The 72089-nt window shown below is 45.9% G+C and overlaps 2 protein-coding genes across 3 annotated transcripts; one reads left to right on the top strand and one right to left on the bottom strand.

Moving 5' to 3' along the window:
• Window positions 1-403: 403 nt before the first annotated feature.
• LOC311248315 (transcription factor Sox-14-like) lies at window positions 404-1174 on the bottom strand (the record flags this gene model as incomplete). Its single annotated transcript, XM_084339219.1, has 1 exon — window positions 404-1174. The coding sequence occupies one exon, from the start codon at window positions 1172-1174 to the stop codon at window positions 404-406; it is 771 nt and encodes a 256-aa protein (XP_084195345.1).
• Window positions 1175-36264: 35090 nt separating this feature from the next.
• Window positions 36265-62857, top strand: LOC311248317 (septin-2B). 2 transcript variants are annotated; one of them, XM_084339221.1, is made up of 13 exons: window positions 36265-36363; window positions 37683-37723; window positions 41870-41984; window positions 45242-45328; window positions 45584-45707; window positions 49684-49818; window positions 52092-52209; window positions 52921-53022; window positions 54669-54814; window positions 56939-57022; window positions 60068-60128; window positions 60348-60443; window positions 60573-62857. In XM_084339221.1, the coding sequence occupies exons 2-12, from the start codon at window positions 37700-37702 to the stop codon at window positions 60432-60434; spliced, it is 1083 nt and encodes a 360-aa protein (XP_084195347.1). In that variant the 5' UTR covers window positions 36265-36363; window positions 37683-37699; the 3' UTR covers window positions 60435-60443; window positions 60573-62857. The 2 variants fall into 2 exon arrangements, with proteins under 2 accessions (XP_084195347.1, XP_084195346.1); XM_084339220.1 differs by having other exon boundaries at window positions 41867-41984.
• The last annotated feature ends 9232 nt before the right edge of the window (window positions 62858-72089 follow it).

The raw sequence follows: 72089 nt of genomic DNA, 5'->3' as shown, positions 1-72089 counted from the left end.
TTACTCCTTACATTTAAAATGCAGACCTATACAAAGTACAAATCTCACAGGTCCAACCATTTAATTAGTATATTTGTTTCTCTGGCCGAACTAACGTTATATTAATCCTGCGGCTGCGCTTTATTTAAAAACAACCAATCAAATCCCTATCAATGGGAAATTAACCAATGCTGATTGGTCCTTGTACAAGACTAGAAAGCGGGGATCTTTGATTATCAGAAGAATAGTCAGAAAAAAGTTTTTACTTTTACTTTTTAGTACTTAAGAGTACATTTAAAAGTAGAAGCGTTTTAACTTTTACTCAAGTGTGTTTTTAGCCAGATACTCTGACTTTTACTTGAGTAAGATTTTGAGACGGTACCCATACTTTCACTGTATAATTCATGGGTACTTTTTACACCGGTCACACACTTGAATGCGCCGAAGTCGTGTACGAGTCCAGACCCGACTTGGAGGAGGACATCCCACCTGGGAACAGAATATAGGCCACCTGAGGCTGTAGTAACCCGGACCACGCCGCGCTACAGTTACACGGCACCACGTATCCCGGGCTGGTGGTGGTGGGGGACGGGTGCGCACCGTGCTGTCCGGCGGGGCCCAAACCCCCAAACGCACCGGTCTGGTATGATTGGTATCCAAGCGAGTGCGTGTAGGGTAGGGCGCCGGAGGACGCCAGCTGCTGCTGGACCGCTCCGGGGCTGAAGTGTCCGCTCGGCGGGTCCAGGAGGCCACAGTACGCGGGCGAGGTGGCGGGGGACGAGGAGGAGGTGGGCGGCAGGAGGACTCTCGCCGCTTGGTCCGCGTGGTGGTGGCCCAGAAAATAATCCGCGGAGAATACTTTCATCATGTGCTCCCCCCCCGTCGTGTCTCCGAAGAAAGAAGGCAGCGGGAAGACGCAGCGCTCCTTCTTCAGGAGGATAGTCCTGGTGCTCCTCCGCGGTCGGTACTTGTAGTCCGGGTGTTCCGCCAGGTGTTGCGCGCGCAGCCTCTTGGCCTCGTCGATGAACGGCCGTTTCTCCGCGTCGGGGAGCCGCTTCCACTGCGCGCCGAGCCGCTTGCTGATCTCAGAGTTGTGCATCTTCGGGTTCTCCGTGGCCATCTGTCGCCGCTGGCCCCTGGACCACACCATGAACGCGTTCATGGGTCTCTTGACGTGATCTAAGTGTTTCGCCATTTACAAACATAAAACAAAAGAGAACCGACCAACTCAGATTAGTATTTGCGCCCCCAAAAGTCGCCTCCTCTCGTGCGTAAAATGGCACCGGCGGTGGATGAGATTCACGTATATTGAGTCAATCAGGGGAAAATCGAATCCCTGTTTCTGATCGAAAAAAATTAGATCACATATAATCCAGAAGTCGGTGGCGCCTTTTTGAAGAGGAGAATAAAACGCATGAATGAGAGTTGGAAGTTTCCACCACGAGAGAACTGTCATCCTCGCAACCCAATATGAGAGAACTGTCACACCCCGCTCAGCCAATAGGAGAGAGACGCTGTAATCCCCTTTAAGAAACTGTCTGTGCAACAATTCCTCTCCTACACACATTCCACATCTCCTATAATCTTTGAGGCCAATAATGTTTCCGACGCATGCAGTGTACAAACAAGCTCTTATACGCATGATTTAATTACATGGTTTAATTTCATGAAGATGTCATCAATTTAACATTTTGAGATAAAAAGAAAAAAAAGAAAGCACTTTGGGAGGTAGCTGTCCATGGTGCTGACCTGCTTAACCCTTTCACTGCCGCACTACCAAACGGTTAACCCTTTCACTGCGACGATACACAGAAGGTTAACCCGTTCACTGCCACACACACACACACACACACACAGCAGGTTAACCCTTTCACTGCCACACTACAGAAGGTTAACCCTTTACTATCACACAGGGTTAACCTTCTGTAGTGTGGCAGTGAAAGGGTTAATGAGTCTGACACACGTCACTCAGTGAATCTCTTCCACGTTCCTGTATCATGGGAGAGAAGTTGAGAAGAACGGTGTGGTTTTAACTCTTTCACTACCACACTTAACTACCAAAGGGTTAACCCTTTCACAACCACACTACAGAAGGTAGTGAAAGGGTTAACAAGGACCGTTGAGCCTATACAGTATACACTGTAAGAAAAAAAGCTGCAAGAAAACGGTAAATGTCTGGCATCAATGGTTTCCAAATACTCACTGTCGAATTACAGTAAAATCAAATACATTTACAGATTACAACATTTATTTAATTGTTAATATTTTGATAAAAGGTAATTTACTGTATTTTTATGGCATTTACACTTAAAGTAGAAAAAGGAAAGTAATCTGTAAAATAATACAGTGAATTTCCCGTGAAAAAACATTAACATTTTACATTTTGCCTATTAAATCAACGTGGAAAGTTCTTCTTTTCTGCATACAGTATCTCTAAAGTCCTGTGCACGTCCCTGTGTGACATCCAGGTGACATCACAACTTCATGGGTTCCTTCTCTGATTTCTAGTGGTAGGATAACGTGATGCACGAGAGTAATGTTCTTAAAGTAATAAGGGTTAGTAATGTTCTTGAAGTAATAAGGGTTAATAATGTTCTTAAAGTAATAACGGTTAATAATGTTCTTAAAGTAATAACGGTTAATAATGTTCTTAAAGTAATAAGGGTTAATAATGTTCTTAAAGTAATAAGGGTTAGTAATGTTCTTAAAGTAATAAGGGTTAATAATGTTCTTAAAGTAATAAGGGTTAATAATGTTCTTAAAGTAATAAGGGTTAGTAATGTTCTTAAAGTAATAAGGGTTAGTAATGTTCTTAAAGTAACAAGGGTTAATAATGTTCTTAAAGTAATAACGGTTAATAATGTTCTTAAAGTAATAAGGGTTAATAATGTTCTTAAAGTAATAAGGGTTAGTAATGTTCTTAAAGTAATACGGGACACAGAGAGAGAGAGAGACACACACAGAGAGAGACAGAGAGAGACATAGAGACACACAGAGAGAGAAACAGAGACAGAGCAAGAGAGAGAGAGACAGACACATAGAGACAGACAGAGTGAGAGAAAGAGAGAGTAAGGAGTAAACATTAGCGTGATAATAAAGTGCCAGCAGGACAGAATCAGCTGGTAATCCCATTCTCCCTCAGGCTCCTCTACTCTGAACTCAGGAATCTATCTTTTCTTCTTATGTCAAAAGTGTCCTCCGTGCACTCAGCTGGATTAAGAACCACAGCAGAGACACAACTGACAGGTACAGAGAGAGAGAAATTAACCATGATGAGAGAGAGAGAGAGAGAGAGAGAGAGAGAGAGAGAGAGAGAGAGAGAGAGAGAGAGAGAGAGATAGAGAGAGAGAGAGAGAGATAGAGAGAGAGAGAGAGAGAGAGAGAGAGAGAGAGAGAGAGAGAGAGAGAGAGAGAGAGAGGTGAGGGTTGGAGCTGGCATGTGGCAACAGACAAAAAAACACAGTTTTAGTAAAAACTAAAAACATATTTAAACAATCAAATATACTTCTTCACATATTCATTCATCAAGTGTTACACTCTTACCATTAGGGGGGAGACGACGACGACTAAATTGTCCTCTTCAAAAACGCCATAAAAATATTATATGTTGAAAATACTTTTTTTTCATAAATCTTTTATTCAACTTCAGTCCTGGTTTTTATTTTTATATAAAAATTTTCTTTGTAATGTCAGATACACAATTAAATACTCCCACTTTTCTGAAAAGAGTTGTTGTTAAATCTGACATTACAAAAACAAAAAATCCATCCAAATCAGTGTTGTTGCTAATCATTGACACATGCTAGCCTGTAATAATCCCCCCATAAAAATCGACTTTGCATTTGATATATTGAAAATATTAAACTTTTTGTGTGTTTTTTTTAACAATCATTTGTGATGCCATCACACACACTGGCATTTAAAGGGTAAACATTCTAGAATCCCTGCACCAGAAGTCTTTGTAACAAAAAAATTCCTGGTGGGGGACCCCCAGACCCCCCGCTTAAAAAGGGGCCTGACTGGGGCTATATTTCGCACTATATGTCCTGGCCTGAATAATTTCCCCAGTCCGGCCCTGTCCGTCCGTCTGTTTATATGTATGTATGTAAAGTTCAGAAACAGGCTCATACTTTAACATTTTTGTCATTTCAGCTACCGTTCCAGAAAGCCCCCCAGTCCTCCAGTCCTCTAGTCCTCTAGTCCTCCAGTCCTCCAGTCCCCCAGTCCTCCAGTCCTCTAGTCCCCCAGTCCTCCAGTCCTCCAGTCCTCTAGTCCTCCAGTCCTCCAGTCCTCCAGTCCCCCAGTCCTCTAGTCCCTCAGTCCTCCAGTCCTCTAGTCCTCCAGTCCTCTAGTCCTCTAGTCCTCTAGTCCCTCAGTCTTCTAGTCCTCCAGTCCTCTAGTCCTCCAGTCCCCCAGTCCTCCAGTCCTCCAGTCCCCCAGTCCTCCAGTCCTCCAGTCCCCCAGTCCCCTAGTCCCCCAGTCCTCTAGTCCTCTAGTCCTCCAGTCCCCTAGTCCTCCAGTCCTTCAGTCCCCCAGTCCTCCAGTCCTCTAGTCCTCTAGTCCCCCAGTCCTCCAGTCCTCCAGTCCTCTAGTCCCTCAGTCCTCTAGTCCCTCAGTCCTCCAGTCCTCCAGTCCTCTAGTCCCTCAGTCCTCTAGTCCTCCAGTCCTCTAGTCCCTCAGTCCTCTAGTCCCTCAGTCCTCTAGTCCCTCAGTCCTCCAGTCCCTCAGTCCTCCAGTCCTCCAGTCCTCTAGTCCCTCAGTCCTCCAGTCCTCCAGTCCTCCAGTCCTCTAGTCCTCCAGTCCTCCAGTCCTCCAGTCCTCCAGTCCTCCAGTCCTCTAGTCCTCCAGTCCTCTAGTCCCCCAGTCCTCTAGTCCCCCAGTCCTCCAGTCCTCCAGTCCTCCAGTCCTCTAGTCCTCCAGTCCTCCAGTCCTCCAGTCCTCCAGTCCTCTAGTCTTCCAGTCCTCTAGTCCCCCAGTCCTCTAGTCCTCCAGTCCTCCAGTCCCCCAGTCCTCTAGTCCCTCAGTCCTCCAGTCCTCTAGTCCTCCAGTCCTCCAGTCCTCTAGTCCCTCAGTCTTCTAGTCCTTCAGTCCTCTAGTCCTCCAGTCCCCCAGTCCTCCAGTCCTCCAGTCCTCTAGTCCTCTAGTCCCCCAGTCCTCTAGTCCCTCAGTCCTCTAGTCCCTCAGTCCTCTAGTCCCTCAGTCCTCCAGTCCCTCAGTCCTCCAGTCCCCCAGTCCTCCAGTCCTCTAGTCCTCTAGTCCCTCAGTCCTCTAGTCCCTCAGTCCTCCAGTCCTCCAGTCCTCTAGTCCCTCAGTCCTCTAGTCCCTCAGTCCTCCAGTCCTCCAGTCCTCTAGTCATCCAGTCCTCTAGTCCCTCAGTCCCCCAGTCCTCCAGTCCTCCAGTCCTCCAGTCCTCCAGTCCTCCAGTCCTCTAGTCCCTCAGTCCTCTAGTCCCTCGGTCCTCTAGTCCCTCAGTCCTCCAGTCCTCCAGTCCTCTAGTCATTCAGTCCTCTAGTCCTCTAGTCCTCCAGTCCTCCAGTCCTCTAGTCCTCTAGTCCTCCCCCAGTCCTCCAGTCCTCCAGTCCCCCAGTCCTCTAGTCCTCTAGTCCTCCAGTCCTCCAGTCCTCCAGTCCTCTAGTCCTCCAGTCCCCCAGTCCTCTAGTCCTCTAGTCCTCCAGTCCTCCAGTCCTCTAGTCCTCCAGTCCCCCAGTCCTCTAGTCCTCTAGTCCTCCAGTCCTCCAGTCCTCTAGTCCTCCAGTCCTCTAGTCCTCCAGTCCTCTAGTCCTCCAGTCCTCCAGTCCTCCAGTCCTCTAGTCCTCCAGTCCCCCAGTCCTCCAGTCCTCTAGTCCTCTAGTCCCCCAGTCCTCCAGTCCTCCAGTCCTCTAGTCCTCCAGTCCCCCAGTCCTCTAGTCCTCTAGTCCCCCAGTCCTCCAGTCCTCCAGTCCTCTAGTCCTCTAGTCCCCCAGTCCTCTAGTCCTCCAGTCCTCTAGTCCCTCAGTCCTCCAGTCCTCTAGTCCTCCAGTCCTCTAGTCCTCCAGTCCTCCAGTCCTCCAGTCCTCTAGTCCTCCAGTCCTCTAGTCCTCCAGTCCTCCAGTCCTCTAGTCCCCCAGTCCTCTAGTCCTCCAGTCCTCCAGTCCTCTAGTCCTCCAGTCCTCTAGTCCTCCAGTCCTCTAGTCCCCCAGTCCTCTAGTCCTCCAGTCCTCTAGTCCTCCAGTCCTCCAGTCCTCTAGTCCTCCAGTCCTCTAGTCCTCTAGTCCTCCAGTCCTCCAGTCCTCCAGTCCTCTAGTCCTCCAGTCCTCTAGTCCTCTAGTCCTCCAGTCCTCTAGTCCTCCAGTCCTCTAGTCCTCCAGTCCTCCAGTCCTCTAGTCCTCCAGTCCTCTAGTCCTCCAGTCCTCCAGTCCTCTAGTCCTCCAGTCCTCTAGTCCTCTAGTCCTCCAGTCCTCCAGTCCTCCAGTCCTCCAGTCCTCTAGTCCTCCAGTCCTCTAGTCCTCCAGTCCTCCAGTCCTCCAGTCCTCTAGTCCTCCAGTCCTCCAGTCCTCCAGTCCCCCAGTCCTCCAGTCCTCCAGTCCTCTAGTCCTCCAGTCCTCCAGTCCTCCAGTCCCCCAGTCCTCTAGTCCCTCAGTCCTCCAGTCCTCTAGTACTCCAGTCCTCTAGTCCTCTAGTCCTCCAGTCCTCTAGTCCCTCAGTCTTCTAGTCCTCCAGTCCTCCAGTCCTCCAGTCCCCCAGTCCTCCAGTCCTCCAGTCCCCCAGTCCTCCAGTCCTTCAGTCCCCCAGTCCTCCAGTCCCCCAGTCCTTCAGTCCCCCAGTCCTCTAGTCCTCCAGTCCTCTAGTCCTTCAGTCCCCCAGTCCTCTAGTCCTCTAGTCCCCCAGTCATCTAGTCCCTCAGTCCTCTAGTCCCTCAGTCCTCTAGTCCATCAGTCCTCCAGTCCTCCAGTCCTCTAGTCGCTCAGTCCTCTAGTCCCTCAGTCCTCCAGTCCTCCAGTCCCCCAGTCCTCCAGTCCTCTAGTCCTCTAGTCCCCCAGTCCTCTAGTCCCTCAGTCCCCCAGTCCTCCAGTCCTCCAGTCCTCTAGTCCCTCAGTCCTCCAGTCCCTCAGTCCTCCAGTCCTCTAGTCCCTCAGTCCTCTAGTCCCTCAGTCCTCCAGTCCTCCAGTCATCTAGTCATCCAGTCCTCTAGTCCCTCAGTCCCCCAGTCCTCCAGTCCTCCAGTCCCCCAGTCCTCCAGTCCTCTATACCTCCAGTCCTCTAGTCCTCTAGTCCTCCAGTCCCCCAGTCCTCTAGTCCTCTAGTCCTCTAGTCCTCTAGTCCTCCAGTCCCCCAGTCCTCTAGTCCTCCAGTCCTCCAGTCCCCCAGTCCTCTAGTCCTCCAGTCCCCCAGTCCTCTAGTCCTCTAGTCCTCCAGTCCTCCAGTCCCCCAGTCCTCTAGACCTCCAGTCCTCCAGTCCCCCAGTCCCCCAGTCCTCCAGTCCTCTAGTCCTCCAGTCCCCCAGTCCTCCAGTCCCCCAGTCCTCCAGTCCTCCAGTCCTCTAGTCCTCTAGTCCTCCAGTCCTCTAGTCCTCCAGTCCTCCAGTCCTCCAGTCCTCTAGTCCTCCAGTCCTCTAGTCCTCCAGTCCTCTAGTCCCTCAGTCCCCCAGTCCTCCAGTCCTCTAGTCCTCCAGTCCCCCAGTCCTCCAGTCCCCCAGTCCTCCAGTCCTCCAGTCCTCTAGTCCTCCAGTCCTCTAGTCCTCCAGTCCTCCAGTCCTCCAGTCCTCTAGTCCTCCAGTCCTCTAGTCCTCCAGTCCTCTAGTCCTCCAGTCCCCCAGTCCTCTAGTCCTCCAGTCCTCTAGTCCTCCAGTCCTCCAGTCCTCTAGTCCTCTAGTCCTCCAGTCCTCCAGTCCTCCAGTCCTCTAGTCCCCCAGTCCTCTAGTCCTCTAGTCCCCCAGTCCTCCAGTCCTCCAGTCCTCCAGTCCTCTAGTCCTCTAGTCCTCCAGTCCTCTAGTCCTCCAGTCCTCCAGTCCTCCAGTCCTCCAGTCCTCTAGTCCGCCAGTCCTCTAGTCCTCTAGTCCTCCAGTCCTCCAGTCCTCTAGTCCTCCAGTCCTCTAGTCCTCCAGTCCTCCAGTCCCCCAGTCCTCCAGTCCTCTAGTCCCTCAGTCCTCTAGTCCCCCAGTCCTCCAGTCCTCTAGTCCTCTAGTCCTCCAGTCCTCTAGTCCCTCAGTCCTCTAGTCCCCCAGTCCTCTAGTCCCCCAGTCCTCTATTCCTCCAGTCCTCCAGTCCTCCAGTCCCCCAGTCCTCCAGTCCTCCAGTCCCCCAGTCCTCTAGTCCTCTAGTCCTCTAGTCCTCCAGTCCTCTAGTCCTCCAGTCCTCCAGTCCTCTAGTCCTCCAGTCCTCCAGTCCTCTAGTCCTCTAGTCCTCCAGTCCTCCAGTCCCCCAGTCCTCTAGTCCTCCAGTCCTCCAGTCCTCTAGTCCTCTAGTCCTCCAGTCCTCTAGTCCTCCAGTCCTCCAGTCCTCTAGACCTCCAGTCCTCCAGTCCCCCAGTCCTCTAGTCCCTCAGTCCTCCAGTCCCCCAGTCCTCCAGTCCTCTAGTCCTCCAGTCCCCCAGTCCTCCAGTCCCCCAGTCCTCCAGTCCTCCAGTCCTCTAGTCCTCTAGTCCTCCAGTCCTCTAGTCCTCCAGTCCTCCAGTCCTCCAGTCCTCTAGTCCTCCAGTCCTCTAGTCCTCCAGTCCTCTAGTCCTCCAGTCCCCCAGTCCTCTAGTCCTCCAGTCCTCTAGTCCTCCAGTCCTCCAGTCCTCTAGTCCTCTAGTCCTCCAGTCCTCCAGTCCTCCAGTCCTCTAGTCCCCCAGTCCTCTAGTCCTCTAGTCCCCCAGTCCTCCAGTCCTCCAGTCCTCCAGTCCTCCAGTCCTCCAGTCCTCTAGTCCTCTAGTCCTCCAGTCCTCTAGTCCTCCAGTCCTCCAGTCCTCCAGTCCTCCAGTCCTCCAGTCCTCTAGTCCGCCAGTCCTCTAGTCCTCTAGTCCTCTAGTCCTCCAGTCCTCCAGTCCTCTAGTCCTTCAGTCCTCTAGTCCCCCAGTCCTCCAGTCCTCTAGTCCTCCAGTCCTCTAGTCCTCTAGTCCTCCAGTCCCCCAGTCCTCCAGTCCCCTAGTCCTCCAGTCCCTCAGTCCTCTAGTCCTCCAGTCCTCTAGTCCTCTAGTCCCCCAGTCCTCCAGTCCTCTAGTCCTCTAGTCCCCCAGTCCTCCAGTCCTCTAGTCCTCCAGTCCTCTAGTCCCTCAGTCCTCCAGTCCTCCAGTCCCTCAGTCCCCCAGTCCTCTAGTCCTCTAGTCCCCCAGTCCTCTAGTCCATCAGTCCTCCAGTCCTCCAGTCCTCTAGTCGCTCAGTCCTCTAGTCCCTCAGTCCTCCAGTCCTCCAGTCCCCCAGTCCTCCAGTCCTCTAGTCCTCTAGTCCCCCAGTCCTCTAGTCCCTCAGTCCCCCAGTCCTCCAGTCCTCCAGTCCTCCAGTCCTCTAGTCCCTCAGTCCTCTAGTCCCTCAGTCCTCCAGTCCCTCAGTCCTCCAGTCCTCTAGTCCCTCAGTCCTCTAGTCCCTCAGTCCTCCAGTCCTCCAGTCATCTAGTCATCCAGTCCTCTAGTCCCTCAGTCCCCCAGTCCTCCAGTCCTCTAGTCCCTCAGTCCTCCAGTCCACCAGTCCCCGGGTCCCCCAGTCCTCCAGTCCTCCAGTCCCCCAGTCCCTCAGTCCCCCAGTCCTCCAGTCCACCAGTCCCCGGGTCCCCCAGTCCTCCAGTCCTCCAGTCCCCCAGTCCTCCAGTCCTCTAGTCCTCCAGTCCTCTAGTCCACCAGTCCCCGGGTCCTCCAGTCCTCCAGTCCTCTAGTCCCCCAGTCCTCCAGTCCTCCAGTCCCCCAGTCCTCCAGTCCTCCAGTCCTCTAGTCCCCCAGTCCTCCAGTCCCCCAGTCCTCCAGTCCCCGGGTCCCCCAGTCCTCCAGTCCTCCAGTCCTCTAGTCCCCCAGTCCCCCAGTCCTCCAGTCCCCCAGTCCCCAACACCCCAATCCGCTGCTGGACTGACTCCTTGCTCTCAGTCAGACAGGAGTTTGTGACACTTCTGAGCCGTCCGTTAGGAAACAGTTCAGTATGGTGTAGATTCCAGAGGCTCCGAGGCTCCGGAGGGATTCCATTAAATCTTCTGCTTATTCTCATGATACTTAGGGTAAAGTAAAGAGGGTTTAATAGCTTTCCCCCTGACACACTGATGATGGAATATACCACAGTTCTGTAGCTGATAGAGCTCCCGAGGAGGGGGGGGGGGGGGGGGGGGGAGAGAGAGAGAGAGAGAGGGACTCTCAACCCATGCTCCCATCTGCCTATACACTCCTGTAAGGGCCCCACCCAGTGAGACCAAATTAATACGCTAACTGTGACACAAGGCTCAAGCTGGAGGCCATATTACTGGTAACACCACCAGTAATAATAACCCCAACCCTAACCCAGTCAGCAGTCAGACACACATTTGCAACCAGGCATCTGTCAGCGACTCAGCGGCAGGCGAGAGATTAATTTACAATGTCCTGCAGTAAATGAAGTGGTGCTTGAGAAGTGAAAGGTGCCGTGTAAGCAGGCAGATGCTTACTTTAAATGGAACGCGGGTTAAGAGGTGATGATGATGGGGGGGGGGGGCAGCTTCAGATCTTGTTATTCTGCTCTTTAGAAGAGGCCTGGCGCACCGATTGTCAGAGTTAAATGGAGTTTTTTGAGCTAAAGGAATCGTATTGGAGAGAAACACCAATCGTTCTCTGCCGGGCAGGTCTGTGTAGTCCTTCCACTTCCAAGCAGGATGCTTTTGCTTAGAGCTGCCGCACTAAGAAAGTACAACAGGGCTCTATGGAGAAACCACGACACTCTCCTGACTAAAAGTATAATGGAGCTCTATGGAGAAACCACGACACTTCCCTGACTAAAAGTATAATGGAACTCTATGGAGAAACCACGACACTTCCCTGACTAAAAGTATGATGGAACTCTATGGAAAAACCACGACACTCTCCTGACTAAAAGTATAATGGAGCTCTATGGAGAAACCATGACATGGGGGGAATTGGGAGAGATGAGAGAGGGGAGGGGAGAGAGCAGAGAGGAGAGGAGAGTGGATAAAAAAATCAAATCAAATGTATTTGTAAGGCCCGACAACACACGTTAATGTCCCCATGGGCCGGACACGTCTTCTTTAAACAAGTCAAGAAGAAACATCACAATAAATCAAGAACAAAACAAAACACCATGAAATCCAAAATAAAATGAAAAATAAATAAATGAATAAAAACCTAGCAATAGGAAAAAAGCACCACAGGCAATGTGGGGGGGGGGGGGGGGAACCTTAGAAGGGCCGTTCAAGGGGAGATCTCCCTTCTTAGATGTCGGTGATAGTATTGTTGCTATAAAACAGGCGAAACAGTTGGTAAGCATACACATATACGTGTAATGAAACACAAATAAATACATGCAATAGCAACTAGGGTATATATAAGAACATTTTGAAAGATTGAAAATAGAGCTGATGACGGATCCATTTGAGGTATGGGGGCGGCGTAGAGAGGAACGCATCCTCCCGGCCATCATCACGGGACGTCCACGGGAGAGGGTTGAGGGGAGAGGAGAGAGGAGAGAGGAGAGAGGAGACGGCTGAGGGGAGAAAAAAGAAAGGAGAGGGGAGAGATGAGAGAAGAGAGGGTAGAGGGAAGAGGGTTGAGGGGAGAGGGGAGAGGGGAGGGCTGAGGGGAGAGAAGTTAAAGGAGAGGGGAGAGAGGAGAGGGCTGAGGGGAGAGAAGAGAGCGTAGAGGGAATAGGCAAGAGGGAAGAGTAGAGAGGGTTGAGGAGAGAGAGGAGGGGGGAGAGGGGAAAGGGGAGAAGAGAGAAGAGAGAGGAGAGGGGAGAGGGGAGAGAGGAGAAAGGAGATGGCTGAGGGGAGAGTGTAGAGGGAAGAGAGTTGAGGGGAGAGAAGAGAGAAGAGAAAGGAGAGGAGAGAGGAGAGAGGAAACGGCTGAGGGGAGAGAGTAGAGGGAAGAGGGTTGAGGGGAGAGAAGAGAAAGGAGAGGGGAGAGAAGAGAAGGAGAGGAGAGGGGAGAGAAGAGAAAGGAGAGGGGAGAGAAGAGAAAGGAGAGGGGGGAGAAGAGAGGATAGAGGGAAGAGGGTTGAGGGGAGAGGGGAGAGAAGAGAAATGAGACGGGAGAGGGTTGAGGGGAGAGAGGAGAGGGCTGAGGGGAGAGAGGAGGGGGCTGAAGGGAGAGAGGAGGGGGCTGAAGGGAGAGAAGAGAGGGTAGAGGGGAGAGGGGAGAGAAGAGAAAGGAGAGGGGAGAAAGGAGAGTTGAGGGGAGAAAGGAGAGGGTTGAGGGGAGGAAGGAGAGGGTTGAGGGGAGAGGTTTGAGGAGAGAGAGAGGAGAGGGGAAAGGGGAGAGAGAAGAGAGGAGAGAAGAGAGAAAAGAGAGGAGAAAGGAGAGGGGAGAGGAGAAAGGAGAGGGGAGAGGAGAGGCACTTCAAACACATGTGACCCACATGGTTCATAACGACCCTTCTAAAACACGACAGAGCCCAGTGCTGCTAAGAGGCTTAGTCCAATAATGAAAACAGTGTCTGTGGCCATGATCTGCAGGCTGTGACAGAGAAGGAGGAGAGAACAGTATTTACTCAAAGACTGCTTGGACACATTAAGTGGCGCTGCTTTGGCTGTCCCTGGCCTGACCAAAACACAGGATTAGCCCCTGCACTGGGAGGGCTGAGCTGGTGGGTTTCTTTCAGAATATAATCCCTCACAGATTACTCATTACATGTTTAACATTTTAATCAGTAATATAATCTGCTGGAATAGTGTCTAGATGCCAACGCAGGGGAAGAACCTTTTAAAATGTGTTTTTAATTTGTAGGTTTCAGGTTTCAGTCAGGGTTATAAGGGATGTTTATGAATAAATGACGGCTTTGCAGCTTGGTCAACCAGTGACAACCCTGTGATGGGATCAAACCCATTGAGGTCATCTTTTTTGTGATCAAATCTTTTTATTTAATTTTTTCAAACATGAAACAAAGAAGGGCGGCTAAGTGGCGCAGTGGGCAAGGCGCTCGCCACTGACGCAGGAGATGCTGGGTTCGAGCCCAGCTCTCGGCGTTGCTTCCGGCTTGGCTGGTCGTTCATACTAATACAATTGGCAGTATTAGAGGGTGGGAAAGCCGGTGGGTGGGGATTGGACGTTGTGGACAGCGACTCCTACAGGTCGGTTGGTGCACCTGTACAGCAGAATCAGGAAGTATCGGGGGCAGCGTGAGCCTCCCACGCGTTACTACTCGCCACTGAGAGATCGCGCTGTGCAGGTGAAAAGATGCAACAGCTGCCTCCTCGAGTACCGGAGGGGACACGTGATGCAAGGCTTCGTCCACATTGCAGCCGACCAGTGGGAGGCATGGTCTAGCAACGTTCGAGACGGGGGAGGGAAGAATTGGATAATACGAAATTGGGATGGGAGAAAAAATAGAAAATGGGGAGAAAAGGTAGATAAAAAAAAACATGAAACAAAGACATATCACAATACAATAATAATATTAATAATACATAAAAAAAGACATCCCAATACAACAATTTAACACAACATGACAAGACAATAATTGAGACAGACTGCACAGTGACCAACCCGAGCCCCCCCCATCAGCCACGATCCACAACCCTCGAAGACCCCGAGTCCAGTGCCCCAGCGAGTCAAAGCATCAGCCTCTTTAACACCACGACCCACCGAGGCCCCGAACCAGGGCCCCCCCCCACCCCGCAACCATCCGAACCAAATCCAAAGGGGCCCAGAACATATGAACCAACCATACAAAAAACACCACACAAAAAAAACGAAAAACAATATACATGGACACTCGCTCGCTCGCTCTCTCTCTTTAGTGGAACATCCCATGGAACGCCGTGAGCCCTCAGAGCTGCTCTTATTTGTAAATAAAAGAAAAAGGAGGTTCCGGGGAGATCATATCCGTTGGATAAATCTTGGAAGAAACGGAGACCAGAGTTATCGAAGATATCCCCCAACGTGTGGATGCCTTTCTTTTCCCATCTAGGGTACCTAAATAGGTTGTTGTTCAATAAGGAGTAAATTGTTATTAAGGGGAATGCATGTGCCATTGAGGTAATCTGAATACTTTGAATTACTTTTGGATTACTTTGACTCCAAAACAAGTAGAATTGTGTCAATTTAAAAACAGACAATAAAGTAAATAGTATTACCATCAACTACAACCACTGTTACCCTCTTTAATCAAGCAATCCGACTGGCTACTTCAGCCATGTGTTTTTGCGTCATACAACAACTATCCAGTTATTTTTATAGTAACAGATTACATTCACCACATACTTGTAATCAGATTTGTGTGATCCATTACTCCCTCCACCCTGCCCAGAGCGCAGACAGGGATGAGAAGGAGGCGAAGACAAGCATGACAACAGAGTTCTGAGATAAAGCCCTTTACCAGCGGAAAGACAGACAGGCATGAAAGTGAGAGCATTTCTAAATCCTCCGGCTGCCCCTCCCGAACCAGAGGAAGGAGATTATGTGGTGAATGTTCTGCAAGCAGGTGGATAAGGAGGCAGATTATCTTTATTTGAAGACAAATTTTTTTTAAGCTTTGGGGGAATTATGGCTTCCTGTGCATGATGTGTTTCTGAGGCAGGTGATGATGGCTGGTAATTATTCCATAGACAGCAGACCTACAGGAGGACTCAAGAGACCCACCAACGGACCTTCAGTACTGCTCCTGTCCTGTTCAGTTCAGTTCAGAGTTCAGAGTTTTTATTTGCCACATGGAATCAATACAATCAGAGTTTCTTCATTACACGATCATAAATATCATTCCATGGACAAAAGGAGCAGGAAGAAGAATAAATTGTATAGTTACCTGCCCCTTATTCCTAAACTAAACAAGTATTTACTTAGTGGTCGGTGTACAACCTAATTTACACAAAATAATAATTTATACCATTATACAAGAAACACACAATCCACAGTTAAACAAGAATTTTTTTAATAATAATAATAAAGAATAAAGACTAAAAGAAAAAGAAGAAAAAAGAAAAGATCTCACTATTCAGATCACATTTGATTTTCATACTGACTAAATATTTTTTTTTATAAATTTCTTTTAATTGATAAACATCCCTTAAGCTCGCTATAGAGAGAATTCCACAACTTTACACCAATAACTGAAGGACACATCTGTTTAAGTGTGGTACGTGCAAACTGATGTTTAAAATTGTATTTTCTCCTACTAAACTCACTTTCTAAATGAAAAAGATTGTAGTTTTTCTGGCAGTGTATTATTTATTGCCCTAAACATAATTAACATTGTTTGAAACTTAACCATGTCTTCAAGTTTAATTATTCTAGATTTAATAAATATGATTCTTACAGCCCTCTTCTGTAGTATATATAATGGTTTTATATTGGTCCTATAAGTATTCCCCCATACTTCAACACAATAACTGATATAAGGTGAGATGAGTGAACAGTAGAGTGTTCTCATTGCCTCATACTCTAACACATCCTTTACTTTATTCATAACAAAAATACATATTTTTTTAACGTGTGCTATGTGAGATTTCCATGTTAATTTATCATCCATAATCACAACAAGAAAATGGTGTAGACCAGAGTAAGCTGGTCTACACAGCTTACTCTGGTCTACACAGCTTACTCTAACAGACTGACCCTCAGTACTGTTCTGTGGTTTGATTGATTGAAAAATGTATTAACAGATTGCAGAATGGGTACAATACAGTACGGCTCAATACACACAATTGTTAAGGGGATGCAGACCAGAGAAAGACTTTCGTCTTGTTTACATCAGGGTCCCCCATTTTCAATTCATGGTCTACACAGCTTACTCTAACAGACTGACCCTCAGTACTGTTCTGTGGTACACAGACAATATACTATACATATATGTGTCTATGTCTAGACAATATACTACTATGTGTAGCACCAAATGTATTGGGCCCCTTACCTGCGGGCTGCTCCAATGCCCAATTAGTTAGAGTTAGATCCAAGGCTAGCTGAGTGACAGTATTTTAACTACAAGGCGATTCTGGTTTCCTGTATAGTACCTTATCTCCATCTGAACCATGGAGACCACTTTCACCCACGTTTCCGGGGTGACCATCAGGACCCTGCAAAAATGCCCCCCACACACACACACACACGCATGCACGCACACATGCACGCACGCAAGACAAACGTCTTTCTCTGGTCTGCATCCCCTTAACAATTGTGTGTATTGAGCCATACTGTATTGTACCCATTCTGCAATCTGTTAAATAAAGTTTTCATTTATGCATTCATTCATCATTCATTCATTCTGTAGGAGCCAAAGCTATATATTTAGGTTATTGTATTATATGAATGTTTATATGTTTATTTGTATAACCTTACATTGAAACGGCATTAGGAATATTAATTGGACTGTCTTATTTGTCATAATAGAACATTCTAGAACATTTGTGATGTCACAGTATGATGTCATAATCAAACATTCTAGAACATTTGTGATGATGTCATAACCAAACATTCTAGAACCTTTGTGATGGCACTGTATGATGTCATAATAACCAAACATTCTAGAACGTTTGTGTATTATAGTCAACAATTCTCTCAGAGTGTGAAGATGTGTGGTGGAAAGAAGAAGAAGAAGGGAGAGGAAGAACGGCAAATGGAGATACGAATTTCCAGAACGACAGATATTCGCGATCAGTGGAAGGGTAAGGGGTCGGGTGAGAGTAGGGGGGAGGAGAGTGGGGGAGAAGGGAAGAAAGTGGGGGACGATAGCTCAAGTGGAAGAAACGATGGTGACATGAAGGCGAGTGACAACAAGTGGTGGGAATTGATGAGCCTTGACGAGCTGAAGACGCGTGACGACGGGTGGGAATTGTTGAGCCTTGACGAGTATAACTCGGTCTTGGCGAGAATGTCGCGAGCTAAAAAGGAGCTGCAAGCAAGGAGCGACAGCGATAGGGGTGAGAATAGCCAGGGCAAAGAGTCGGGTGGTGACAGAATGGAGTATAGTGGGGAGGAGAGGGAGAGTGAGAAAGAAGAGATTGAGAGGGAGGTGTGGGAAACGGCGGGGAAGAAGAGGAAGAAACAGACGGAGAGGAACGACAGCGATGGGGGTGAGAGTAGCCAGGGCAAGGGTAAGGGGTCGGGTGGTGCCGTGGAGAGTAGGGGGGAGGAGAGTGGGGAAGAAGAGGGGAAGAGGAAGAAAGCGAGGGACGATAGCTCAAGTGGGCCGGGAGGCGAGGGTGCTGGAAATGATGTGGCAAAAGAGGAAGTGATTCATATAGTGGTCAGGCTTGAGGGGGAGAGAGGAGAGGGGAAAGTAGGTAGGCTCGAGTGGCCCAAACTCATTGTCGAGCAATTAGGGGAGGTAAAGTACGCGAGAGTTTTGTGGGATGGGAATCTGGCCGTAGGGTGTGGTAGTGAGGGGCAGGTGGAGAGGGCTAGGAAGATGGGGAGCATTGGTGGGGTGGGTATAAGTAGGGTGGCGAGAGTAGGGGAGGGGGGATGTAAGGGGGTGATAGCTGGGGTACCGGTCGAGGTTACAGTAGAGCAGCTGGTGGAAAAGCTAAAGGAGAACGGGCGTAATGGCATAGTTAAGAGTGCAGAAAGGATGAAGAAGGGAGCAGAGAGGGCAGTGACGGAGACGGTAGTGATTACGTTTGAGGGTGGGGTTGTTCCTAGGGAGGTGTTTGTAGGGCGTAGGATGTATAGGGTTAGGGCATTTGTCCAGAATCCTCTTAGGTGCTATAGGTGCCAGGAGTTTGGCCATATAGCTACCACGTGTAGGAAGGGGCTGAGGTGCGCTAGGTGTGGCGGGGAACATGAATATGGGAAGTGTGGAGAGGGAGTGAAGCCGAAGTGCTGTAGTTGTGGTGGGGAGCATAGTGTAGCGTTTAGGGGGTGTGAGGTGATGAAGAAGGAGGTCGCGGTTCGGAGAGTGAGAAAGGAGGGTAAGTTGTTGTATGCTGAGGCGGTTAGCAGGGTAGGACAGGGCAGTCAAGAAAGGGTGCAGGGGGTGGAAGGAGGGCATGTGGCAGAGAGGGTAGAGCAGGTGGAAAGAGAGAGGGGAAGGGAGGATAAATTAGGTATTGTGGCCTTCGTGGCAGGGGTAGTTACTGGTATGGCAGAGGCTAAGGGTAAAACAGCGATGGTGAAGATGATTGTTAGGATAGCGGTTCAACATCTGGGATTGGAAGGTCTGGGCTGGGAGGAGGTGTATAGCGAATTGGCTGAGGGGGCTGAGAGGGACAAAGCAGCCCAGAATAAGATCGCAGGGGGCAAGGAGGGTCCCGCGGAGGGGGGCTCAGACAGGAAGTAGCAGCATTAGCTGCACTCCAATGGACAATGTAGTTGATGACGGGGTCCAGTAGAAGGAGAAAAAGACGGTGAAGAAGGAGAAGAAGGAGAAGAAGAAGAGCCCATAAAAAGAATTGCGGAGGGCAGTAATACGCCACGATGCGTCTACACTGCCGGAAATTCAAATAAGAAGAAGAAGAAGAGCAGCAGTGTGCATCTTGAAACAGGACTGAACAGGACTGAACAGATAGATTAAACAACATAGACTGAAGCCTGCATTTCTCAACCAAGGTGCCAAGCCTACCGTTTTGCTGTGGAAAGAGCCGGCAAGTTGATTTACAGCTTTCCAGTGTGGAGGAATTTTCATGTGTCGAGTCGGCTGTGATTTTAGAGACTGGGAAAATACAGTTTTCTTACCTTGTAGTAGTGACGTGAATATTTAGAAAAATAGCTTTAGGACCACTTCTGTAAAGAAAGACTTCGCTGTGGAAGAGAGTTGAATACATTCATTAATTCATCCAGATATTGTGGTTGTACCACGGACAACCACTAGAGATCAGTATAACAGTGTGTTAAACATGGCTACATGCAGTCAGATGCACATAGACAGACCAACATGGCAGAACATGTAATTTATTTAAGCAGACAAATGCTTTACGCAGCCATTAGAGTTAAATACACGTAGGCGACTATTTGACAGGTATAACCTGACTAACCTCATCAAACATTCACAAAAGATTTGGGCTCGTCCGGGATTTGAACCCGGGACCTCTCGCACCCAAAGCGAGAATCATACCCCTAGACCAACGAGCCGCATGGACACATTTAAAATCTTTACACTAATAAACCTTATATCACAAGGTAGTTTACCATCAATAATGGAATTCTGCCAACATTGTCATATGTTCTAGCGAATATTGCATATCACTGCAGATATGACAGCCGTCTAGTAAATCAGGGCTAAAATCAACAGCACCAAGCAGATTGGTTAAAAATCAACAGCACTAAGCAGATTGGTTCACGAGTTTGCATCACGACAAACTGAACCCAGGTTTGATTGATTGAAAACTTTATTAACAGATTGCAGAATGGGTACAGTACAGTACAGCTCAATTGTTAAGGGGATGCAGACCAGAGAAAGACTTTCGTCTTATTTACATCAGGGTCCCCCATTTTCAATTCATCATAACATATCTCGCTGATAACAAACTATCATTACACATGGGCAAAACAGAGTCCATTCTCTTCGGTTCAAATAACAAACTCAGCAAGACCGACGGCTTCTCAGTTACAGTGGGTGACAATATTGTCACAAGGTAAGACGAAATTACCTACCTGGGTTCCATCCTAGAGGCAAATCTTTCCTGTGACAAAATGGCATCCAATGTAATAAAAAAAGTCAACCAACAAACTAGATTCTTGTACCGGATCTCCTCTCTGGTAAACAAGAATACCCTGAAGACTCTGGCAGGAGCACTCATTCAAGGGTACTATGACTATGCGTGCACCTCATGGTACCAAAGCACCTCAAAGGCGCTTAAAACAAAATTACAAACATCACAAAACAAACTGGTCAGACTACTACTTGACCTGGGTTCCATCCTAGAGGCTAATCTTTCCTGTGACAAAATGGCATCCAATGTAATAAAAAAAAGTCAATCAACGAACTCGATTCTTGTACCGGATCTCCTCCCTGGTAAACAAGAATACCCTGAAGACTCTGGCAGGAGCACTCATTCAAGGGTACTACGACTATGCTTGCACCTCATGGTACCAAAGCACCTCAAAGGCACTAAAAAACAAATTACAAACATCTCAAAACAAACTAGTCAGACTACTGCTTGACCTGACTCCTAGAACCCACCTCACCCCTGCACACTTTGCCAACCTAGGATGGCTTAGAGTAGACGACAGAGTACAGCAACTTGCAATGGGCCTGGTCTACAAGATACACTACACGACCAAGGTACCCATGTACATGTCAAAATACTTCCCAAAGGTCAGTGAATACCACGATCACAACACCAGAGGGAGCTCCACAAATCATGTAAAACCCAGATTCGGCTCAAACAAGGGACTAAACACGTTTCGCAATTATGCCACAACAATGTGGAACGCCCTACCCAAAGCTGTAAAGGAATGTGAATCACTACCCACCTTCAAAAACACTCTCAAAGATCACCTACGGGAGACTGCAATTCAAAACTGGCCCCTACAAATGTCCTAACCCAGTTGTACAATAAAGACCAAGCATGGCTTTGTCAGTATTCCAATGTACCCAACCCCCCCCCCCCCCCCCACCTCCAATGTACAGCCCCACCCAACCCCACCCCACCTACCCAACCTCCTCCAATGTACAGTTCCTATGTCAAATGTAGGTCAGTATTCCAATGTACAGTGTGTGTCCCCCCCCCTCCAATGTACAGCCCCACCCCACCTACCCAACCTCCCCCAATGCACAGTTTCTATGTCAAATGTATATACACTCTTTTTCTGGATTTTTTTAGTATCACAAACAGTACTGTATTTGAAAATCTGGTATGTCATAAATGTATAGATGTAGCCGTACTGTCTATCTGTATGTCGTGTGTGTCATATGATGAATTGAAAATGGAGGACCCTGATGGAAACAAGACGAAAGTCTTTCTCAGGTCTGCATCCTCTTAACAATTGTATGTATTGAGCTGTACTGTACTGTACCCATTCTGCAATCTGTTAATAAACTTTTCAATCAATTCAATTCAATCAATCAATCAAACCTGAACCCCAGAACCCACCTCACCCCTGCCCACTTTGACAACCTAGGATGGCTTAGAGTAGACGACAGAGTACAGCAACTTGCAATGGGCCTGGTCTACAAGATACACTATACGACCGGGGTGCCCATGTACATGTCAAAATACTTCCCAAAGGTCAGTGAATACCACAACCACTACACCAGAGGAAGCTCAACAAATCATGTTAAACCCAGATTCGGCTCAAACAAGGGACTAAACACGTTTCGCAATTATGCCACAACAATGTGGAATGCCCTACCAAAAGCTGTAAAGGAATGTGAATCCCTGCCCACATTCAAAACCGCTCTTAAAGAGCACCTACGGGAGGCTGCAATTCGAAACTGGCCACCGTAAATGCCCAAAACCCCCACCACCTCCTAATAGACAGTCTCCTCCCCACCGCATGTATATATTCCCTCCCCGCCGTATGTATATTTCTCTCCCACCCACCCACCCCCTCCTAATGTACAGTCCCCTCCCCATCATATGTATATACTCTGTCAGGATCTAGGGGTAACAGTACTGTATATTTGAATACCGTTTATGTCACAAATGTATCAGTACTAAATACCTATATGTCCGTATGCCATAAATGTCATGTATGTTGTGTATGTCATAAATGTCTATATGAATTGAAAATGGGGGACCCTGATGGAAACAAGACAAACGTCTTTCTCAGGTCTGCATCCCCTTAACAATTGTATGTATTGAGCTGTACTGTATTGTACCCATTCTGAAATCTGTTAAATAAAGTTTTCATTCATTCATTCATTCATTCATTCATTCATTCATTCATTCATTCATTCATTCATTCATTCATATCACAGTTTTCTCCTAATTATAAAATATATATGTGCAAATTGTATGTGTTTCTTTTAAAAACAGATGGTTTACATAAAATCTTTTATTTATTTATAATTTAAAGCAAACAAATAACCCTGTTCAGGAAAGGGACATCATACCTTTCTGAAAAAGTAATTTTCATCTTAATATTGCAATGAAAACATATTTAACAGTAATGTATTATGTCCATGACAGGGTGGACATATCTCATGGTTTATTCTCTGAATATATGCCCATAATTATCTGAAAATATGTGTGGGAGCTCAGCTTATATATATTTCTACAACTTGAGTATCTACTATTTATGATAAGACATAAAGGTAATGGGAAATTAAGATTAAAATGTCTGAGTATTGTGAGGGTTGAAAGGCATGGTGATATTGACCCATATGACATACACGACATACAGATAGACAGTACTGCTACATCTATACATTTATAACATATCAGATTTGCAAATACAGTACTGTTTGTGATACCAAAAGAGTCCAGAAAAGAGAGTATTGTAGTGACTGTACATAATTCACACGGAACTCGTTGGGAATGGTAGTTCCCCCCGGACGATTTATAGGGTGGCACTTCCGGCCACCGGCATTCTTATTTTACTGTCGATACGACTACGTCGATTTGTTGTTACGCTGATGAATAAAGAAATTGAGTTTAGCTTCGAGACACCGCCTCCGACTCCTTCTTCTCAGCGCTACACTGGTGACCCTGACATTAGTCTCGAGGAAGTTTCCGAGACGGAGAATACGGCGAACATGGCAAACAACGCTGGTTTTCTCAGACTGCCTGAGTTTTGGGAGCAGTCGGCGGCCGCGTGGTTCGCCCAGGCGGAGGCGCAATTCGCCCTACGGGGAATCGTGGAGGACGCCGCTCGATACTTCCACGTCGTCTCGAGTCTGAACAACACTACGGCGGCGAGGACGGTAGGCTTCATTACCGCTCCGCCGGCCCGGGATAGATATGAGGCGTTTAAGACGCACCTGCTCAGGATTTTTGAGTTGTCGCCGTCTGAGCGGGCCCGACGTTTGTTGGATATACGTGGCTTGGGGGACAGTAAGCCGTCGGCGCATATGGAAATGATGCTGAATCTACTGGGCGCCGAGCAGCCGAACTTTTTATTTAAAGAGCTGTTCCTCAGACACATGCCGCCACGGGTACAGGCGGCGCTGGCCAATACAAACATTGTAGATCCCCGTGCTCTGGCGGAGGAGGCAGATCGGTTCTACCTGGCCACGCAGCACTTAGCCCCAGAGGTGCTGGCCCCGACACGGGCGCACATGCCCAGAGGGGGAGGGGCGAAGATGGAGAGGGGCGCCGCGGCCGACGGCAATAATGACACAGGCCTGTGTTATTTCCATGCACGCTTCGGCGCGAAGGCAACGAAGTGCCGCCCGCCTTGTACTTTTGTCAGGGCGGGAAACGCCAACACCTGCGCCCAGTAGCGGCCGTGAGCGCAGGTACGTCGAACAGGCTACTCTTCATTAAGGACACACTCTCTGGTCGAGAATTCCTCTGCGACACCGGGGCACAGAGGAGCGTCCTACCGGCGACGGTGGTAGACACCGCCGGCGGGGGGGGGGGTCCGCGACTGACGACCGCCAACGGTAACCCGATCCGCACCTACGGCACGAGGACCGTGGAGTTGTGTTTCGGGGGACAGCGGTTCACGTGGGAGTTTGTCACGGCCGACGTCTCGTTCCCACTACTCGGGGCGGATTTCCTCTGCGCACATGGGCTCCTCGTGGACGTGAGGCACGGCCGCCTGGTAGACGCCCAGACGTACGCTTCCTTGACTTGTGTGCGCAATGAAGTGGTATACAGCGGGCTGGCCAGCTCGCTCGCAGAAGGTGACGTGTACCAACGCCTACTGCGGGAGTTTCCCGGCTTGACACAGCCTACGTTCTCGGCCGCGACCACCAAACACGGGGTCGAGCATCACATAGAGACTCAAGGAGCTCCCGTGTACGCTAGGGCCCGCCGGCTCAACCCTGACAGACTAGCAGTCGCTAGGTCAGAGTTCGCCAACATGGAGAAGTTGGGGATTGTCCGACGCTCGGACAGCCCCTGGGCCTCGCCGCTGCACATCGTGCCCAAACCGGACGGGGGATGGAGACCGTGCGGGGACTACAGACGCCTCAACGACGCTACCACGCCAGACCGCTACCCGGTCCCCCACATCCAGGACTTCTCGGGGCACCTGGCGGGTAAGCTGTTCTTTTCGAAGGTAGACCTGGTACGCGGTTACCACCAAGTGCCGGTACACCCCTTGGACGTCCCGAAGACGGCGGTGGTAACACCCTTCGGTCTATTTGAGTTCCTACGGATGCCGTTCGGACTGAAGAACGCGGCACAGTCTTTCCAGAGGCTAATGGACTCGACGCTCAGAGACATGCCGTTTATTTTTGTCTACCTGGACGACATCCTCGTCGCCAGCTCCTCGCCCGAGGAGCACCTTGAGCACCTACGATGCCTCTTTACGAGGCTGGGCCAAAACGGCCTAATCATCAACCCGGCTAAGTGTCAGTTCGGGTTGACCTCCATACGGTTCCTCGGACACCTCATCGACAGGAGGGGGGCCGCCCCCCTCCCGTCGAAAGTGGAGGCCGTTTCCGCTTTCCCACGACCCCCGACGGCCCGGGCGCTCAGGGAATTTCTCGGGATGGTGACGTTTTATCACCGGTTCATCCCCCGGGCGGCCCACACCATGCGGCCGCTTTACGAGGCGCTGAAGGGCAAGTCCCCCAACCAGCCGGTCGACTGGACGGCCGAGAGGACGACAGCCTTCGCGGCCACCAAGGCGGCCCTGGCGGGTGCAGCCATGTTGGCTCACCCGTCACCGGGGGCCCCGGTCGCCATTACCACCGACGCGTCAGACTACGCGGTGGGCGCAGTGCATGAGCAATACGTTGACGGCGCCTGGCAACCGCTGGCGTTTTTCAGCCGTCAACTGACCCCCAGGGAGCGCAAGTACAGCGCATTTGACAGAGAGCTCCTAGGTCTCTGGTTGGCGGTGCGCCATTTTCGTTTCATGCTGGAGGGCCGGGAGTTTACGGCCTTCGTCGACCACAAACCCCTCACGTTCTCCATGTCCAAGGTGGCTGAACCGTGGTCCGCGCGACAACAGCGCCAACTCTCGTACATTTCCGAGTACACGACAGACATACGGCATATCGCCGGGAAAGCCAACGTGGTCGCAGACTGCCTATCCAGGGTCGTCATCGGAGCTGTGCAACTGGGCCTCGACTACGTCGCCATGGGCTCGGAACAGGCCTCCGACCACGACATCCAGGCCCTCAGGACAGCGGATACCAGTCTGCGCCTCAGAGACGTCGCGATTGGCGGCTCGGGCGCGTCCCTGCTCTGTGACCTCTCCACCGGGCAACCCCGGCCGCTGGTCCCTATAGGCTGGCGCAGGCGGGCTTTCGAGGCTGTGCATGACCTGTCTCACCCCGGTAGGAAGCCTTCGAGCAGGTTGGTGTCACAGAAGTTTGTGTGGCGGGGGCTCAAGAAAGACGTGAGGGCCTGGGTCGACGCGTGTGTGTCCTGCCAACGGGCTAAAGTGCACCGACATACCAAGGCCCCGCTTGTGACATTCGTGGTTCCCGAGAGGAGGTTCGATCACGTCAATGTTGACCTCGTGGGCCCGCTTCCTTCCTCTCACGGGTTTACCTACCTGTTCACTATGGTGGACAGGACCACCCGATGGCCGGAAGCCGTTCCCCTCGCCTCGACGTCTTCTTCCGACGTGGCCCGCGCCTTTATCAGCACGTGGATCGCACGTTTCGGGACCCCGTCTGACCTCTCCTCCGACCGGGGCTCGCAGTTCACCTCAGAGCTCTGGAACGCGGTCGCCAGCGGCCTGGGGGTTAAGCTGCACCGTACAACCGCGTACCACCCGCAGGCCAACGGGCTATGCGAACGTTTCCACCGGTCCATGAAGGCGGCGCTGCGCGCAGGCCTGACGGACGGCAACTGGGTGGATAAGCTGCCGTGGGTCATGCTCGGACTTAGGAGCGCCCCCAAGGAGGACCTGCAGGCCTCGTCCGCGGAACTGTTGTACGGCCAGACATTGCGCGTCCCGGGGGATTTCATTCCGGACGCGACAACCCCTTGGTCCGCGGCCAGCCAGCGTTCCACCCTGCGAGAAGCGGCTCAGACCTTCGCCCCGATTCCCACGTCGCAGCATGGTACCCCCGTTTCCCGGGTGCCGCGCAGCCTGCACACGGCGGAGTATGTTTTTGTTCGCCACGATGCGCACCGGGGGCCCCTACGCCCCCCTTACGATGGCCCGTTTAGGGTCCTGCGACACGGTAACAAGGACCTCATGGTCGACATGGGCGGTAGGACGGAGACCGTGTCGATAGACAGGATCAAGCCCGCTCACATAGACGTTTCACAGCCTTTGGAGTTGGCCCTTCCCCCCCGCAGGGGTCGTCCGCCGTTGCCCCGGGTGCCACCGCCCACAGAGCCACCGGCGGCCTCACCGATGCCAGCGCCCCCGGGTGTCGGTGAGGGTACGGGCGCTTGCGACGCTTTCCCCTCTCCGCCCCCGGTTTTCCACGCTCGCCGAGGCCGTTTCGTGCCCCCGGGTGTCGTGGACGGCGCGGGCGCTTATGCCACTCCGCCCTCCCCGCCCCCGGCTTTCCGCACACGCAGGGGCCGGGCAATTGTTCCCCCACGCCGGGGGGATTTTGACTATGGGTGAATTCTGGGGGGGCTTGTGTAGTGACTGTACATAATTCACACGGAACTCGTTGGGAATGGTAGTTCCCCCCGGACGATTTATAGGGTGGCACTTCCGGCCACCGGCATTCTTATTTTACTGTCGATACGACTACGTCGATTTGTTGTTACGCTGATGAATAAAGAAATTGAGTTTAGCTTCGAGACACCGCCTCCGACTCCTTCTTCTCAGCGCTACAGTATATACATTTGACGTAGAAACTGTACATTGGAGGGTAGGAGGGGTGGGGGGGGGGGGGGGGGGGACTGTACATTGGAGGTGGTTGGGCGGGTGGGGTGGGACACTGTACAACTGTACAAGCAAAACTGTACATTGGAATATTGACAAAACCATACTTGGTCATTTACTGTACATTGGGTTGGGTTAGGACATTTACAGGGGCCAGTTTCGAATTGCAGTCTCCCGTAGGTGTTCTTTGAGAGTGTTTTTGAAAGTGGGTAGTGATTCACATTCCTTTACAGCTTTGGGTAGGGCGTTCCACATTGATGTGGCATAATTGCGAAACGTGTTTAGTCCCTTGTTTGAGCCGAATCTGGGTTTAACATGATTTGTGGAGCTCCCTCTGGTGTTGTGGTCGTGGTATTCACTGACCTTTGGGAAGTATTTTGACATGTACATGGGTACCTTGGTCGTGTAGTGTATCTTGTAGACCAGGCCCATTGCAAGTTGCTGTACTCTGTCGTCTACTCTAAGCCATCCTAGTTTGTCAAAGTGGACAGGGGTGAGGTGGGTTCTAGGAGTAAGGTCAAGCAGTAGTCTGACCAGTTTGTTTTGAGATGTTTGTAATTTTGTTTTTAGCACCTTTGAGGTGCTCTGGTACCATGAGGTGCAAGCATAGTCGTAGTACCCTTGAATGAGTGCTCCTGCCAGAGTCTTCAGGGTATTCTTGTTTACCAGTGAGGAGATCCGGTACAAGAATCGAGTTTGTGAATGAATGAATGAATGAATGAAAACTTTATTTAACAGATTGCAGAATGGGTACAATACAGTACGGCTCAATACATACAATTGTTAAGGGGATGCAGACCTGAGAAAGACGTTTGTCTTGTTTCCATCAGGGTCCCCCATTTTCAATTCATATAGACATTTATGACATACACAACATACATGACATTTATGGCATAGGGACATATAGGTATTTAGTACTGCGGACGTTGGTTGTTGGTTGACTTTTTTTTATCACATTGGATGCCATTTTGTCACAGGAAAGATTTGCCTCTAGGATGGAGCCCAGGTAGGTAATTTCTTCTTTCCTTGTGACAATATTGTCACCCACTGTAACTGAGAAGCCGTCGGTCTTGCTGAGTTTGTTATTTGAACCGAAGAGAATGGACTCTGTTTTGCCCATGTGTAATGATAGTTTGTTATCAGCGAGCCATATGCAGATGTTGCCTAGTTCCGAGCTGAGGGTTTCAACCTGTAACTAGTTCTTGTCAGAGACCAGCAGGGCTGAGTCGTCCGCAAACAGGAACAAGTTGCAGTCACAAGCTGACGACATGTCATTTGCATAAATTAGGAACAGTAGCGGTCCTAGTATGCTTCCTTGTGGAACACCACAGCTCACTGTGAGGGGGGGGGGGATAGGGTACCGTTTACCTCCACCATCTGTTCTCTCCCCTCCAGGTATGATTGCATCCAGCTCACTGATAGACTATCAAAACCAATTGCTTTTAGCTTGTCAAACAGAATGGTGTGATTGACAGTGTCGAAGGCCTTTTGTAGGTCCAGCATGACCATGCCGCAGTATTTGCCCGCGTCCACCTCTTGTTTGATGTAGTTACCTGTCAAAGTAACTAATAGAACAAACTGGAAAAGGGTCTCTTGGGGTTGATCCTTGGGCTGATGTTGTTGTTGTTGTTTGTGTAACACTTCCCCCGGTCCTGGTCCTGTGGGACCAGGACCCAGACATTCACAACGCCCCATCAATAACCCTCAGAACATAACATTGCCAACCGGTGGGCTGATGCAGATCTGGCATCAGCTCACACACCAACTTATTATTATTTACTGTCAGTTATGTTTATTATGTTTATTGTCTGTTGTCTCCACTTTGTTAGTCTTGTGTTCCCCTGTCTGTGGTTTGTAAATATGTTTTAGTCTGGTTGTTTATTTGTTATTGTTTTCCCAGTGTACTCTGTGTTCTATTGTTTCTGTCTACCACACCTCTGCCTTGTTTGTAATTACCCTCTGTGTCTATCAGTGTCTTGTCAATTAGTCTGTGTATATTAGTGTTGTCTGTCCTGCCCTCCTGTGCGCGATCATTGTTGAATGTTACCTTTGTTTGTCAGTCGTGTATGTGTCTTTGTGAAGTAAACTGTTGTCATTGTCACGTTCGACTCCTGTCTCAGCTATATTCACTCTGCCACCTGGGTTCAACATGAAGAAGAAGCATAACCGTTGTGGTAAATATTGAGTTGAATTTCATAAATAACCTTGTATACTGGTTAGCAGAAGTGGTTGCAGTGCTAAATAGATAAAGGTCACACCTAATGTGACCAGATTAGTACTGTATGGTAATAAGGCCCAAAGGGTCAAAGCGTATTCACACCCCCCCTCCAGAGGACATCATGTCACACCCCCCCTCGTGAGACAAGACCCAACACCGCGACCACACGGACGGGGGCCACCAGCAGAACCCCTCTGTGCTCAGCGGGGGACCACACGGACGTGGGCCACCGACGGGCCCCTTCTGTCTCTGTCCCATCACGTCGCCACAACCCAAAGGGGGGGGGGGGGCTGCCAGCCCCCACAGAAGACGCCCACAGGAGACGCCTGATTGGATCAACTGTAATAGTGAACTGAATTCTATTATTGGCTAGAAATTATAGTATATAGGAGGGCCCTAAATGGTAATTCGGGAGCCCTCAGACCAGACACAACCCCAGGGGTCTGTGGGGGCTCCACCGCTCCTTCCACGAGAGAGACTGTGCTGCTATTTATGTGAGTAAATCATGGACCCTTGGTTGGTTAAAATAGAATGTAATACTTATCTTAGAAACCAGGCTTACTCATATAAAAAAGGGGCCTACAGTAAACTATGTATGTTCAAATTATGTTAACGAGTGACTGTTTTATGTACATTATTGAGGTTTGAGATGCAAACCTGATTGTGATATTTCTGTACACAAATAGCCCTGTTAATGTTCTCTGATAAATCTTTTGTATGTGAAAGGCAACCTTCTATTCACTCTTGGCCCTGGCTCAAATAAATCAGTTGAGTTGAACTACAGTTCTGGTTTGTCTGGCGTACACGTTTATTCCTCATCTGCTTAAGTCAGATGAGGAGATCAACAATTCTATCAAGTATGATCCCTTCCTCCTCCTTCCAGATAATCAATCTCATTGTATTGTACTACAATAACCTCAAATTATTGTAGAAGTTCTGTGGGAATTTACCACACCGTAACATGTTTGGAGGTTCCCGGGGGAAGAGGGTGTGCGGGGGGGTCTCTGGTGGTCGGGGGGAGGGGTGTGACCAGGTCGAGGGGCGACGGTCTCCGTCCTCTCAGCGTCTCACACAGCGTCCAGGTCCTGCCGAGGGAGCTCCCGGCTGCACACCAGCGCCTTGCCTGTTCAACACCGAGTACAACAACTGTTCATTCAGTTTCATTCAGAGACTCCACTAGTGAAGAACGATGTGACAACGTTGTAAATACTCTTGTGATTTACACTCTAACTAGCAGTTGTTTGAGGACCTTAGTGGTATCTTGGATACCTTCTGTTCATTGAAAGGAGATGTCAAGTTAGTATCATAATTAAAGAAAGATACGTATGTACAAGTGTGTGTGTATGTACGTATGTATGCATACATGCATGTATGGTTATGTGTAACTATGTATATGATATACTACACCTAAATGTAGAGTGACTTCATTGACACAATAAAGTATAAAAAAAAAAGTTCAGTAGACTCAAAACAGTTCAGCGGTGGTACGGTAGACTCAAAACAGTTCAGCGGTGGTACGGTGGACTCAAAACAGTTCAGCGGTGGTATGGTAGACTCAAAACAGTTCAGCGGTGGTACGGTGGACTCAAAACAGTTCAGCGGTGGTACGGTGGACTCAAAACAGTTCAGCGGTGGTACGGTGGACTCAAAACAGTTCAGCGGTGGTACGGTGGACTCAAAACAGTTCAGCAGTGGTACGGTGGACTCAAAACAGTTCAGCGGTGGTACGGTAGACTCAAAACAGTCCACATGGATCCTAACGGCAGCAAGTCCCCTTGTTGCTTCTAGTTCCAGGGGATGCAGTTGCTGCTTGCCTCTGGTGAATGCTGGGATTTTCAACTGTGCACAATACAGGTTCACCGTATCTTTGACATTGAAGCCTCTATCTGCAAGAATGACATCTCCTGGTGATAATTTCTCAAGATAACCACAGTTTTCTGTGATGTGCTTGTCGCTTGTGCGTCCACCCCAGCCATTTGACACAAAGGATATAACACCTTGGGGTGTTATTGAAATCAAGAATTTTACAGTGTTGTGATGCTTGTACTGAGAGTATGTCTGTGCACGAGCTTTTAAATTCTTTGGCTTCTCTATGAATATTTCAAAACAGTCAATGATAGAAGTGCAGTTGTTAAAGTTATCCCTGAAACACATGGGCAGACTGACCTGAATTTGTTCTTTTGATGGCCAAAATATAAGTGGTGACAGTCTAACATACAGTACTATTAAATATTCGGACAACACTTGTCTTAGACATACGAAATAAATAGACAAGAAAATATAGAGGTAAATTAAGCCTCATTCTCATCAGTGTTAACCGAAAGCTATGAAAGGGAGTCAGTCTTGGACTAGCTTTCAGAAATCCTGACAGGAAAGTAAAGACAACCATTAATTTAGCATAGCTTGGAAGGCCTGTGAGTTCCAGTACCATGGCATCATTTCCTTTAAAGGCCTCTTCGTTCAAAGACAGCTCATCAACGTTGTCTTTTAGACGATGAACCTCTGCCCTAAGTCGTGCACACTCATTTGTCAATGCCTTGACGGCAGGCTGCATTCGAGCATGGTCCCACGATGCCTGGGCTATGAATGGCTTGGGAGTAATTGTGCTCATCCTTCATGCATTCTGCCCGTACTTGCATGGTGTTGTCATGCTCAGTGTCATCGCTGGTGCTGGAGGGGGCCACAGTCTCATGGTCATCACTGCTAGGGGCCATTGTCTCAGTCCTTTTTCCGTTTCATCTGCTGGGTATGCTCAAACCGATGGTTTTCTGCCTTTGTCCAACTGAAGTGTGTGCAAACAGGCTGGGTACATAATCAGGGCTCATGGGGTTCTCACTTTTTCTGCCTAAGCAGACAGAGAGACAAGAATGGTAGACTATTAAATGTGTGCATAGTGCATACCATCAAAATATTGACCAAAATAACCACAACCACCCCTAGGCGTGATCTAATGAGTATAACACACTCCTGTGCGTGATGTAATGCTTAAATAACCACTTTTGAAAGCAAATGGCTAACTTCTGAGCAGTGGCGGAGGAGGTATCATATTTATCACCGGTGATAGTTATGGTACTCACCATTGTATCCTATATAATAAGATCGGGTGGGCCTCTCTGGCAGAGAGACGTAAGTTGCATTGGAATCTTTTTCTTTATAAAGCCATAATTAGAGATTGTCCAAATTATATTAGTTGTTTATTGGAATGGACCACTGGACCCTGTCGTACACAATCCAGTTTTTGGCTTACACTTTGAGTGCCAGAGTTTGTACTGAACTTGGTAGATCTGCTTTTGGATTTTCTGCCCCTATACCTCATGGAATACCCTGCAGCAGGAAACTAGACACTCTAGTGTCTATGGGTCAGTTTAGAACCTTAATGACAAATCAGGTCACCACAATATGTAATTGTTTTTAAATTATTACCTGTTTTAATTTTTTGCTTTTTAATTTTTTTTAAATGTATTTATAAATGTGCTCTTAATTATTCTGATTGTCTGATAATAATAATATAATAATAGCTTTATTTTATATAGCGCCTTTCAAGAGACCAAAGATCGCTTAATGTCTTTATATTTATGAACGCACTGTGACACCTGTGAATGTAACATCTCGACGGCACTGTCAATGAGTTTAACTACTCAGTGTATTTATCGAGTATAAAGATTGAATGAATTAATCATATTACTCTTCCACTGTGACCTGTTTACAAGATGCAGTAATTAAACACCAATTTATTACATTATTGAAATATTTCTCACTTTCTCCCTCAATATATATAACATAATATATATCTGCACCTTTGTTTACACTGTTTATTTTTCTCATATTTTATATACAGAGTTAATTATATTGCCTATATTTATGTCTTTCTACTAGTGGCTCAGGAGGTACAGTAAAGGTGACAGTGGCTCAGGAGGTATAGAGCGGTCGTCTGGTAATCATTTTGTTTCCCGCTCTTCCTAGCAGCATGTCGAAATGTCCTTGAGCAAGACACTTAACCCCTAACTGCTCCTGATGAGCCGGTTGTCACCTTGCATGGTCGCCTCCGCTGTCGGTGTGTGAATGTGTGAGTGAATGGGTGAATGTGAGGCATAAGTTGTAAAGTGATTTGGATAAAAGTGCTATATAAATGCAGTCCATTTACCCTGCCCATACCTGTACCTCCCCCATGCTCCTATGATGCCTGAATTTCCCCAAGGGATCAATAAAGGAATATATTATCTTGAACATCAGCTCCATCACCATAAAAGCACAACAGAGGACGTGCTTCCTACGACAGCTGAGGAAGGTCAAACTGTCCTACGGCAGCTGGGGAAGGTCAAACCAGTGATGATGATGCGATAGATACCGTGATCACCTCCTCTCTCACCATCTGGTAGCTGTGGCCACTGCCAAGGCAGACTGCAGTGAGTCACATGCTCTGCTGAGGAGGTGATTGGCTGAAACCTGCCGTCACTCCAGGACCCTAACTCCTCCCACCCTGGATATATATAGTACATATTACATTAAAGAGGAACTGCACCCAGTTTCCTCTGGTCTAAGACAGTGAATTCGTACATGTTATTCCTCTGGTCTAACTCGTCTAAGACAGTTAATTCGTACATGTTATCTCTCTGGTCTAAGACAGTTAATTCGTACAGTTATTCCTCTGGTCTAAGACAGTTAATTCGTACAGTTATTTCTCTGGTCTAAGACAGTTAATTCGTACAGTTATTCCTCTGGTCTAAGACAGTGAATTAATACATGTTATTTCTCTGGTCTAAGACAGTTAATTCGTACAGTTATTCCTCTGGTCTAAGACAGTGAATTCATACATGTTATTCCTCTGGTCTAAGACAGTGAATTCATACATGTTATTCCTCTGGTCTAAGACAGTTAATTCGTACAGTTATTCCTCTGGTCTAAGACAGTTAATTCGTACAGTTATTCCTCTGGTCTAAGACAGTTAATTCGTATTCCTCTGGTCTAAGACAGTGAATTTGTTTGTATACATGTTATTCCTCTGATCTAAGACAGTGAATTCGTAGACATTACAAAGATATTAGTGAAAATTAGCAACTCTCTCCCAAATTGTTAAAACTCAAACTTGTATAATGTCTGAAGCTGCTCCATAGACAATGCATCTGGAAGGATTTTATAGATGACACAGAGAATCAAGGGGAATGTTCTGTTTCAGAACTGAGATCATTACTATAGAATGCAGTTCATTTGGATATAAAAACTAAAGCAAACATTCTGTCCACAAAACCAGTCTCCCAGTCATTGTCTACGGAGCAGCTCCAGACTTTATACTCGATGACATCACAAGTTTGATTCTTACTTCTCTGTTTTTTGGCTTTGAGAGAGTAACCAAGTAAGGTTTCGTCGATAATCCAATTTACAGTTACCCCCCCACCCCGCCTACCCAACCCCCACCCCACCCACCTCCAATGTACAGTCCCCCCCCCCCGCTCCACCCCACCTACCCAACCTCCTCCAATGTACAGTCCCCCCCCCCCCCCCCGCTCCACCCCACCTACCCAACCTCCTCCAATGTACAGTTTCTTCGTCAAATGTATATACTATCTTTGTATCACAAACAATACTGTATTTGTAAAATATGTCATAAATGTATAGATGTAGCAGTACTGTCTATCTGTATGTCATGTGTGTCATATTATGTTATGATGAATTGAGAATGGGGGACCCTGATGTAAACAAGACGAAAGTCTTTCTCTGGTCTGCATCCCCTTAACAATTGTGTGTATTGAGCTGTACTGTATTGTACACATTCTGCAATCTGTTAATACAATTTTCAATCAATCAATCAATCAATCAATGTTCACAGATATTGATTGCACTGTGTTAAACCATGGAAATAACATATTCAATTTGTTTTATTTGAGTGAAGTTCCACATTAACGGTCTCCACAACAGACTGCTAACCTTTGCACATTTCCTCATCAATATCTTGCACATTCCTGCACAGCGTTTTAACTTTTGAAAATTTTGCACATGTTTTCATTTTTGCTCAAATATTTACATTTTAATTAGATTTTTGACTGTAGTACTTACTTTCTATTTCAACTTTATTACTTTTCTGTCTGCACCAATGTACAAACTCCTCGTATTGTGCAAATGTACGTTCTAAACATTCTGTTAAAGGTCTGTATTCCATGTCTTACATAACCATAATGTATGTATACTGTTCACAAACTCTAAGCCTTAATACTTTGGTATACTTTGGTCAGTTTAGATCTTTGATCACCAACCATTCCACCATACTGTATATTTGTAGATCTGGTATGTCATAAATGTCATAAATGTCTAGATGCAACAGTATACTGTCTACCCTGTATGTCATGTATGTCATTATGATATCATAATATCATAATAGACAGTCTCCTCACCACCGCATGTATATATTCCCTCCCCGCCGTATGTATATTTCCCTCCCACCCACCCACCCCCTCCTAATGTACAGTCCCCTCCCCATCATATGTATATACTCTGTCAGGATCTAGGGGTAACAGTACTGTATATTTGAATACCGTTATGTCACAAATGTATCAGTACTAAATACCTATATGTCCCTATGCCATAAATGTCATGTATGTTGTGTATGTCATAAATGTCTATATGAATTGAAAATGGGGGACCCTGATGGAAACAAGACAAACGTCTTTCTCAGGTCTGCATCCCCTTAACAATTGTATGTATTGAGCCGTACTGTATTGTACCCATTCTGCAATCTGTTAAATAAAGTTTTCATTCATTCATTCATTCATTAATTGAAAATGGGGGACCCTGATGTATACAAGACGAACGTCTTTCTCTGGTCTGCATCCCCTTAACAATTGTGTGTATTGAGCCGTACTGTATTGTACCCATTCTGCAATCTGTTAAAAAAAAGTCCAATCAATCAATAATCTGTAAACTGTCTTAATTGATTGTACACATGTTTTATGATTTAACCTATTGTATATTGTATTGTTTATTGTATTTTTGGGGGGTATTTATCATGTATGAATTATGTTTGTAATGTATCATTGAAAATGAGGGCATATGATGATGATAATGAATGATTGACACAACAACAATCACATCATTTAATTTCATTCATGTTTCCATTAGGGCTCTCGCGCGGTGCATTGTGGTCCGTGCTGGTAAGGAAGGAGCTGCAGCGGAATCTGAAGAATTTGAGGCTCATCCCCATCAAGACCCTCCGACTCCTCCGTGTTTCACACACTATCTGTGGGGTAATAATAACTCTTTTACACACCATTCATTTATTTATTTCTCCAGTCGTCAGTCTCATTCAGGTGTTGTCTTATTGTAGTGTTATTAAAAAGCCCCACAGAGGGAGAGGCTAGTAGCATCCTGTGTGTTAACAACAGCCAGTTAGCTAGTTAGCTGTTAGCTAGAGTCAGTTTATCAAGTGACTCTGATTTGAGCTAACGTTGTAGCTTAGCGAGCTTTAGCTTTATTGTACAATATATCTGCTAAACACAGGCCGTACAAATATAACGGTTTAACGACCAAAAAGCCTCACGTAATTTCACCAACAAACAGCTATAACTAACGTAGCTAGCTTTTGACTTCTTCAGCCTGAACGTTAGTTTAATTCCTCTCAAACTACTTTTCGTTGTACTGTACTTGTGCTGTATGATGATGACGATACATTTGAATCTAATCTACAGCAGACTAGTTGTCTTTAAAAACGAAGCTTCTGTATGAATGAAGTGAGATGTTTAACGTCATTAGCTGAAGAAACTTTAGCAAAAGTTGCTACAACGTCTAGTAAGTGTCTGAAAGTGACGTCAGACAGCGACCTGACTGGTCAGTAATGTTTTATGTGAAGCTATGAATTCACTATGAATTGAAAATGGGGGACCCTGATGTAAACAAGACGAAAGTCTTTCTCTGGTCTGCATCCCCTTAACAATTGTGTGTATTGAGCCGTACTGTATTGTACCCATTCTGCAATCTGTTAAATAAAGTTTTCATTCATTCATTAGCCTCTCTTGTGTCTCAGTGATGTGGCCCCAACGTTTCTGCTTTGAGGTTTCATTCATTGTCAAGTCCGTAAAGACTAGGCAATGGTAACGTTGTTCTTGGTTGCCTCTATGATGGTATTAACCATATTCTAAATCTGAGATGGGACACATGTAGCCTATTATGAACCAGGCCTTATCTATAAGAGAAAGCTATGTGTTGTGGGACCTCCATTTTTAGTCACTGCCCACCCATCAAAGCAGGCAGGAAGAGAGGGCTGTCGAGTTTTCTGTGGTGACTCACACACAGCAGACTTCCTGTCTCTCACACTGAGACAGGCCTCCCATCCTACTACGATACAAAACTGAAGTTACTACTCAGAATGTGTTTAATCACCAACAGAGTGTCAGTCCATAGAATACACAAGACTGTGACACACTACGCAGTACGCACCATTACAAATCTTAGATTGTGTTTTTACAGATATCTACATTACAAGTCGACGGGAGATTTCTGTACAAAAGAGATGTCTGTTGGAGAGTGTGATTGACACTTTGGTGTAACTGAATCTTCCTCCTGGCAGGTTGACGGACCAGAAAGATGTCTCAGGCTGACAAATTGAAGGTAAGTTCGCTACCTGCCAGTATATCGGTGCACGATCTCTACCTAGTAGTAGTAGGATTAATGGGGGTTGTACTTAGCATATTTTAGACACAGCGCTTGTCTTTTCATGCAGCGCCACTCAGAAACCAGTCAAGCACAAACCTCCAGCTGCTCTCTCTCTCCCCCATGACTCATGAGTTGTGTCCCGGCCTGGAGGCAGAATGAGAGCACATCGCTGTCTCACGCCTCTTGTGTCCCACCCCCTGGAGGCAGAATGATGGCACATTGCTGTCTCAGGCCTCTTCTTGTGTCCCCATCTGGAGGCAGAATGAGAGCACATTGCTGTCTCAGGCCTATTCAGTAGTAGTAGTAGTAGTAGTAGAAGTAGTTTATTTGTCACGTATAAAGTACAGGTACATTACAGTGAGATGCTTGGTTCATACACATGCAGCTCATTATAGTAATAATAATGAGCTCATTCCCCTCCACTGAAAGGAGGGGGGGGTGGGGAGCTATTGATGCCGCAAGTTAAATCAAACGGCAGCGCTAAATACTGGCTTGCTATGGACATTTCCAGATTTCAAAACAATTTGTACACAATATGTATTGTGCATGGGTGATTTATGCTAGTCCAACATCTGCTATGACAGGTGAGACTATAATGGATGAGATGGTGCTACAGACCCTGGAGTTTGGGTGAGAGTAGGGATGACCCTGGAGTTTGGGTGAGAGTAGGGATGACCCTGGAGTTTGGGTGAGAGTAGGGATGACTCTGGAGTTTGGGTGAGAGTAGGGATGACTCTGGAGTTTGGGTGAGAGTAGGGATGACCCTGGAGTTTGGGTGAGAGTAGGGATGACTCTGGAGTTTGGGTGAGAGTAGGGATGACTCTGGAGTTTGGGTGAGAGTATGGATGAGATGGTGCTCCAAGCTGTTTCTTTAGGAAAATAGCAGACTTTGATTTCAGATGTGCTTCCTGTCTTCTCCAGAGTCGGATAATGTCCTTACTGTCTTCTCCAGAGTCGGATAATGTCCTTACTGTCTTCTCCAGAGTCGGATAATGTCCTTACTGTCTTCTCCAGAGTCGGATAATGTCCTTAATGTCTTCTCCAGAGTCGGATAATGTGCTTGCTGTCTTCTCCAGAGTCGGATAATGTCCTTACTGTCTTCTCCAGAGTCGGATAATGTGCTTGCTGTCTTCTCCAGAGTCGGATAATGTGCTTGCTGTCTTCTCCAGAGTCGCATAAGAAGATAAATACCAGTTTATTCTCTGTGCATTGAATGAATGGAAGCTGGTTTCCTAGCTTAAAAGTTGGCCAACGCCTAGGCTAACCAGTATTGTCCGCTTCCATTCATTGTCCTAAGCTAGGCTACCATGTAGCCGGATAGCTTTCTACTGAAGGCACCGAGAGGAAACTGGTATCTATCTTCTTGTCTCACTCTGGAGAAGATGGTAAGCACATTTGTCATAATATTGGCATGTTCCTTTTTAAGGAATCCCCTTAAAAGCTTCCAGCTCTGTCACCAGCCTTTCTACTCTCTTCTCCTGTTGTATAGGGAGCTGAAATCAACATCACCTCCTGTATTGTTCCATAGCCTCCTGTTCTGATCTACCATGCTAAAGTCTAACATGGTTTGATAATGTCTTGTGGCTTTGGATCTAGGATGTTATTTACTGTCTGATAACCAGGTCCCTGAATGTAACATCTCTGGGGTTCTGTGCTAGTGTGGCTAGTGATACCAGATGTGCCCTTCCCATTTACCTGCTACAGTAAGGCGTCATAAACATTGGAATGCTGATGGTCTTTTGTAAACAGACGGCAGAGGTCAGCGTGGTCTCCTCCTAACATCTGAGCTGTTAGTGGGCAGATGTCTTTAATAACCGCCTGTCAACATCGCTGGGATTATGAAAAGCCAGGTCAATTTAAAACACGTCTACTTTCAGAGTCGGGGACATAAACTGAGTTAGTTTAGTCTCTCCTCCCTCTCTAATGCTGAGTTAGTTTAGTCTCTCCCCCCTGTCTAATGCTGAGTCAGGGACATAAAATTAGTTAGTTTAGTCTCTCCTCCTGTCTAATGCCGAGTTAGTTTAGTCTCTCCCCCTGTCTAATGCTGAGTCAGGGAGACATACACTGAGTTAATTTCTCCCCCTGTCTAATACTGAGTCAGGGACATTAACTGAGTTAGTTTAGTCTCTCCCCCTGTCTAATGCTGAGTTAGGGACATGAAATTAGTTAGTTTAGTCTCTCCTCCTGTCTAATGCAGAGTTAGTTTAGTCTCTCCCCCTGTCTAATGCTGAGTCAGGGAGACATACACTGAGTTAATTTCTCCCCCTGTCTAATACTGAGTCAGGGACATTAACTGAGTTAGTTTAGTCTCTCCCCCTGTCTAATGCTGAGTTAGGGACATGAAATTAGTTAGTTTAGTCTCTCCTCCTGTCTAATACTGAGTTAGTTTAGTCTCTCCTGTCTAATACTGAGTTAGGGACATACTGAGTTAGTTTAGTCTCTCCTCCTGTCTAATGCTGAGTCAGGGACATGAAATTAGTTAGTTTAGTCTCTCCTCCTGTCTAATACTGAGTTAGTTTAGTCTCTCCTCCTGTCTAATACTGAGTTAGTTTAGTCTCTCCTCCTGTCTAATGCTGAGTTAGTTTAGTCTCTCCTCCTGTCTAATACTGAGTTAGTTTAGTCTCTCCTGTCTAATGCTGAGTCAGGGACATGAAATTAGTTAGTTTAGTCTCTCCTCCTGTCCAATACTGAGTTAGTTTAGTCTCTCCCCCTGTCTAATACTGAGTTAGTTTAGTCTCTCCTCCTGTCTAATGCTGAGTCAGGGACATGAAATTAGTTAGTTTAGTCTCTCCTCCTGTCTAATACTGAGTTAGTTTAGTCTCTCCTCCTGTCTAATACTGAGTTAGTTTAGTCTCTCCTGTCTAATACTGAGTTAGGGACATACTGAGTTAGTTTAGTCTCTCCTCCCTGTCTAATGCTGAGTCAGGGACATGAAATTAGTTAGTTTAGTCTCTCCTCCTGTCTAATACTGAGTTAGTTTGGTCTCTCCTCCTGTCTAATGCTGAGTCAGGGACATGAAATTAGTTAGTTTAGTCTCTCCTGTCTAATACTGAGTTAGTTTAGTCTCTCCTGTCTAATACTGAGTTAGTTTAGTCTCCTGTCTAATACTGAGTTAGTTTAGTCTCTCTTCCTGTCTAATACTGAGTTAGTTTAGTCTCTCCTCCTGTCTAATACTGAGTTAGTTTAGTCTCTCCTCCTGTCTAATACTGAGTTAGTTTAGTCTCTCCTCCTGTCTAATACTGAGTTAGTTTAGTCTCTCTTCCTGTCTAATACTGAGTTAGTTTAGTCTCTCCTCCTGTCTAATGCTGACAGGGACATGAACTGAGTTAGTTAGTTTTTCCCCGTCTAATGCTGGGACATAAACTGAATGAATGTAGCCTCTGGCCCTGGGTCCCGGGTTCAAATGTACTGTAAAATATCAGGACTGGTTCCCGACCTCGACTAAAGAAGTTCCCGGTCCAAGTCACAGGACCTTGTTAATTGACACATTTGTAAAATTGTGTTTCTCGAATGGAATCGTGCACAAGTCAAATTTAGGTCTTACTAGAGATGTGCTCATAATTTTTTTAAGGACATAACTCATTCAGCATGCTTCCTTTTTTAATTGGTTGAATATCGGAAGCATTATGTATATATTAAACAGTTGATTGTCCTCAGCTAGGGATCTCGGCATGAGATTCTGATGGTACAGTACAATTATAGTCTTGAGTAATTACTAATTATACATTATAAATCGGATTATTATCCGATAGTTCATTTTGCAACATTCTGGAGGGGGAAAGATGCATAAGCATTTTACACAAATACATTTTTGTTATTTATCAAATGTTTGGTCCTGCAATGGAATTTAATGTTAATTTTTGTTAATGTCTTTTTTGTTTTATTGAGTCATTACTAAAATGTGATTTATTTAGCCGGTGATTAACAGTAGCTATTCTGTATATTTAAGAGTAAGCTTTCATTTAGCTTATTAATTTGTTGACTGGTTTGGTGCCCAAAATGATAATTTCCCCTAGTAATTGACTATCACTGTTAATAGTGACATTGGTTAATCGGGACATCCCTGTCCTCCGCCTCTCTGTGATTGGTTTACTCCAGCAGCAGGGCCAGTTCACCAACCCAGAGACCCCGGGGTACGTCGGGTTTGCCAACCTTCCCAACCAGGTGCACCGCAAGTCGGTGAAGAAAGGCTTCGAGTTCACCCTGATGGTGGTCGGTGAGTCTGTCGTAGTAATATTTATTTTATTCTATTTCCACTTTAACCCTTTCACTGCCACATGACCGAAGGTTAACCCTTTACTATCACACAACCGACGGCCGCTGTTGTGTGTGGCAGTGAAAGGGTTAACCGTTTTGGTAGTGCGGCAGTGAAAGGGTTAAAGGTGCTATAATTAACATCTTTATGTAGAGGTAATCATTTAGAAACCTTTACACCTTTCTAAAAGCTCTGTGGATGTATTAATACTTTTATTCTACACCTTTCTAAAAGCTCTGTGCATACAATAATTTTTTTCTCTTTTTTTTATTACTTTTATGAAATGATTTCTGAAATATTTGACAATGTTGATTGAAAACTACAATTTCAATTTTATATTGCATGCGGTACAATGGATTGGATGACCTAACATGAGTTTCTATTGGTGGGAGACGGTAGACCTTTTGGAACACATGGAGCGTACTGGAAACGCACGTCATCCGAGACGATATTGTGTGATATCTGATGTTATACTTGGCCTGGTGAGGGAATGATAATGTTGACGAGTCCCTCTAGTGGCAGGAGTGGAATGTGACGGCCACAGAGAACATGGATACAGGATGCCGTGTCCTGACCTCTGACCTCCTGAGGGAGTGGAACCGGGGCAACAGGAAGCGATGCGTTGTCTCGTCTTGCTCTCTGTACTCTGGGGTCACACTTCTGTGTCTGTCTGTGGGTCTCTCTCGCTCTCTCTCGGTCTCTCTCTTTGTCTCTATCTGTGGGTCTCTCTCTGTCTGAGGGTCTCTCTCTTTGTCTCTATCTGTGGGTCTCTCTGTCTCTCTCTCTGTCTGAGAGTCTCTCTCTTTGTCTCTATCTGTGGGTCTCTCTGTCTCTCTCTGTCTGAGAGTCTCTCTCTTTGTCTCTATCTGTGGGTCTCTCTGTCTCTCTCTGTCTGAGAGTCTCTCTCTTTGTCTCTATCTGTGGGTCTCTCTGTCTCTCTCTGTCTGAGAGTCTCTCTCTTTGTCTCTATCTGTGGGTCTCTCTATCTGTGGGTCTCTATCTGTGTCTCGCTCTTTATCTGTCTGTCTGTGGGTCTCTCTATCTGTGGGTCTCTATCTGTGTCTCGCTCTTTATCTGTCTGTCTGTGGGTCTCTCTATCTGTGGGTCTCTCTCTTTGTCTCTATCTGTGGGTCTCTCTCTGTCTGAGAGTCTCTCTCTTTGTCTCTATCTGTGGGTCTCAGTCTGTGGGTCTCTCTCGCTCTCTCTCGGTCTCTCTCTTTGTCTCTCTCTCTTTGTCTCTATCTGTGGGTCTCTCTCTGTCTGAGGGTCTCTCTCTTTGTCTCTATCTGTGGGTCTCTCTGTCTCTCTCTCTGTCTGAGAGTCTCTCTCTTTGTCTCTATCTGTGGGTCTCTCTGTCTCTCTCTGTCTGAGAGTCTCTCTCTTTGTCTCTATCTGTGGGTCTCTCTGTCTCTCTCTGTCTGAGAGTCTCTCTCTTTGTCTCTATCTGTGGGTCTCTCTGTCTCTCTCTGTCTGAGAGTCTCTCTCTTTGTCTCTATCTGTGGGTCTCTCTATCTGTGGGTCTCTATCTGTGTCTCGCTCTTTATCTGTCTGTCTGTGGGTCTCTCTATCTGTGGGTCTCTATCTGTGTCTCGCTCTTTATCTGTCTGTCTGTGGGTCTCTCTATCTGTGGGTCTCTCTCTTTGTCTCTATCTGTGGGTCTCTCTCTGTCTGAGAGTCTCTCTCTTTGTCTCTATCTGTGGGTCTCTGTCTGTGGGTCTCTCTATCTGTGGGTCTCTATCTGTGTGTCTCGCTCTCTATCTCTCTGTCTGTCTCTCTGTCTGTGTGTCTCTCTCTGTCTGCCTGTCTGTGTGTCTCTATCTCTCTGTCTGTGTGTCTCTCTCTCTGTGTCCGTCCGTGGGTCTCTCTCTCTGTGTGTCTCTCCCCTTCTCATGGATACATTTCTAAAAATGCATTTCCGTTTTCAAAATAATTCCTGTCCACAGCAACAGTGTTTGTCTCTGTCTCTCTCCTCTGTTTCTATCCTCTCTGTCTCTTTCTCCTCCGTCTCTCGCTCCTCTGTTTCTCTCCTCTCTGCTTCTCTCTCCTCTCTGCTTCTCTCTCCTCCGTTTCTCTCTCTGTTTCTCTCTCATCTCATTTATATTAAATTCAAAGGGGCTTTATTGACATGGGAAACATATTTCCAAAGCCAGTGTTAAAACAATCAAAACAATTTAAATAATCTAATCACTCCTCTCTCTCATTTCTGTTCCACCCTCCTCTCTTCTCTCTCTCTCCTCTGTTTCTCTCCTCTGCTTCTCTCTCCTCCCTCTCTCCTCTCTCCTCTCTCTGTCTCTCGTGTGAGTAGGGAGAGAGAGGGGTAGTCCTATTGTACATCCATCACCCCCTTCTATCTTAAAATAAACCCTAGAAGAATGTGTCGCAAGGCCCCGGGGGGGGGGGGGGGTCTCTCGGGACAACCCTGCTGCTCTCAGAGGGGATACTTTGGGAGCGTTTGTTTTACCATGTAGGGTTAACTTGTTCATCCTGGCTGAGACCCAGATGGTTCTCTCTCCCTCTTGCCTCGAGAGTCCAGTACATTATGTACTACTCTTCTCATAAGATGGACCTAGTGGTTAACACTGTCACCTCACACCTCCCAATAAGATAAAGCCAATGGAAAAACACACAGAACAGTTCGCTAACGTGAGGTGGGCCAGGGTTATTTTAACCCTTCTTTTCTGCTTAGGTTGTGATGTGGGTCAGAACAGGGTTATTTGAACCCTTCTTTTCCGCTAGGTTGTGATGTGGGTCAGACCAGGCTTATTTGAACCCTTCTTTTCCGCTAGGTTGTGATGTGGGTCAGAACAGGGTTATTTGAACCCTTCTTTGGTTATTTGAACCCTTCTTTTCCGCTAGGTTGTGATGTGGGTCAGACCAGGCTTATTTGAACCCTTCTTTTCCGCTAGGTTGTGATGTGGGTCAGAACAGGGTTATTTGAACCCTTCTTTTCTGCTTAGGTTGTGATGTGGGTCAGACCAGGCTTATTTGAACCCTTCCTTTCTGCTTAGGTTGTGATGTGGGTCAGACCAGGGTTATTTGAACCCTTCTTTTCTGCTTAGGTTGTGATGTGGGTCAGACCAGGGTTATTTGAACCCTTCTTTTCTGCTTAGGTTGTGATGTGGGTCAGACCAGGGTTATTTGAACCCTTTCCTCCAGCTTGACACCGTAACACAGAAATCAGACTGGTGTTTAGTGATGGTTCCTTGTGTTGTCCTCAGGTGAGTCTGGTCTGGGAAAGTCCACTCTGATCAACAGCCTGTTCCTGACCGACCTTTACCCAGAGAGAATTATCCCTGGAGCTGCAGGTAGCGCGCGCGCACACACACACACACACACACACACACACACACACACACACACACACACACACACACACACACACACACACACACACACACACACACACACACACACACACACACACACACACACACCACACACACCTCTCATGAAACAAACTCTTGCAGTATTCCTGACTCGGATAGAATTTGGGACCGCCACTCATTGTGTTTTTTCTCTTGTTTTCTAACCCCCCTCCCCCTCCCGTCCTCTGGCCACAGAGAAGATCGAGAGGACGGTTCAGATCGAGGCATCCACGGTGGAGATCGAGGAGCGTGGTGTGAAACTGCGTCTCACCGTGGTGGACACGCCAGGATACGGAGACGCCATCAACAGCCAAGACTGGTAGGAAACCACACAGGACTGGTAGGAGACCACAGACCACACTGGACTGGTAGGAGACCACACTGGACTGGTAGGAGACCACACTGGACTGGTAGGAGACCACACTGGACTGGTAGGAGACCACACTGGACTGGTAGGAGACCACACTACACTGGACTGGTAGGAGACTACACTACACTACACTGGACTGGTAGGAGACCACAGACCACACTGGACTGGTAGGAGACCACACTGGACTGGTAGGAGACCACACTGGACTGGTAGGAGACCACACTGGACTGGTAGGAGACCACACTGGACTGGTAGGAGACCACAGACCACACTGGACTGGTAGGAGACCACACTGGACTGGTAGGAGACCACACTGGACTGGTAGGTGACCACACTGGACTGGTAGGAGACCACAGACCACACTGGACTGGTAGGAGACCACACTGGACTCGTAGGAGACCACACTGGACTCGTAGGAGACCACACTGGACTGGTAGGAGACCACACTGGACTGGTAGGAGACCACACTGGACTGGTAGGAGACCACACTGGACTCGTAGGAGACCACACTGTACTCGTAGGAGACCACACTGGACTGGTAGGTGACCACACTGGACTGGTAGGTGACCACACTGGACTGGTAGGTGACCACACTGGACTGGTAAGAGACCACACTGGACTGGTAGGAGACCACACTGGACTGGACTGGTAGGAGACCACACTGGACTGGTACCAAAAATGTAGCAAAAGGTGAATCTAGTTAAGAAACGCGCCAACATTATGGGAAATGTGCTTACTGTCTTCTCCAGAGTCGGGCAAAAATATGGATACCAATTTCCTTTGTGCGTTCAGTAGAAAGCTAGCTAGCCTAGCTTAGCATAAATTAATGGAAGCTGATATGGACCAGCTAGCCTAGCTGTTGGCCAAAAACACCTCTCCCGGAGTTTTAAGCTAGGCTAGTGGTCCATATCCGCTTCAATTCATTTGTGCTAAGCTAGGCTAGCTTGCAGCCGGATAGCTTTCTACTGAACGCTGAACTGAAGAGAGAAAATTGGTGTCTATCTTCTTGCCTGACTCTGGAGAAGACTGTAAGCACATTTCCCATAATGTTGGCGTGTTCCTTTAACCTCTTAACAGTCGGGCACATTTAGCATAAAACGCCTGTCGATTGCATGCCCAAAGTAATTTGCGATTTATTATACTTATAGCACATGCATGAGTCTGGTCTCTTTTGAAAGGTAACATTCTGAAGTTTCTTACACGATAAAGAAAAATCACGTTGAGTGCTAATGTAATAGAGAAACAGAGGTTTGAACACACTGAAATAAAATATTTGCTCCTTTTGTGTTGACTTGTTGCCAGATGCCTGTTTTTGGGCTCCAGCTGAGGGGTAGGAGCTGGAAAACATAACGCGTCCATAGCCTGAAGTCTTAGTCATACAGGTCCAAAGTTTATAAAAATCCCACAGAAAATGTGGGTTTTACAAAGGTTTTTGTAATGTGTGTACCGCAATAATTCAGCGTACTGCATAAGTTGAGTGTGGTGACGATCGAAAGGGGGCAAATTCAACTTTCCAACAATGTATTGGTTGCACGGCAAAAAATGCAGCCCGGAGCCAACGGACGAGGGCAAAGTGCCGCGACGTGCGTGACGTACCGTATACGGTACGCCGGACATTACCACTCTGAGTGCCACGCCCCTTTGACCATATTAGGGCTACCGTGCCAATAAGGAAGTCAGTGGGAGGTCGGGGAAATTTGCGAAGGCTTAAACTATATCTTAAATTATGGCTATGGGTCTAAAACACCCCTCGCTTATCAATGACTTGCTTGCAGTCAACATGTACGAAATGGATGCGGCTGGGTGGTGCAGCGGAGATTGCCTCCGGCTTGGGCCAGTCGTCATACTGACTCAATTGGCAGAGTTAGTGGGTGGAAGTCGCTGGGTGGTAATCTGGACGTTGAGGACAGCGACTCCTACAGGTCGGTTGGGGGACGCCTGCACAGCAGAGACAGGAAATGGCGGGGGTAGTGTGAGCCTCCCACACGTTACACCTCGCCAATGAGAGTCCGCGCTGGCAGGTGAAAAGATGTGACCGGCTACCTCCTCGTGTATCGGAGGGGACACGTGATGCAAGGCTTCTATCCTCCCTACAACCGGCCAGTGGGGGGCATATGCGAGCAACGTTCAAGACAGGGGAGGGGAGAATTGGCACAGCGGGTAATTGGGGATGGGGGAAAAAGAGGAGAAAAAGTGGATAAAAAAAAAACATGTACATTCATTGGTACATTCCCGTTTTATACTGTTTTGAATACAAGTATAGTTTTGGAGATTTCTAATAATTCCAGAGAAATTCCACGATAATAGCTCTTTAGTGGAATACACAAAACACGTTGTTCGGCTGATTTTATGATCGTTTTCAAATAAACGCTAGATAATCGATTAGTATATGTGTACTTATGCACGCTAGAGAAGCGGGCTGAAAAATCGATTATCCATGCCGTGCTTAGCGCTAACGTTACGCACACACACACACGCTGTGATCGCTGTGAAAAAAACATCTGATTAACCCAAAACTGGTAACATAGAGTCCTTACCTCACATCAGATGTTCTGCAAAAAGAATAATCCAATTCCTGATCGCCATTCCAAATATTGATCGTGTTTATTGATCCAATGTTATAGTCCAAAACACGTAATCGAAAGCTGCTCCGAGCCTCCCCAGTGAATGTGGTAACGGATACTGCTTGCCAGAGAAGGGAAAACCCCGGACCGGACTTTTTTTCTGATTCACAGCCCCACCCAATCCAATCCAATGATGTGCATTACCATCCGGGAGACGATAGGCGGCGGTATTTGCCCCTTTCGAGCTCAGACCCATTCCCAATGATAACGTCAGGCTGGATGGATGAAAAATGAATGGATATTGCTAATAAAAGAAATAACTGGGGAGCTCCAGTAGCTCACCGCGTATCGGCGCTATTTCGGCGTCGGGGACAACCGTGCGCGTCACGGATCTGGGGTACACGAGTTCGACTCCCGGACTCGCCGTATTTTCTCAGTGTCTTCCCCTGATCTATATCCCATTCAACCTGTTTCTGTCGGTCATGCTTGACCAGAAAAAGCGATAAACGCTAAAAAAAGAAAAATGAAGTTTTAAAAAAAATAAAAAAAATAACTATTAAAACCAGAGTTTTCTCGGGCCTCGGCACTCAACGCATGGCGAGTTAACCCGACTAATCTCGTGGTCGGCACTCAAATGTGTTAAGAGGTTAGCAACCTGTGATGCAAGGCTGAGCAATAATTAAATATCATCACTCATCATCTTTTAATAGGATTGACATGGACCACACACACATAGACACTAGCGTAGTGAAGAAGGCACGGCAGCGCCTCTACTTCCTTAGGGGCCTAAGGAAGTTCAAAGTGAGTCAGAAGATCCTTAAGAACTTCTACTCATGTACAATAGAGAGCATCCTGAGTCCTGACTGGTAACATCACCTCCTGGTTTTGGGAATAGCACCGCGCACGACCGCAGCAGACTGCAGAGAGTGGCTCGATCAGCCGGACGCACAATTGCGTCCCACTCTCCAGGACATTTACACAAAGCGTTGCAGGGCCAAGGCTCATTGTCTGCATTTTTACTTCATTGTACTTTCATTCTACTTTAGTTTGTATATTTGTATAGTGTTGGGACTTTATTCCTCTTAAAACATTTGACTGTGCTTACCGTCTTCTCATGGGCTCATACAGAACCACGCATTTCACTGTAATGTACTTTATACGTGACAAATAAAAACTAACTTGAAATTGATTGTAATTAAATTAGGATATCGTGGCACACAATCTAAATCTGTAATTAAATATAAACTCAAATCTTTCACTAAATTCATATCTGAAATACTAAGTGAATATAATTTGAAAGGTGTTTTTGTGCCTGGACTGTTTGTTTTTAAAACATGAGTTTGTGTGTTTCCTGTTTTTAGCTTCAGCACCATCATCAGCTACATAGACGACCAGTTTGAGCGCTACCTCCACGACGAGAGCGGACTGAACCGCAGGCACATCGTGGACAACAGGGTGCACTGCTGCTTCTACTTCATCTCCCCTCTGGGCCACGGGTGAGACAGACACACAGACAGACAGACAGACAGACAGACAGACAGACAGACAGACAGACAGACAGACAGACAGACAGACAGACAGACAGACAGACAGACAGACAGACAGACAGACAGACAGACAGACAGACAGACAGACAGACAGACAGACAGACAGACAGACAGACAGACAGACAGACAGACAGACAGACAGACAGACAGACAGACAGACAGACAGACAGACAGACAGACAGACAGACAGACAGACAGACAGACAGACAGACAGACAGACAGACAGACAGACAGACAGACAGACAGACAGACAGACAGACAGACAGACAGACAGACAGACAGACAGACAGACAGACAGACAGAGAGAGAGAGACAGACACACAGACAGACAGACAGACAGAGAGACAGACACACAGAGAGACAGGCAGACAGAGAGACAGACACACAGAGAGACAGGCAGACAGACAGACAGACAGAGAGACAGACAGAGAGACAGACATACAGACAGACAGACAGAGAGACAGACAGACAGACACACAGAGAGAGAGACAGACAGACAGAGACAGACAGACAGACAGACAGACAGAGAGACAGACATACAGACAGACAGACAGACAGACAGACAGACAGACAGAGACACACACAGACAGACAGAGACACAGACAGACACAGACAGACAGACAGACAGACAGACAGACAGACAGAGACACAGACAGACACAGACAGACAGACAGACAGACAGACAGAGACACAGATAAATATACTTTGAAAGGTAGTCTAAAACTATCTATTGACACTTCGTGGTTATTAATGTTTTTCAGCTTTGCTTATATTTTCTCTCTGATGTCATGTTCTCCCTCCATCTCTCCATTCCAATATTTCCTGTCCCTCCCTTCCTTCCTTCCTCACTCACTCCCTCCATCGCTCTCTCTTCCCTCGCTCCCTCCATCGCTCTTCCCTCTCTTCCATCGCTCTCTCTTCCATCGCTCTCTCTTCCATTGCTCTCTCTTCCATTGTTCTCTCTTCCCTCGCTCCCTCCATCGCTCTCTTCCCTCACTCCCTCCATCGCTCCCTCCCTCTCTTCCATCGCTCTCTCTTCCATTGTTCTCTCTTCCATCGCTCTCTTCCCTCACTCCCTCCATCGCTCCCTCCCTCTCTTCCATTGTTCTCTCTTCCATCGCTCTCTTCCATTCTCTCGCTCTCTTCCATTCTCTCTTCCATTGTTCTCTCTTCCCTCGCTCCCTCCATCGCTCTCTTCCCTCACTCCCTCCATCGCTCTCTTCCCTCACTCCCTCCATCGCTCTCTTCCCTCACTCCCTCCATCGCTCTCTTCCCTCACTCCCTCCATCGCTCTCTTCCCTCGCTCCCTCCATCGCTCTCTTCCATCGCTCTCTCTTCTCTCGCTCCCTCCATCGCTCTCTCTTCCCTCGCTCCCTCCATCGCTCTCTTCCCTCGCTCTCTCTCTTCCCTCCATCCCTCTTCCCTCTCTTTCCTCGCTTCCTCTTCCATCGCTCTCTCTTCCCTCACTCCCTCCATTGCTCTCTTCCCTCACTCCCTCCATCACTCTTCTCTCCTCTTCCCTCGCTCCCTCCATCGCTCTCTCTTCCCTCGCTCCCTCCATCGCTCTCTTCCCTCGCTCTCTCTCTTCCCTCCATCCCTCTTCCCTCTCTTTCTCTTCCCCCACTCCCTCCATCGCTCTCTTCCCTCACTCCCTCCATCACTCTTCTCTCCTCTTCCATCGCTCACTCCATCGCTCACCTTTGTCTCTCTCTCTCCTCTGTCTCTCTGTCTCTCTCTCTTCTCTCTATCGCATCCGTCTCTTCTCTCTCTCTCTCTGTCTCTCGCTCTCTCTGAGAGAGGAAGGAAGGGGTGGGGAGTGAGGAAGAAAGGGGGAGAATGAGAGACGGAGAGCAAGAGAGAGATTAGTGGAAACTGTCAAAATGATCAACAGATGTTGACTGTAAGGGCATCAATGGGAGCAATACTTTTTTCTTTAAAGTAACTAAATAGTTACTTTTCACAGTAACGCATTACTTTTGGGTGTAAGTAACTACCGGTAGTAAAGTAACTGAGTTACTTTTGAAATGAAGTAACTAGCAAAGTAACTGAGTTACTATTTTTCAGTAACTAGCACACTAGCGTAGAACACACATATTTTGACTGCCTTCGGCAGACTTCAAATGAGCCATTTTAATCTAGATTAACTCCAGGATTGCAAATAGATAAAAAAAAATGTATCTATGCCCACCTCTAATATATATATATATATCCCTCCCTCTCAGTCTGAAGCCCCTGGATGTCCAGTTCATGAAGGCCATCCATAACAAGGTGAACGTGGTCCCCGTCATCGCTAAGGCTGATACTCTCACCCTGAGGGAGCGGGAGAGGCTGAAGCGCAGGGTGAGGACAACACAGTACAACTACAGAGTACAACTACAACACAGTACAACTACAGAGTACAACTACAACACAGTACAACTACAGCAGAGTACAACTACAGCAGAGTACAACTACAACAGAGTACAACTACAACACAGTACAACTACAGAGTACAACTACAACACAGTACAACTACAGAGTACAACTACAACACAGTACAACTACAGAGTACAACTACAACACAGTACAACTACAACACAGTACAACTACAACACAGTACAACTACAACACAGTACAACTACAACACAGTACAACTACAACACAGAGTACAACTACAGAGTACAACACAGTACAACTACAACACACAGTACAACTACAACACACAGTACAACTACAACACACAGTACAACTACAACACACAGTACAACTAGAGTAGCGTACAACTACAACAGTGAGGAATGGGAGGGGCTGAGCCTGGTTTTTTCTCTCTCTCTCACTCTCACTGACTCACTCACTCACTCATATATATACATGTTATTTCATAATTTCCCCCCATATTTTCAATTAATTTAATTTCAATTTCATGACTGTTGTTGGGTCGAGGGGGGGGGGGGGGCAAAGGGGGCCTGACAGAAAAGGTTTGAGAACCACTGACTTGATGAATGATGGGAAAGGGTTCGGTTGGGGTTAGACATGGTGGTCTAACCAGCTGTTCCCTTGTTTCTAATCCAGGTTCTGGATGAGATTGATGAACACGGTATTAAGATCTACCACCTCCCTGACGCTGAATCTGATGAAGACGAGGACTTCAAAGAGCAGACCAGGATCCTAAAGGTGAAACCTGCTCCTCCCTTAGACCCTAAAGGTGAAACCTGCTCCTCCCTTAGACCCTAAAGGTGAAACCTGCTCCTCCCTTAGATCATCCTAACCAACTAACGTTAGCGCAGTTTAGCTAGTGAAGCATCCTGTTTCATCCTAACCAACTAACGTTAGCGCAGCTTAGCTAGTGAAGCGTCCTGTTTCATCCTAACCAACTAACGTTAGCGCAGCTTAGCTAGTGAAGCGTCCCGTTTCATCCTAACCAACTAACGTTAGCGCAGCTTAGCTAGTGAAGCGTCCTGTTTCATCCTAACCAACTAACGTTAGCGCAGCTTAGCTAGTGAAGCATCCTGTTTCATCCTAACCAACTAACGTTAGCTTAGCTTAGCTAGTGAAGCGTCCTGTTTCGTCCTAACCAACTAACGTTAGCTTAGCTTAGCTAGTGAAGCGTCCTGTTTCGTCCTAACCAACTAACGTTAGCGCAGCTTAGCTAGTGAAGCATCCTGTTTCATCCTAACCAACTAACGTTAGCGCAGTTTAGCTCATGAAGCATCCTGTTTCATCCTAACCAACTAACGTTAGCGCAGCTTAGCTAGTGAAGCATCCTGTTTCATCCTAACCAACTAACATCAGCGCAGCTTAGCTAGTGAAGCATCCTGTTTCATCCTAACCAACTAACATCAGCGCAGCTTAGCTAGTGAAGCGTCCTGTTTCATCCTAACCAACTAACGTTAGCGCAGTTTAGCTAGTGAAGCGTCCCGTTTCATCCTAACCAACTAACGTTAGCGCAGCTTAGCTAGTGAAGCGTCCTGTTTCGTCCTAACCAACTAACGTTAGCGCAGCTTAGCTAGTGAAGCGTCCTGTTTCATCCTAACCAACTAACATCAGCGCAGCTTAGCTAGTGAAGCATCCTGTTTCATCCTAACCAACTAACGTTAGCGCAGCTTAGCTAGTGAAGCATCCTGTTTCATCCTAACCAACTAACGTTAGCGCAGTTTAGCTCATGAAGCATCCTGTTTCATCCTAACCAACTAACGTTAGCGCAGTTTAGCTCATGAAGCATCCTGTTTCATCCTAACCAACTAACGTTAGCGCAGTTTAGCTCATGAAGCATCCTGTTTCATCCTAACCAACTAACGTTAGCGCAGTTTAGCTCATGAAGCATCCTGTTTCATCCTAACCAACTAACGTTAGCGCAGTTTAGCTCATGAAGCATCCTGTTTCATCCTAACCAACTAACGTTAGCGCAGTTTAGCTCATGAAGCATCCTGTTTCATCCTAACCAACTAACGTTAGCGCAGTTTAGCTCATGAAGCATCCTGTTTCATCCTAACCAACTAACGTTAGCGCAGTTTAGCTCATGAAGCATCCTGTTTCATCCTAACCAACTAACGTTAGCGCAGCTTAGCTCATGAAGCATCCTGTTTCATCCTACGATGACCAAGTTCACAGGTGGGGTAAAGGGGTAGTACACCCAATTGGCCCATGGATACATCGAACCAATAATTGGTCTAGACTCTAGTCAACAGAGCAGTCACATCCCTGGCTGTCTTAGGGGTCACATCCCTGGCTATAGGGGTCACATCCCTGCCACATCCCTGGCTGTCTCATAGAGGTCACATCCCTGTCTCATAGCGGTCATTTGACCTTCTGCTTCATAGGCCAGCATCCCATTTGCGGTGGTGGGCTCCAACCAGCAGATCGAGGCCAAGGGGAAGAAGGTGAGGGGTCGTCTGTACCCCTGGGGCGTGGTGGAGGTGGAGAACCCAGAACACAACGACTTCCTGAAGCTCAGGACCATGCTCATGTGAGTGGATCACTTCTCTCACTTAGATCAGCTGCTCATGTGAGTGGATCACTTCTCTCACTTAGATCAGCTGCTCATGTGAGTGGATCACTTCTCTCACTTAGATCAGCTGCTCATGTGAGTGGCGGCTCGATCACTTTTCTCACTTAGATCAGTCTCATTGATGGGGCATGTCCGGTGTGTCATCTTAGTACAGCCAAAGTCATATTACCACATATACGAATACAACAAATAAGCATAAAGAGCTATCACAAGAAGTGAGACAAATTAATTTCTTCATTCAGACCATAAGGTTGGATGGTGTTGAGTGCGTGTGTGTTGATAAATCAAGTGTTACAGTGGCTGTATATGGCTGTATGTTTTTGAACCACTAAAATGTACAAATTAGTTTCATTACTCGTCTGTCTACTAGTCATGCTAGCCATGATAACCATCATGGATGTTGAGATTTTACATTTTGATGTTCGATTTTCTGCATCAGGCTTATTTTCTCATCAGTCCAGCTGTGCTATTATTACATTACAAAAAAGTATGGGCAGTTATGGTCTTCGTTCCCAGTGCTTGTTTTTACTAACCGCCTGTCCCTCGGGTCCGTACTGAACTGGGAAAACGGGCGTTCAGATATGCAGCTCCCTCCACCTGGAATGAGCTGGTCTCACTGGTTGCTTTTACTGTAAAACCCTTCTAAGTGATATGGAATCCAGCACATCCGACTGCAGATGTTTGGAATGACTATGAATGGTTCTGTGAATTGTCCTTGTTTTTGGTTTTATATATATATATATATATATATATATATATATATATATATATATATATATATATATATATATATATGTGTAACTGATGGTATCGTGAAGCGCAGTCAAGAAGGGCTGGGGTGAGTAGCGGTGCTATGGGCTAAACTCACTCTCACATCCTCAAAGACAGATAGACACGTTGCGAAGTAGTGGATTCACCTCTTGGTATAGCGGTCATGTTGTTGCCTGCGGCGTGGGAGACCGGGGTTCGAATCTCCCTCGGGGCATCGAAGTTTAAGGTGACGTTGTCACAACCGTTACACATATATATATATATATGTATATATATATATATATATATATATATATAGTTTTTGTCTGTAAACTGCTGCCTATCTTGGCCAGGACGCTCTTGTAAAAGAGATTTTTAATCTCAATGAGACTTTTCTGGTTAAATAAAGGTTAAATCAAATTAAATAAAACTACTATACTATTTAACCTCCAGCACTCCACTATGTAAGGGATAATGTATAGTTACGAGGTCATTGTCGCAAAATAATTGACCGACAGAGTTTAGAACACCGAGGCGCCTCGCCGAGGTGTTCTAAACGCAGTGAAGGTCAATTATTTTGCGACAATGACCGAGTATAGCTATACATTATCCCGCTTATTACATGGCTAACTTACTAACAATATACCTAATTCATTTTACACCATCGACAAGACGAGATCAAATGCAGACGCAGTTGTTCTGTTCTGTGGCTCCGCGCTGTCATCGCCGGCAGCTTGCACTGATGAGTGCAGCTGTGCATATGCTGAGCAGCTTTCATGACTGCGATCTAAATGCTTGATTGCTCCGGCTGGGAACAGCGGTCATTATTGCTCAGTTGCCCCTGACAGCGGTCAGTTATAGAAAAATAACTGACCGCTGCTATGGGTAACCGAGCGCTATGAAGTGTCTTATATTGTCTTGTCTGTCTGTCTAGTACCCACATGCAGGACCTACAGGAAGTGACCCAGCACCTCCACTATGAGAACTATAACCTCCACTATAAAGTGGCTTATATTGTCTTGTCTGTCTAGTACCCACATGCAGGACCTACAGGAAGTGACCCAGCACCTCCACTATGATACCTATAACCTCCACTATAAAGTGTCTTATATTGTCTTGTCTTGTCTGTCTAGTACCCACATGCAGGACCTACAGGAAGTGACCCAGCACCTCCACTATGAGAACTATAACCTCCACTATAAAGTGTCTTATATTGTCTTGTCTGTCTAGTACCCACATGCAGGACCTACAGGAAGTGACCCAGCACCTCCACTATGATACCTATAACCTCCACTATAAAGTGTCTTATATTGTCTTGTCTTGTCTGTCTAGTACCCACATGCAGGACCTACAGGAAGTGACCCAGGACCTCCACTATGAGAACTTCCGCTCTGAGCGTCTGAAGCGGGGCGGCAGGTTGTCATCACATGGTTACCACATTCTGCCTCTGTCTCCTGCGTACGTACCTGTCTGTCTGCTGCCCGTCTTTCCTTTCCTCCCCCTCCTCCCCCCACACCTCAAACGGCAACACCTCCCAGGGTTCTCTCCAAGGCTAGCAGATGGGAGGTGGAGTCACTCGGTGTTGCCCTGCTGGGGTTAGTGTTAGTAGCCAGATAGAATGGGTAGTGTAGACATGATTGAACTGAATATAATCTGAGAGGCGACTGTATATACAGTATTGGTATAATAGATATAATCTGAGGGGTGACAGTATATACCGTATTAATATAATAAATATAATCTGACAGGTGATAGTATATACAGTGTTAGTATAATAAACATAATCTGAGAGGTGACAGTATAATATACAGTGTTATTATAATAAATATAATCCGAGAGGTGACAGTTTATACAGTATTGGTATAATAAATATAATCTGAGAGATGACAGTTTATACAGTATTGGTATAATAAATATAATCTGAGAGGTGACGGTATATACAGTATTAGTAATACTGAATATAATAGAATATTCTGATCATTTGCAGGAGTGTACATAATAATGTCTTGCTATACAGGATACACAGGATACAGCTATGTTCCTCGGAGATGAGGTATTGTCAGGAATACTTCCTACTAGGGTTCTGAGATGAGGTCCTTAAACCATATTATGGCACATAACACAGCTTGTCATGTGGTACACACACAGCTAGCTAAAAGACAGTGATGATTTAGACATGAGCAGCAGATTCAACAAGATATTTTCTTCTTCACGATGGCGGTTAACAATATTGTTGACCCAGTGATGTTAGTTTCTCGTTCCAGTCGTGTGTTAGTTTTAACTCATGCATGTTCATTCTACCACAGTTGGGCCCATGCTAGTTGCGTCAGTGCTCAGATCGGGGTGGGGTTTAGTTTTGCGTTGGGGTTAGTAACTAACCCTCAGCTCAGATCGGGGTGGGGTTTAGTTTCGTGGCATGTGGAGCGTCTGGGTAACATTACAGAATGAGACGAGAGGGTTGTTTCACCAAAAGCAGGATTACCCAGGTCAGTATGATAAGAAAAGAAAGAGGCCTCGCAGAATGTTTACAATGTCCACCATGTTGGAAGAGACCAACGGTTGCTATGTGTTGATATATGAGAAATTATTTTATATCAACAAGACAATGTAATCATTTGGTGTCTTTATTACTGCATTACAAGTCACAGTGGAACAGTAATATCATGCTTTTGCATTGTTTTACCTACTCAACCACTGCACAGAAAGTAGGCATTTCTTTTGAAAGTGGTTACCAATATAATATAGGCAGCCATATTGTAAGAAATAGAACTACGCAAACGTCTGTGCAAGGCCTCTTATTTTTGACGTCTCCAGCCATGTTAAAGAATCCTGGACACACTGTGGCACCTCTCTGGAGTTATCAGGCTAACTAGGGGTAATCCTGTTCCTTGAAACGCCCCCCCCCAGTTTCATCCTGTCTTCTTATTTAACCTAGTCTGAGTATCATCATCATTTAACCTTGAATATAGACCAATGGGAATCTTTTGAGACTTTCTCCTAAAGCCAATCCAGGATAATGAGAGTGGTTTTAACAGCCTTACCCATTGGCTCGCCATCTGTCCAAATGATGGCTGTGTGGCCTGATTTGACCAATCCCGTGAGTGGACTGTTGTGAGGTACCGTTTTCTCATTGGGGGAGGTACCACTGTTCCCACCCCCCCCCCCCCCCCCCCCCACCCCCGGCTCTTCTACTGCTTCAGTGTTGCTTCAGTGTTGCTTCTGTAGCTTTGCTTCTTTCTTTACTGGAGTCGACTCCCGAGTCCCGACTCTCCTCAGAGTAAAAAAGAATCGACTCTTCGACCTCGACATTCTAATCTGATGACACTGAACGGATGACTCTGCTGTCGATTTTGAGGACTTGCTCACTCGTTATATGTGACCATTTCTATGACTTCTGGAGACACCGGACATTGTTCAGGTTGCTTGGTGGCGGTAAACATACTGATCGGTGTACGTTTTGCCAGCCATAAGATTGTTTTGAAATTTGAATCGTCGTGCGGTCAAAGAGTTGAGGACATTTTGACTCTTGAGTGACTAACCAGGAGTCAACCCTGACTCTCCATAGTGTCCTGTAGGAGTCGCCCCCTGACTCTCCATAGTGTCCTGTAGGAGTCGCCCCCTGACTCTCCATAGTGTCCTGTAGGAGTCGCCCCCTGACTCTCCATAGTGTCCTGTAGGAGTCGCCCCCTGACTCTCCATAGTGTCCTGTAGGAGTCGCCCCCTGACTCTCCATAGTGTCCTGTAGGAGTCGACTCTTCATCGCGACCTCCGTCACATCTTTGTAGTTCCTGGTCAGTAGATTCTCACCCTCCTCCTTCTGTTCTCTCACGGATAACTCCACTAACTCACTGACCTGCTTCTCTACTTTCTACATGTTGCTTCTCTCACTTCTGCTTGTTGCTACTTAAAGTAACACTACACATGTGCACACACGCATGCATACACACGCACACACACACACGTGCGCACACACACACACACACACACAGGTCATGCATGATGGCTCTCCACAGCAACCTAGTGGCACTGAATCTAACATTCATGAGAAACTACACTTGTATAGAACTGATGTGACTTCACATTGTATAGTAACTATTGACTACACTTATATAGAACTGATGTGACTTCACATTGTATAGTAACTATTGACTACACTTATATAGAACTGATGTGACTTCACATTGTATAGTAACTATTGACTACACTTATATAGAACTGATGTGACTTCACATTGTATGTATAGTAACTATTGACTACACTTATATAGAACTGATGTACAGAACACTGAAACATGATGTACAGAACACTGAAACACCATGTACAGAACACTGAAACACCATGTTAAACAAAGAAACGGCTGTTACTTTTAACACGACTCAGTTCAACAAAGATGACCAGTTTGATTGATGTGGACGTGTGTGGACGCAGGATGTTGATTTGTCTTCCTGTGTGGACGTTCAGGAAGGGTCCGGAGCCGGAGGAGACGGACAAAGACATGATCCTCCAGGAGAAGGAGGCTGAGGTGAGAAGCTGCACACAGAGTCATGGACATTTGATGAGACTTTGTTCCAGGGACTCCCATCTGAGAAGATCTTAGTCGTGAGATACGATCAAATCCATAACCGTCTATAATGTAGTGGAGGAAGGTGACGGCCATCTAGATTCTCGCATTGGGCTTAACTTTAGTCCATGGTCTGGTTGTTGTTGTTGTTGTTGTTGACCAGTAGTCTCTTCTGTTCAGCTGAGGAGGATGCAGGAGATGATCGCTAAGATGCAGGCCCAGATGCAGAAGCAGGGAGAAGCAGACGGAGACGTACCCCATGTCTGAAGACCCAAGGTGAGGACGGAACACTGTTATTATTGTCGTCTTATAGGTTTGGTTTATTAGGTCTTATTTAGTATTCTATCTATTGTCTTCCTGTAGGTTTGGTTAGTTTGGTCTTAATTCGTCTTCTATCTGCTGTAGGTTTTGGGACCTGTTCCTGGAGACAGACCAGAGCTGGACAGACGGAGAAGATGGAGAGAAGCTCCTGGTCCTCTTCTCCACCGTCACTATCTTAGTTTATTTCACTCCTCCTTGGGATATCAAGTTTTTCTTTTTTATACATATATATATATATAAACAGTATTATGTTTTTATATCAACACAGTTTTAATATTCAAGCTTTTTTTTCTTTTTTTTTGTTACATAATATTGCAAGTTATCCAAATGAAGTAATTTGAACCTCTAAAAATAGATTTCCGTCAGGATTTTATAGTTTTTCTCTTGTTGTTGAGAAAAGAAAAGCCAAAGTGTTGCTCCTCCCAACCCCCCCCCCCCTAGGGCTGCAACTAACAATTCATTTAGATATTCCATTAATCTGTCGATTAATCGCATAAAGATTTCTTTTTATGCAAAACGTTATTCCTAGTCTTGTACAATGCTCTTTCAAACAACTTGCAAATTGACGGTTATAAAACAAAAAGCCAACTTGTATGCTATACATCAAGACTGCAAATATGCCCATATCTAGTACTCTGTACTCTCATATCTAGTACTCTGTACTCTCATATCTAGTACTCCGTACTCCCATATCTAGTACTCTGTACTCTCATATCTAGTACTCTGTACTCTCATATCTAGTACTCTATATGCCCATATCTAGTACTCTGTACTCTCATATCTAGTACTCTGTACTTGATATGCAGTACTCTGTACTTGATATACCCATGTGAGTTGCTGCATATCTCAACACAACTTGAAGAGGAAGATGAGCCACTATGTGAATCCTGGCTGAAACCCAGTTAATGTGAAAAGTTAACAGCTCTAGTTAAGAGCAGAAATGTCAAAAACCAGTCATGTATTTTTTATTACAAGTTATTGTGCCAATGTTTGACGACTCAAAGATAACGCGTTTTTAAGATCCCCTCTTAGCAAGGAACAAGCTACGCATATTTTGAGGGGTGCTTGAGAGAAATTCCACAAGTGTATTTATTTTTAGGTTGAATCATTTCTAAAGGTTGTAGATTGGTAATATAGGTACAGGAAACTTGAGTCTTGTGTTTTCTCTTGGATATATCACATTTTCCTACATCTTTAGGACTTGTGGTTAAACCTGGAGACGGTAGAAAACACTCTCTGGACTTTCTCGTTGCAGAATATCAACCTAAAAGTATTTTGGTGGAATTCCCCTTTTTTTTAAGAGCAAGCTTCATTTTGGGAGATTCCTCCTCTTCAGTATTAATCCCATGATCCCTCTCTCCTGCATGCAACCTCTTGACCGTGTTTGAAGTGTGTGTGTGTGCGCGCCAAAAAATTCTGGAGGTGACGTTTTCCTCAAATACTGACTTAGGATCAGCTTCCCCTTTTTTTTTTTTGGCTTAACCATCATTGGGGAAATGGCAGAACACACCCCAGATCAGTGTCTGGCGCTGGTCCCTGGGATATGGTGGAACGGTCCTGGGGTATTAAATATAGTATTTTCTAGTGTCGGAAGGATGACGCACAAATGTGTTGTTGTTTAGGTCTCTCCTCAGATCAGCCCATTCATACACCTGTTGTCCTAAGACGATGTTTAAAAAGGACACGACCGACGTAAAGAAGAGAGAAATGAACCGAAATGTATTTGTTAAACAAGTCATTGTAGGTTATTCTGTTAACGTGGCATCTGTAGGTTATGCTGTTAACGTGGCATCTGTAGGTTATGCTGTTAAATACTGATTATGCTTTTTTTTTTAAAGCCCACTTTGAATTGTTTGCCCATATATCAGTGCATCTCCAAAGAATGCAATATGATCTCTGGTTGAGTGTTGATAGACGCTGGCCTGTACAGAATATCACCCCTGTTGTGACTGAAACACACTGTGACCCTTGGCCTCTCCCAGACTGAAGGAGTGTGGTGTTGGACTGTAATGTGCCTCGTTAGGCTGTAAACTCTTCTCCTGGTGCCCCTGATGGTGTAAAGTAAAGCTTCTCTTCTCCTGGTGCCCCTGATGGTGTAAAGTAAAGCTTCTCTTCTCCTGGTGCCCCTGATGGTGTAAAGTAAAGCTCCTCTTCCCCTGGTGCCCTTGATTCTCAGTGACGTAGCCGTTCCACTCCAGGGCCTCTGAGACACGGTGCCATGATTACCAAGCAGGTTAAAAGGTCAATGTAGCCAACATCCCTCTCGCCAGCCAACGTCAGAGTTCTCAACATTCCAGTTTTATTCAATAATACACAACCAAATTAAAATTGTTCTTGATGCATATATAATAAAGTTTTTATAAAATGCATTTATCTGTCATGTTTATTTATTTATTTTTTATTTATTTAAGGAAAATATTCTTAAACAGCCTCTCCTCTCCTTATGTCCACAGATACTCCTTCCCTGCCTCACTACCACTTGTCTCCTTCCCTCCCTCACTACCACTTGTCTCCTTCCCTCCCTCACTACCACTTGTCTCCTTCCCTCCCTCACTACCACATGTCTCCTTCCCTCCCTCACTACCACATGTCTCCTTCCCTCCCTCACTACCACTTGTCTCCTTCCCTCCCTCACTACCACTTGTCTCCTCCCCTCCCTCACTACCACTCGTCTCCTTCCCTCCCTCACTACCACTCGTCTCCTTTCCTCCCTCACTACCACTTGTCTCCTTCCAGGAAGTAGCTTGGAGGAGATGATGGAAGGATGGAGAGGAGAGAAAGGAGTAGAGGTCTGCTCTGTGATGTCATTAAGCAGGTTCACTAGAGGACTGCTCTGATGTCATTCAGCAGGTTCACTAGAGGACTGCTCTGATGTCATTAAGCAGGTTCACTAGAGGTCTGCTCTGATGTCATTCAGCAGGTTCACTAGAGGTCTGCTCTGATGTCATTAAGCAGGTTCACTAGAGGTCTGCTCTGATGTCATTCAGCAGGTTCACTAGAGGTCTGCTCTGATGTCATTAAGCAGGTTCACTAGAGGTCTGCTCTGATGTCATTAAGCAGGTTCACTACTAGAGGACTGCTCTGTGATGTCATTAAGCAGGTTCACTAGAGGTCTGCTCTGTGATGTCATTAAGCAGGTTCACTAGAGCAGGGGTTCCCAAACTTTTCAGGCCAGGGCCCAGAAAATAAGGCGTCAGAGAGCCGCGGCCCAATGCACATCGTCAGGTTTTTTTTTTTTTTTTTTTTTGTCATGCGACCGATTTTTTAAGCCAAATATCACTTCAATCCTATTAAGTTAGTTCAAGTTAGTTATTCATTTATATGTGCTATTTATGAGAGGGCTAACTTGTTGCAAAATAATAATGATAATAATAATAGCCTCATTAAAATACTATTGTTGCTTCGGTTGTTTTCAGCGTTTTATGTGCATAATCTGTTATTTAGTTTGAAATGTTCGTTGAAATAAGTAGATTTTTCGTTTTTGTTTATTTATTAAGTTAATATTAAAACCATATAGTCACATTTTAGAATACAATAGAATAGAATTTTAGAATACAACTAGAAACACTGTCCTGGCCTGCTTCTAAGTTCAGTGGCCTGACAAAAAAAAAATTATTTTTTTTAAATCATCTCGCGGCCCACCCGTGGCTGCTCGCGGCCCACCTTTGGGTCGCGACCCCGACTTTGGGAACCACTGCACTAGAGGTCTGCTCTGTGATGTCATTAAGCAGGTTCACTAGAGGTCTGCTCTGATGTCATCATTAAGCAGGTTCACTACTAGAGGACTGCTCTGTGATGTCATTAAGCAGGTTCACTACAGGACTGCTCTGATGTCATTCAGCAGGTTCACTAGAGGACTGCTCTGATGTCATTAAGCAGGTTCACTAGAGGTCTGCTCTGATGTCATTCAGCAGGTTCACTAGAGGTCTGCTCTGATGTCATTAAGCAGGTTCACTAGAGGTCTGCTCTGATGTCATTAAGCAGGTTCACTACTAGAGGACTGCTCTGTGATGTCATTAAGCAGGTTCACTAGTGGTCTGCTCTGTGATGTCATTAAGCAGGTTCACTAGAGGTCTGCTCTGTGATGTCATTAAGCAGGTTCACTAGAGGTCTGCTCTGTGATGTCATTAAGCAGGTTCACTAGAGGTCTGCTCTGTGATGTCATTAAGCAGGTTCACTAGAGGTCTGCTCTGATGTCATCATTAAGCAGGTTCACTACTAGAGGACTGCTCTGTGATGTCATTCAGCAGGTTCACTAGAGGTCTGCTCTGATGTCATTAAGCAGGTTCACTAGAGGACTGCTCTGATGTCATTCAGCAGGTTCACTAGAGGTCTGCTTTGTGATGTCATTAAGCAGGTTCACTAGAGGACTGCTTTGTGATGTCATTAAGCAGGTTCACTACAGGTCTGCTCTGATGTCATTAAGCAGGTTCACTAGAGGTCTGCTCTGATGTCATGCAGCTGGTTCACTAGAGGTCTGCTAGGGCATCAGAATTCCCCAACACATCAATAACTTCCTCAAGTTCTCGCTTGATCATGTAACCTTTCGGAAAAATATGAACAGCTGTCAACAGCGAGAAACAAAGTTTTCTTTTAAACCCGTTTCAATTGTGCCATGAATTACACATTGTTCGTAAATTTAAAGGTGTAATTGTCAGTTAGCTAACATGTTATTGCATAAAAAGGTATCGATAATGTTAGCTAAATACATTTTCTTGACTTGCAAAATTATCTTTTAAATTGACAAACGTCATATGTGTAATTCATGGAACAACTTGAACAGGATCATTCCATTCACTACCGTACATATATTTATAGGGTCCCATGGTGGTTAGCGGAAGTGGCCTCTATACTCTAACCTCTGCCAGTGCCACGTGAGATTATCATCTTCTACATGTCAATCAGATTATCTTCTCCTACAACATGTGAATCAGATTATCTTCAACATGTGAATCAGATTATCTTCTACAACATGTGAATCATTATCTACAACATGTGAATCATCTACATGTGAATCAGATTATCTTCTACAACGTGTGAATCATTATCTACAACATGTGCTCTAATGGCACAGTAGCAGTGGGAATACTTAGTACATAGACTATTTTACGATCTACAGTACAATGTCTATAGTACTATCTACTCTGCCTATACTACCTTCTATGCTAATGTCTATTACTACCTACTATGCTACTATGTCTATACTATATTTACTATTATCTACTATGCCTATACTACCACCTACTATGCCAATATGCCTATACTACAGCATACTATGTCTATACTACCACCTACTATGCTATACTATATGCCTATACCACTACCTACTATGTTAATATGCCTATACTACTATTTACGGTACTATGCTACTATCTACTATTGTCTATACTACTATGCACTGCTAGACTATTAATACCACGTACCCTTGTGGCTTTGTGTACAAGTGGCTAAAAGCATTCAGCTAAATGACTAAATGTAAAATGGAAAGACATGAGTGTGTGTTGCACTAAGAGGAGGTGGGCAGAGTTAGGTTAGGGTCTTGAAGCAGCAGGACTGGATGTCATACCAGGCGACCGCCATCTTGAATCACACGGTACATTGAAAAGGAAAAACAAACCAAAGACATTTTCCATAGACTTTATTATAGGCTCCTTTCTCATTCTGACAGGTAAACACAGCTCTCAATGTCATGGCTTTTATGTCTTAAATACTCTCCATTCTATAAAGAAAAACTGTAAAAATATTTAATTATAACTAATTAAAAGATCTCTCAGGGGGAGGGGTTCTGGCAGAGAAGGAATTCTTTCTGTGGTCCTTGATTGAAACGTTGGAGGCAGGAAAGGGGGGCGGGGCCCGGGGAGGCAGGAAAAGGGGGCGGGGCCCAAGCGAGGCAGGAAATGGGGGTGGGGTTACATCCAGCACGAGTTTCACCGTGATGAAGGGGCGGAGTTACCGTTTAACGAAAACCTGGAGGTGGAGAGAAGAGGAGCAGAGTTAATAAAACCTTGAGGTGGAGAGAAGAGGAGCAGAGTTAATAAAACCTGGAGGTGGAGAGAAGAGGAGCAGAGTTAATAAAACCTGGAGGTGGAGAGAAGAGGAGCAGAGTTAATGAAACCTGGAGGTGGAGAGAAGAGGAGCAGAGTTGGTAGTGCACTACCCGTAGTACGCTCTGCTGAGCGCACCACTCTCAGCAGCGTTAAGAGTTAAGATGAGGAAAGTCCTCCACTTAAACGGTGCACTCTTCTTATTTAGCCCCAACCAAACCATTATTTAAAAAACTGCAACTACTCACAATTTATGAGGTCAACAAGTATCAAACAGGGGTTCTTATGTACAAAGTAATTGGTCTTCCTTTATCTTTGCCTAATTTTTTTCAAACTTATTTTGAGTTTAATTCTCATTATCATGCACATCTCACAAGAAGAAATAAAGACTTACGCATTCCTTTCTGTAGGACCTCTGTTGCCAAATTCTCATTTGTTTATCAAGGTGCAGTGATGTGGAATGATATACAAAATCTAATAGTTCCACTTTAAAGGGGAACTATCTTATAAATGGCCTTTTTGAGTGTTTAGCATTGTTTCCTAGCTATGTGAACTTATATTAATATGATCTATGTCTCAAAATTCTCATATTGGCGCATTCTTCCAATTCTCCTCTCACAATATTCACCCTCACTGAACTGAGTCATTTGAAAATGTGCCCTATATGTGATGTCATAAAGACACTGCTGCATGTTAATGTTCAGGCGAACACGACGCTGCACAGTGGTTTAGGAGCCCAGGCTCAAAACAGCTCGAGATCTTGAGGTAGAAAAATGCTGTTTTTGAGGACTTGATTAGAAATACAAAACAATGAATAAAAAAAATATATATATTACAGAGGTGTTCCATAGACTCACAGGAATTGTGTAAAAGTGCCCAAATAGTGAAAGAAATAGTAAAATATTTCCCCTTTAAATATATTTTAAAGTAAGCTTAAAAAAGAACTACAGATCCTGTAGTCTATAGTATCCATGTGTATTTGTGTAAAGTCTTTTTAAATGTTTTTCCCAACATTATAATAGTTGTATAATGCTGTATTGTATGTATGTGTGTCGCCAGATTAAAAAAAAAAAAATCAATTTTTTTTTTTATTTTTTTTTTAATGCAGTCAGGCCACTGAACTTAGAAGCAGGCCAGGCCAATAGTTAGATAACCTAGGTGGGGAACAACCAGGAGATCACTGCAACTCACACAAGTTGGAGAACTATCTCTATCTCTCTCTTGCTCACACACAAGGTGGGGCGGGACCCTTACAAAAAACTATATTTCCTGGCCTGAATGATTTCCCCAGTCCGGCCCCCCTTTTTTTTTTTTACCTATTATAATAGTGGGGGTCGCGGCTCTCTGACACTGTTATTTCGGGCGTCGCGGCCTGAAAAGTTTGGGAACCCCTGCACTAGATAACATTCAGCCACTAGATGCACTAAATGGCAGTTTTTTTTTTTTATATAGCGCTTTTATCGCTTTTATTTGTTACTCACATTTGACCCATTCACTCACACATTCACACACAGACGGTGGAGGCAACCATGCAAGGTGCCAACCTGCTCATCGGGAGCTATTAGGGGTTAAGTATCTTGCTCAAGGACACATCGACACGCTGCCCGGGAGGAGCGGGAATCGAACCGGGATCCTCCGGATTGTCAGACGATTGCTCTACCTCCCGAGCCACTAGGTAGAGCACCAGCATGTCATTTATCCAAACAGATTCCATTCCATGTGGAGAAATGGGAAGTGGTAGTATTAGTACTTTGTAAAAGCTCTGTGGATGTCTTATTTGAAAAAAGGATTACTCTACATAAAAATGCTAACTATAGCACCTTTAAGAATTTCTTTAGATAACCCTTCATCCAGTATGAATAGTGTTGGAATTCCACACATCACGTGAAAATTACATTACAGGGCCTCCTCACCCAGTGAAACTAATCTAGTTCAAATAGGGCTTTAGAGGGCTGGCCTCAACTACAGCATTTCTTAAGCCCTATTTAATTGGTGTAATTAGTGCACGGAAACTCTCACAAACACACTCAGTGGGCCTCATCTATAAAGCTAAATATGCAATGTGTACAGAGAGCTTTTTTAAATATAATGTTCTATAAAAGCCTTAAAGAGGTCCTGTTGTGCTTTTTTAAATATAATGTTCTATAAAAGCCTTAAAGAGGTCCTGTTGTGCTTTTTTAAATATAATGTTACACTATAACTTGTTTGTAGTCCAGTCTTTCTTGCTAGAATGTCCCGTTTGTAGTCCAGTCTTTCTTGCTAGAATGTCTCGTTTGTAGTCCAGATTTTCTTCCTAGAATGTCTTATTTGTAGTCATAATATTTTAAAATTGAAGTATGAATAAAACTCTATTCTGGGCAAGCAGGTTAGCACCAACAGAACCACTTGTTACAGCAAGCCTCTTCCGTGTTTTGGTACAGTTGTTTGCACATTTGCGATCGCTCCGTCGCCGGGGACGCTGATCCGCTCCCAAAACCACATTTTCAAGTGGTCCCGGCATGGAGCGAGTCGGCGACGGAACTGAGCGTTCTCATTACACTACTTTTGGGGCAATCGTGCTCGGATTCGACCCCGGATGCCTAGTGAGAAAGCCCTCTAAAGTTCTGTTCTGAATGCAGAACTGACAGTCAAATCTGTTGCAGGCTCCCATGTGTTTGTACCGAGAGCATCTTGAGAGTAGAGCCTCTACACTACAGCCAACTGTATAACCATTTGTTGCTATGAACGTTATAATCTTCATGACGAGGGACATCCTGACTGTACATGTTGTGTTCAGGTGTACAATCTGAACATTCTACTGGTGATGTCACAGTGGGTACTGGTGTGTCCAGGTTTACAATCTGAACATTCTACTGATGTCACAGTGGCTACTGGACACTGAAACCTATAGATTGTTAGAATTCTGAGATCCAGATAAATGTACACCTGAAAGGGTTAAAGGGGCACTTCACTAAAAGAAAACAATGCAAACACATAATCTCACACACATCCAAAGAAAATCTTAACAGTTTTGCAGACATTAATTTAGTTTGACAGTTATTGAGAGTAAATTAGTTTGAATATGTTAATAAAAAAAATGGTAAATGGTGCATTTATATAGTGCTTTTATCCAAAGCGCTTTACAATTTTGTTCCTGGCATTTTACCCATTCACTCACACACCGACGGCAGAGGTAACCATACAAGGTGCCGACCTGCTCATTAGGAGCAGTTAGGGGTTAAGTGTCTTGCTCAAGGACGCTTCGACACGCTGCCCGGGAAGAGTGGGAATCGGGCCAGACAACTGCTCTACCTCCCAAGCCACTGTCGCCACTAGTGATCATTGGAGATGTTGAATCCTTACGTTGTGTTCAGCTCAATGAAATGATAAGGTAGCAGATCCCCATACAATGCTATTTTTTCATCTACATCATTTCATGGAGCTGTAATTAACCTCTTAAGCCCTAGCCATATTTTCAGAAAATTCGCCTAAAAGTACATACCAAGTAAATGGAAGATTGCTCCACTTCTACAAGGTCCATTTGCATGTTCCTGGTATCTATGGACATATATGGATCTCATGGAATGTATTCCCAGTGTCAGACATATTGTGTCTGTTACTATGCTTGAGTAAATTGTAATGAATACTTTTTTAAATAATTTTTTCATCTTTGATGGTGAATAACACCATGCTAACATTGACCAGTTTGTAGTCCAGTTGATTCAGCACCTTCTTGCGATCAAGTGTACAAAACATCTAAGCAAATTAATGAAGGGCAGATGATTTACAGAGGTTTTTGTAGATACAGTACTGAATTTTGCCATCCGGACACATACAATTTGAAATATGATTATAGAATATAGAATATCAGGCTTATAAATGAACTTATTATGGCCAAGTCATACATCTATGGATCGGGCCAAATCTCCTCTTTCCAATGGCAGAGTTCAATCTGGATTTAGTACAACCAGGCGCCCATAACAGGGCAGCAAAGACTGTGAATGAAATCTACTGTAAGTACAGTTACTAGATTGAGACACGTTTTTCCCCAGACGTTCACAGAAAGGTAAAGAAAGAAACTACATTCTATTTTATGGCAATAACGTTCAGGTTTGTTCGACCCCGTGAGACATAATCATGAAAAATAACGCTGAAAAATGATTTCACGCCAGACGGCTCCAAGTTTGACAGGGGCTGGCGTGAGCTGGGTAGTGTAGTTTTATGGAATTCGAAAACCCATCGCAAGCCCTGGGTCTCTTCTTTCAAAGGACTACACTCACGTTTCACTGCGCCATTTCCTTGCGTCAATATCCGCCGGTTTCCGACTCAATGCGCGGAGATTTCTATAAACTCATATGTATTCATATAACATTTAAAATCATTGGTAAACAAAGGTAATGCTGAAAATATACACATTGACTGCTGTTATGATAGGGTTTGGGTCTTTACTCTTGGCTACATTTGAATGCCCATAACGAGAATATTCGTTTTTTCTCGTATTTTTTTTATTTATTAGCGATCTGAATTCATATTTCATCAACCGAGTCTACCGTTGGTAAATCAGCCACCCCAGGCGCTCAGATGTGAAAAAAGCACCCCCTATCGTCTCCCAGATGGTAATTCACCCTTTTGGATTGGACTCAATGAAAATGCATGAGGGAAAAAAACCCGGACTCCACATTTTACTTCTCACGCATGTAACCGGAGCCGATCAGCTTCATGCTGGACCCTCAGCACAGCGTGGTTACTGTGTTTTACAGTATACGCGTGGGATCAATAAAAGGATCGATTTTTGGAATGGCTATCAGGAATTGGAATAATCCATTTGGATACCATCTGATCTCAGGTAAGGAATCTATTTTACCAGTCTTAGGATAATCAGACCCGTTTTCACGGAGATATAAGCTTTTCCCCTATAATGTGATATGGCTGTTTGACTGTAAGAGCGATCAGGAACTGAGAGAATCGATTTTCAGCGCGCGGCACTAGCGTGCACACGTAGACATATACTATCGATAATCTAGCGTTTATTTGAAAACGATTCATAAATAGGCCGAAAAATTACAACGTTCTAGAATATTACAGTACAGGGCGATTATCATGGAATCTCTCCATTTTTCTGTGAAAACAAGGGTTTTTCAAAATGCTATAAAACGGAAATTAACCGATAAAAAAACAATCCGCTTCGACAATGTTGACTGGAAATGGGTCATTGATAATGCGACGGGCAGATTAGACACAGCCATAATTTAAAACATAGATTAGGCGATATTAATGCTAACATTGCAGTGGATGGTGGGCATTCAAGCACTAAATGTGCACCCCCTGCTGGGCACTGAAAGTGTTAAGGGGTTAACAGAAGTAAGCTTTTGGATGTGTGTGAGATTATGTGCAAAATAAAACAGCAGTGTTTTTTAGAGAAGTCCCCCTTTAAAAAGGTACTATAGATAACATTTAGCATTTAGATGTCGCATGTCATTTATCCAATCAGGTGCATTTCACGTGGGGAAATGGGAAGTAGGGAGGGGATATGCCACATGTAAACAACAACATACATTTTGGCCCTGCAAAAAACTTT

Source organism: Notolepis coatsorum (assembly GCF_963971535.1).
Source record: "Notolepis coatsorum genome assembly, contig: SCAFFOLD_570, whole genome shotgun sequence".
Taxonomy (NCBI): domain Eukaryota; kingdom Metazoa; phylum Chordata; class Actinopteri; order Aulopiformes; family Paralepididae; genus Notolepis; species Notolepis coatsorum.
Note: the sequence above shows the minus strand (reverse complement) of the source record. Positions and strands in the feature narration are given on the sequence as shown.

What these genes read in the sequence shown, in the direction of transcription:
- LOC311248317 (XM_084339220.1), top strand. Translation starts at nt 37,700, where the DNA reads ATGTCTCAGGCTGACAAATTGAAG. An exon ending in ATCTCCCCTCTGGGCCACGG is followed by an intron (nt 49,819 to 52,091) that starts GTGAGACAGACA and finishes CCTCCCTCTCAG; the next exon opens with TCTGAAGCCCCTGGATGTCC. An exon ending in CGTCTGAAGCGGGGCGGCAG is followed by an intron (nt 57,023 to 60,067) that starts GTTGTCATCACA and finishes GTGGACGTTCAG; the next exon opens with GAAGGGTCCGGAGCCGGAGG.